Consider the following 71,112-nt stretch of genomic DNA (forward strand, 5'->3'; position numbering starts at 1 on the left):
GTCATGACATTATTCTGCGACAACATTAGCGCTATCAACATCTCAAAGAATCCAGTTCAACACAGTAAGACCAAGCATATTGAGATCAGACATCATTTTATTCGAGATCTTGTAGAAGAAAAGAAGATCAAACTCGAATACATTCACACCGAGAAACAGCTTGCAGATATTTTCACCAAGGCTTTGGATGCTAACCGGTTTGAAAATCTCAGATCTTCCCTTGGGTTATGCGTTATTGATCAATAGCAATTACTGTTTATCGGAAGATTTTTTGGTCTTAACTTATGTGCTAATCCTTCGCTGATTCTTATTCGTGTTACTGTTGTGTTTTTTCTCTCATGGGCCCATGTATCTGGTTGGCCCATTCGACTGGTTTGCCGGGCTAAAATGCCAATTGTTGTCTCTCTGGGCCTAGGAACGAACAAGGCCCACTTGAAGTCGCGACATCGTTTTTCTCCATGCCTTGTTCGCACTCATGCAGACGGTTACTCTCCCGAGAAAGAAGGGGAAGTTGTTTCTTGTTTGAATTTCGAAATTTCCCATATTTCTTCGGCGCTCTTAAGCTTTGTTTCCCATTTTTCCTTTCTTACCTCTTTTGACAGTTTTCTGTGTGGCAGTTTCCTTATTTTTATTTCCAAAATGGTGGGTACAAGAAGCGGGATCAGTACCACTACTCCTTCTGGAAAAGAGAAAGCCACAATGAGGAAGAAGAGTGTCGGGACAAAAAAGCCTAGTGCAGAGAGCAACATGCATGGAGTTAGGGTTCGTGGTCTGAAACCCAGCATACGCGCCGATGGTCAGGCCGGAGGTGCGATCGCCGGGTCATCGGTACCACCTCAGAACCCATCTCTCTCTGCAGCCAGAAGCGCAATTCTGAAGAAAGCTGCTCTGTCCATCGCCGACATCACTGGAGAAGCAAGCTCCAGCAGTTCCTCCTCAGATAAGAGACAAGACAAAGCTGATCGCGAAGAAGATGTTAGGTCTGGAGGATCCCCCATCGAGAATCCTCACAAGAGTGTTCGAGGTAACCCTAATGCTCCTAATATCCCGGTTGATAGTTCTAGGAACAGAAATTCTCCTCCTCATGTTCATGAGGCTACTCCTGAGGATGCCATTGGTGGCATAATGGGCTTGAATAAAGATGTCACGAAAGATGTGCCTACTTCTTCTCTGGGGCATAAGAGGAAGGGGGATCATGTCCAGGACGATGGAGAAGACATTCTCTCTTCTCTGAAGAAGAAGATTCAGAGAGATGATGAGGTCTGCTTAGCCACTCTTCTGGCAGAAAAGAGGAAGAAGAAGAAGTTTCCTGAAGAAAGCACCTCTGCCGTCCCCATCCCTGGCAAGAAAAAGAAAAAGGAAAAGATGGGCATGATTAAGAAACGCGTTAAGAAGTCCGCTCAGACCCCCTTGTCTCATGTTGTTGAGGAACAGGTGGTTGAAGAAGAAGAGTCTGTTGTCCCTCTTGGTTTGGGAAATAAGAGGTCTGTAGGAGGGCAAAAGCTGCCGAAGAATATCCCCGCTGCTCCCATGGATAACGTCTCCTTCCACAAAGAAGATGGTGTACTCAAGTGGAGATATGTGTACCATCGCGCCATTTTTCCTGAAAAGGAATTATCCACTGAGGCGCTGAAAATTGGTGCCATTATGGAGCTTCTTCACGACACAGAGATGCTGAGGACGGTCACTGGCATTGGGGTGTTCTATCCGGCGCTGGTAAAAGAATTCATTGTTAATCTCTCCTCTTCCTTTGATTCTCCAGAAGACCCAGAGTTCAGGAAGGTCTTTGTCAGAGGTCACTGTTTTGAGATCTCTCCTGATGTGATCAACAAGTTTTTGGGCCGTGGGAAGATCATCACAGCTGATCGAGTACCTTCTCTGGACTTCATCGTGCAAGAAATCACTGGAAATGAGACCAAGGTCTGGCCTTCAAAGGAAACTTTGCCCTCTTCCGAGCTTACTGTCAAGTACTCCGTTCTGTATCGCATTGGCATCGCTAACTGGGCTCCCTCCTCTCATGGGTCCAGCATCACAGCAGATCTCGCTCGGCTCATTTTTCAGATAGGTACTCGCTCCTCTTTTGACTTTGGTGATTTTGTTTTTGATCACTTGGCAAAACATGCCAAGTCTTTTGCAGTAAAGCTTCCCATCGGCTTTCCCTCTCTTATCACTGGGATTCTGCTTGATCAAAACAAGAACATCTTGAGGAGTTCAGATGTGGTGGGTAAGCGTCCTGGTGCCCTTTCCTTCAGTCCCAAATTATTTGAAGGGAAACATGTTCAGGATCTTGTCAGACCTTCTGACAAGACATCTGACGCACCTGCGAGCAATCTTCACTTGAGTTCCATGTCTGAAGATGTTCAGAGAAAAGTGGTGAAGGAACTTCTTGAAGAGGTTGAGTTTCTGAAAAAGACCATCGAGACTCTCTCCTCCAGGAAAGTCAAGTGTGAAGCTCTTCTCAAAGACCTTACTGCCCCGAGCTCTGCTACCTCTTCTCAGCCAGGTCAAGCCGCTGGGTCTCATGTCTCTGAAGCCGCTGAAGACTCCGATTCTGAAGGCGATGTTTATGTCTCTGAGAATGATCAGGATACTGTTGGTTGATTCTTTTCTGGTCTGTAATATTCTTTTTTCAAGACATCTTTTGCTACTGTGCCTTTGTGCTTCATACTAATTTGTTTCTGGATGGTTTGTAAGACAGCTCTCTCGTTTTTTTTCTGATGAATGATATGCTGTTTTCCTAGTTCTCATCCCTTTTCAGGCTGTTGTTCCTCCCTCTGTGTTGGTCGATCCTTGCCTTTGGTATCTTTTTGAGGCAATCAGGGGGAGAGGCGTCATGAGGTCATTTATTTAGGTCATTTATTTTGACTCTCTTTCTGGTTATGACGCTTGTATGAGAACTGGTCCTGGAAGTGCTTGCCTAAAAAATAGCCAAAGGGGGAGATTGTTGTTACATTGTTTTGTTGGCTTTATTTTTTAGTGCAAGTGGTATGGAAAGATGTCGGGTGTTTTGTTTCCACTTCTGGTTTGACATCTTTCCTCGTGTGTACAGACAGTATTTCAGGCAAGTTTCCAGTTTCGTCAGTTTGCTTCGCTGGTGTCCTCTTGCTAAGTTATTGCCTCGCTGCTGTCTTCATTACAAGATATCTGCCTCGCTGGAGCCTTCATTGCAAGATATCCTTCGCTGCTATCTTCATTGCACGAATATTCACTTTGATGGAGTCTTTACTTTGTGATATTCCCTTGAGGCCGGGTAAGGAAACCCGAGATATCTTTCAGGATTGTCCAGCTGCTATAAAAGCCATGCGCTCTCCCTTAGCAGCTTTGACACTTTTGATCAAACACTCAGAACTCTTAGACGTGCAAGACCGGCGGACTGGGAGGCTGTGTGTTTTGGTTTCAAGTGGTGTATTCTCTCAAATACTATTCCACAGATTGAGTGTATGTGAGAGTTGGGTTCTTGTGCTTTTCGTGATTGAAGGTTCACGTATCACTGAAGATTGAAGGTCATCCGAGCCAGGAGGTTGCTCGAAGAGTGGAATTGAGACGGAGCTCAAATTCAGGGGGAGTCCCTGTCTAGGTGATCACTGGTAGTAATAGTCTCTAGGTTTTATTGATTTGTTGATTGTAATCAGATATAACCTTGTGTGTACTATTGACTACAAGATAGTGAAAATCCTTTCCACTGGCAGCGTGCCCCCAGATGTAGGTGTGTTTCACCGAACTGGGTAACCATATCGTGTGTACTTTGTTTACTGTACTTTTGTTGTTTATCCATATATGTGTTCAAGCAAGTTGTCGGACACATTGTCAACACATTGTGTGCGACATCTTGCCTTTGCAACTAATCAGAATTTCAATATTTAATCAGTTGATCATGAAAAACATACATAGAATAAAATAGGGGGAAAGAAACTTAATATTCTGCTAAACACCTCTTTTATTTATAACACCTTACAAGAGCACAAAACGTTTATAGTTTATGCTAACGTGATTGATTAAATAAGAGGCAAGAAAAGATATAAAAAAAGCTAGTCGGGTCTTTTAGAGTTTTAAGTAGCCAAAGTACTGGCTTCGCAACTGTCATGGACACAAGACAAGACATCCTTGTACTCTCTGTAGATCGTGAAGGAGTCGTAAACCTCGCCGTCGTTGCTTCTCTTGTACTCGAAGAGCAGCGACGAGTGGTTAAAAGCCGTAAGCTTTACAAACCCAAAATCGCGGTCTCTATGGATACTCCAATATGGTGTCAACACACTATAGTCGGACAAGGTTCGCCCGGCCCCACCAACCACCACGTGGATCGTCCCGTTCATGACTCCGGAGTATTTGGATTTCTCGTCGTTTACGCATTGATTCTGTCGCAAACGCGTATTCATATCGAAGTGAAGTAGATTTTATTTTAGAAAGAAGACTATATAAACCGAAAATGTTTTGCGTACCTGGTAAATAGGGCAAATCCTTTCGTAGTGATGGACGTGTCCGAAAAATGCGATATCGACCCGGTACTTCTGCCAGAGTTTCTGGAGGTCTTCACGCCCCATCGGCTCTTCAAACGATCCCTCGCGGCCGTACCAAAAATTGGACGAATAGCTGAGAACTCGGTGGGTCGTGAAGATCAGCCACGGTTGTTTTCTTCTATCTGCCGAAGCGAGGCATTTCTCGATCCACGCATATTGCTCTGTCCCGGCCCTCCAATCGTGTTCGCTATCCGCCACACAGAACTTGAACATCCCATAATCCGCCGAGTACCTAAGAGAAGTAAAAAAAATAAATATATATATCTTTCATGAGTCAAAATTTTCTTTTTGTGAATAAATACTTGCCAAAACTTTGCTCTATTGTCTGCCGGGACATAGAACACTGTCTCGGCCACGACACCACATTCTCCGCCCGAATCCAAGACATTGAAGAAGGAGCCCGAGTCGGGCCAATCACGCTCGTGATTACCGCTGCAAATTTAGAAAAAAAAATGAAAAGAATAAGAAAATAAATATTTATTCAAGGTCAACTACCTAAAGAACATAAAAAAATGACACTAAATTGACTTGAACCAAACAAACCTCGCAACCATGTAAGGCTTCGTCGACGCAATTGGCTCGACTTGAGACATGAATTGGTCCCACTCCGAGATGTACCCATCGGCGTATGCCATGTCACCAATGTGGAAAACTATGTCATAGTTTTTCAAGTCCTTGATGAGTTGGTCTGTGGTGTTAAGCGACCCTGGCTCGATTGAGTACTCGTTAGAACCGTCGCGCTCGGACTATACCCCAAAACAAAACAAACAAACAAATTGATCGCACATTCAACATGACCTTTTTGAATTTGCAATTCTGATCAAAATAGTCAAGTCCGATATTATAAGTTACTTTTCCCATGTCGCCGAAAATGACGACTCGCTGTAAAGAATCTTGGCCCGGAAAAGGCGGGGCTTTGAAGGAAAAGGCCTTTACGCTCCAATCATAAGTCCCGTTGTATAGCCGATGACCCAATTTATAAGTGTACCTATGCGTGCATAAATTAATGTAACTTCATTAGCATCTATAAAGAAAAAAATATTCTTATCATGAACGAGTAATTTATCATCAATACATACTTGGAGTTTGGCCACAAGTTTTTCAGAAAACTTGTGTGCGTGAAACCAGGGTCACGCCAGCCAACTGTTCTAGCCGGAGCTCCTATAAAAAAAAATAAAAAATAAAAAATAAATAAAAACGAAACTTGATATCTTAGGGTATTTTTGGGACCTTGAAAATGCGATTAAACGAGTACTTTTCTGGTGTTTTTTTAATTGATGAAAATTTGAGGTAAAGTAAGTTTCATCTTTTCTCACACTCTCCCTTCTGTTTCCATCAAATTTTCCATAACTTTCAACCACAGCATAGAACTTGTATTCGCTCGTATTTCATTTTCCATCTTCAAATTCAGGTTATAAACATAACCTATGATGGCGGTTTTAAATTAATGAATCAGAATGGGTGAGAAATGGGAAGAAAAAAATACGAGTAAGCATGCAAAAAGAGTTGGAGGAATTCTTGATTCTTTTAGGTTAAATATGAGTAGTAACATTAATCATAAGATTAGTACAAATAATTCGGATAATTTAGCATATTAGTACATACCACACATGCTAGTCCGGTCAAAAGTCAACGTTCCAGCCGGGGAACGAACTCGCTCCTCTCCCTCCAGACCCCACTCGACAAAAGGAACCGCCTCGTCTATGTTGTACCCGCTTGTCCATGTCACCGTCATCTAAATTTTCAGATTAGATTTTTTTTAATTGAAGTGAAAAAAAAAAACTGTCACATTTAAAATAAATCATTAATCTTAGCCTTCTCACTTCATCCCATGCCTTCCCAAGAGCCAGTCGCGGATACAGCGGCGCTTTTGGATTGGCAAACGTTATGGAGTTCGAAACCGCAACTAATTTAGGCTGCAATAAGTAAATTAAAATGTTGTTCCTAAGTGAAAAATTAGACACCATAAGTACATAACAAAAAAAGAGTGAATTATTGAAATAATTTGGTGTCACATTTTTCACTCCTCCGGGGAACAACGCAAAAGAAAAATCCGCCCTCTGATTTATTAGCCGGAACTTCAACGTTGCTTTACCGGTCGTCGCGTAATCCGAGGTTGACCTATTTGCAAACTTGTACTGAAAAAATAAAATATAAAATAAAAATAAAATATAGTAAGGTCACCTATGTATGCGAGTCCAAAAATAAGTTATGAGAAATGTAGGCTCATATTCATATAAATACCTTAATTGGGGCAGTGCATATGTATGGTTTTCCAATCTTCCAATCAGCTTCATCAGCTGGGCAAAGTGAAGAGCTATATATATTTACATATTAATATGTAGTATTCATTAGGAACATAATTATTATAAAATCAAGTCAAGTGTGATATAAATACTTGAAATTTGCCGGGGAGAAAACTCCGATCCAATCACCGTTGGATGGTTCAGGGTGCAAAATATTCACTGTTATCCATTCGGTATCTTCACCCTGTTTCAAAATAAAATGATAAATATAACAAAAAAAAATTAGGTAAATAGTCAACTAAAACGTTTGGAATTGTTATATAGTCAATGTTTCGTAAATTTTAAGTAAATAGTCATAAAGATGACGTGGCTTAATAAATAGAAGTTACTATTTACCTAAGATTTACGTCTATAAATATATGAAAGTGATTATTAACTTAAGATTTACGAAATATTGATTATTAAGCAATTTCAAACTGTAAATGTGGTTATTTACCTAATGGATCTTAAATATAAACATAGAAGATTTTAACATTTATAAAAGCTTTCGCTCCATCCTCAAAATAAAAATAAAAAATAAGCCTCGCTCTATAATCTTTAAGTAAAAATTGCGTTGATTACCCGTATTTTTAGAATGATATGCTCATTTTATGTTTTTAAGCATGGATGCAAGAATCAATAATGACATAAAGTTGATTTATTTTGATATTCCAAAATGCCGTGTATATCCATTTTATATCATTCCGTCTATTTACATATTTTATATTTATTAAATATTTATGTTTAATCTCGGAATATCTAGTTTTTGCGATCCAAAAGGCCCAAAAACATATTTTGTTTTCGAATCTGTATGAAAATATATAGATTTCGTCCGAAAACTGACGGAATTTTTTCGTCCGAAAACTGACGGAATTTGTCCGTCCGTTAGAGCTTGTTCGTGACATCTTCCTAAATTAAGAAATAAGCTAACTGTTATAGTGGGAATTGCACCTGGTAGCTTTTTTGATCCATTATAAGCATGATTTATGTTGTTGGAATTAGATCTTCAATAAATTATCTCATATTTGAAAAGGACAAGTCACCCTCCAATAAATTATTGATAAATATTGTTTATTAACTCGGTAAAAATAAATTAATAATTGCTCAGTTCATTATCAAGACCGGTTTCAATAACTCATGTAATAATGACAAAATAAGAACAAAAATAATTACTTCTAGAACCAAATTTGTACTTTAATTTAAGGAACATCTAAAAAAAATTCATTTTTATTTCAAAATCGATATTCATGTATTCTTCCCCATAAGAAATGCATGAAATTCTATCTAGACATTACCTGATAATTGTTGTCGCAGTTTTTCGGACAACGATTTAGGAGTCGCAGACGGTTAGACCCAAGGCCGGACCAAGTGGTCTCGTCTCGACTCGAGCGTGTCGGGCTCGGTATCCCAAGCCGTCCCTTAGCCGTAGATGATCTCTATCTCGTCCAAGCACCTGAAACGTGAACAGAAAGGTGTGAACTACAAAGGGGAAACAGAGGGGTTGCCTCTGTTTACCTCTCCGACGCTCAACATTAGTAGGATTGAGGTGGTTTGTAGAGGGTTTAGTGTTTAGAGGTCGAGACTTGAGAGAAACGAGCGAGGTACGAGTTCGACAGCGTTTCAGCACTCAAATTCGGATTACCTGGGTCGAGGGAGAGACCCTCATATTTATAGGCGGCCAAGAGGTGTTTGAGGAACCCCTTGGCCGAGGGCCGGCCTTGGAGGACCGGCCTTGGAGCGCCGGCCGTGGAGGGCCGGCCTTGGAGCGCCGGCCGTGGAGGGCCGGCCTTGGAGCGCCGGCCGAGGAGGGCCGGTCTTGGAGCGCCGGCCGAGGAGGGCCGGCCTTGGAGCGCCGGCCGTGGAGGGCCGGCCTTGGAGCGCCGGCCGTGGAGGGCCGGCCATGGAGCGCCGGCCGAGGAGGGCCGGCCTTGGAGCGCCGGCCGTGGAGGGCCGGCCTTGGAGCGCCGGCCGTGGAGGGCCGGCCTTGGAGCGCCGGCCGAGGAGGGCCGGTCTTGGAGCGCCGGCCGAGGAAGGCCGGCCTTGGAGCGCCGGCCGTGGAGGGCCGGCCTTGGAGCGCCGGTCCTGGAGGGCCGGCCTTGGAGAGCCGGCCGTGGAGAGCCGGCCACGGCGAGTGCCGGCCCCGGACGAATGCCGGGCTCAGGACGGCCGCCAGCGTGGCCGTTGTCGATCTACCGGACCGAGACGGACCGGTAACATTAGCCCCCCGAGTTTATCATCGATTGTAAATCGCGTGGTAAAGTCAGAGTCCGACGTTGGCCCATCGGAGAAGCCCGCCGTCAAGAGGTATGCTCCGACGTCCTTTCATGTTATTTTTATTATTATATTTTTTGTCGATCGTGCTCGCTTCGTTATTCGCGCCATGGACCCCATTGACCCGGGATGTGGGACCGTTGACGATGGCTTACACGACTTGTTTGAGGAAAACCACGTGGATTTGGATGCTTTTTGGGCTCAATTTTCGCCCCCATCAACACCACCCAACACTCGACACTCATCGCGTTCGTTCAACGCTATTGAGATGACCGGAGAGGATCTTTCACTGGTTGAAACGTGGTTGGCCGACGAGGGTGAGGGTGCGCGTGCCGGAGACGGCCAGCGCCGGCAGGAGAGCGCCGGCCTGATGGCACCAGCCGCCGGGGACAGCCGGGCCGACCAGCACGAGGCCGGCTTGGCCGAGGGACGCGCCATGGAGGCCGCGCGCGCGGGGGCGACCACCCAGGAGACCGGCGGCGCTGCGCAGGCCGCCGCCAACGCCGGGGGAGTCGCGCCTGGCTGGGTCGGCGCCGTCTGCGCTGGACCCAGCCCCGGGATCGCGCCAGAAGAGTCGTGCGCGACGATCCCGACCGGGGAGTACGCCGACCAGGCCGAGGAGGCCGACGCCGGCGTGGAGGAGGCCGGGCCCGGCCGAGTCGGCGCCGTCTGGGGCGAACCCAGACTTGGGGGAGACGTCCCTCGTCCCGGGGGGGCCGAGCCGGTCGTGGAGGACGCGGGCGACGCGTCTGGCGAGGCCGACGCCGGCGAGGACGCGCTGGCGCAGAGGAGCGCCGCCCGGGGCGGCGTTGGCATCAGGGGGGACCCCACCCCCTCGGGTGGGGCTGCGCTGCAGGTGGTCGGCGGCCATGGGAGCCCAGGCGGGTCGGCCCCAGCCGGGCTGGAGCGCGTCTACGTCGGGGGAGCGCCGCCGGCGGCGGCCGACGCTGGAGGAGGGGTCGGCGGCGCCGGACAGGAGGAGTGCCGGCCGCCCAACGCCGGAGAGGGAGAGGCGGCCATCCTGGTGGCCCTGCAAACCCTAGGGCCCAACAGGCCGGGCCTAGGTGAGGAGACTGCAGCCGGCCGGGAGTCGGGCCGGGCCGACGTGCGCGAGGAGGGCCCAACCGGCCGAAGGCCGGACAGGGCCGCTGGGCGACAGGCGCGCGAGGAGGACCCAGCAACCCGCGAGCTGGGCCGGGCCGGCGGGCAGGACGCGCCTGGGCTGAACGCCGGGACGCCCGGGCAAGCCTCAAACGCCGGAGACTCGACTGGCCGAGAGCCGGGCCGGGCCGACGGGCCAGGCACGTGCGCCGAAGGCCGGAGGTCGCCGGGGCCGCGCGTGGAGGAGCCACCTAGCCAGGTGGCGGGCTGGGTCCTCGGGCTTGACGCGCACGCAGGAGAGGACGTCGCCGGCCACAGGACGAGCCGGCCCGATGACAATGACCCGGCCGGCCGGCAGCCGATCGAGCGCCCGGGCACCGCCCCGGACTCCGGGCACTCCGGCGACTCGTCGAGCCGTCGCGCAGCACCCGCGGCGAGGGGACTATCCTCTACTGCGCAAGAGGAAACGCGGACCTCGTCCTTCCCGGTAGGAGAGTCAGCCGTGCGGGGTAACTTTGACTGCTCGGGCGTCGATGTCCCGAGCCTGATCTCCATCGTCAGCTTCAAGAGCCTCAGGAAGCGCTACAGCATCCCGGACTCTGTGTCAATCCTCAGACCGTTGCCTGACGATCTTCCGTCCCGCCCTCGAAGGGGGTACGCCGCGGTCCACGAGGCGAGCCTCCGCGGTGGGCTAAGGTTGCCTTTCCAGCCGGTTATCCAGGAGTTGCTAGTTCGACTGGGGGTGCACGCCTTACAGATGTCTCCGGCCTTCTATCGGGTGGTCGCAGCGTGCCACATGATGCTTTACCGGGCGAAGAAGAGGGCTGTCACCGCCGACGACATCCAGGACCTCATGACGATACGAGGGGTGCCGGGGAAGCCGGGCTTCTACCAAGCGCTACATCGCAAGCGCTTCGTCATCGTCAGCAACGTTAATTCGAAGCACCGATATCCTTGGATATGGGTATCCGAATCAGCCTTCGGGGTCGCGCCTCTCTTCTTTGGTCTTGCGGCTGACTTTCCACCTATGGGCGATATCGAAAGCTCTGAGCTTCACGCGGTGATCAGGGCGCTCCCGGAATCGAGGCGGCAAGGACCGCACTTCGAGTCCCCAGACCTAATGGCAAGGACTGGGTGGTTCCCGCCTAGAGACGACGCCCTTCCGAGCTCGGGCCTCGCCGCGGAGGCTACGGAGGACCCCGAATCAGAGGCGGGGGGCTCGTCTGCTCCTCCCCCTGACGTGGGGGGTACCAACCGCACACAAGCTTCTAGTTAATGTATATTCCATTGTATTGCAATCTAACCTGTCACCTCTTCATCTTTTTCAGATACGATGACCCGACGACACCGACCACGCACGCAGGCACCGAGGGTGGCGCCCGACGCCGAGGCCGTGATCGCGGCTCAACCACAAGCTGAGGCCCGCCATGGGGGGCTTCCAACGCGGGCGAGGACCGAGGCGAACTCCTCGAAAAAGCGACCGTCGTCGACGATCCTTCCCGGCTCGTCCTCCGGCCACAAGCGCGCTCATACGTTGGCGACGCCAGATGGCATGGAGTCGATGCTCCTGGCGGAGGCGGCGGAGCTGAGGGACCGATGCTCTCAGGGGATCCTTGAAACCTCACTACGGGATTTCAAGAGTCTCCTGACGGTGAGCGACCTTGAGCATTTCCAGAGCGGGATCGGAGACGCCCGAAAGGTATGACTCGCTTGTTTTCCTCATTTGCGATTTGTTGTGCTTATTTCGATTACATGTACGTTGTTTGCTTCCACAGATGCTCGCACGCCAAGAACGGAGCGACCGCATTCTCCGGGACTTGTTGCGTCGCATGCAGATCATGGAAAAAGACAAGGAGGATACAGCGGCCGCCCATGCCGCTGCCTTGGCGGGGGCCCGCCCCGTCCACGAGTTCCAAGCGCTTGAGGAGGAACTAAAGCGAGCTCGTGAGAAGGCGGCGGCCGAGAAGGCGTCTCGGGAGAAGGCTGAGCAGGCGGCCGAGACTTTCTTAGGGGAGACCAAGAAACTCCAGGCGGCCCTCTCGAGCCGAGATGAAGAACTGAACATCGTCCACGCCCGATTGTCGGCAAGCGAGATCTCCCGGGTCAGGGCCGAGAGAGAGAGGGAAACCCTGCGGGCGGAGGTGCAAACCCTCATCGAGGAGAAGGACGACGCCGTGCGATCGAAGACAGAGTTGGAGGAGGACTGGGATCTCTCGCTAGAGGTGGCTCGTTACGAGGTGGCCATGCGGGTCAAAGATGCGACTGCGGAGGAGAACGCGTCTCGAGGGATCACATTTTCCTTCTTCGACGCCATGTTTCCTCCCTTGGAGGACGAGCTGCCGGAGGACGACCTGCCTCCCGAGGTCCCTGCGGAGGCCGCCCAGTCGTCAAGCTGTCGGTCCGGTTGAGGAGCCGTTGGCGGGTCGGGCGCCCCTCACCTTGAGGACGACGAAGAGCAGGTCGATTATGGCTCGGAGTGATCGAGTTCTTTTTGGTTTTTTTTTTCCGCGCACTTGTTTAGCGCTTGCTTTATGCTTTCTTTCGGATTCTTGCTATGTTTGCGTCGTACTTTCGTATTTTTCTTATTGGGTTGCTTATGCAATATCGTTTTGCTTTAATTGAAGCTTTCTTTTCATCGTGCGTCTTATTTTCTCGACTTGCTACACTTAGTGCAATCGATTTGCGCAATTTGAATAGTGCGTGTCTTACGAGCCCGGCTTACTATGCTTAGCGTAACCGGTTGGCACGGCTTACTGCCGCATTCGGCGGCGAAGCTTCCCGCGGACGCTGTCTAGACCGGTTTTATCCGGCGGGTGTGATTTCCGGCCATCCATTTGTGACTCGCTGCCTATCGGCGTGCGCGAGCTGGGTGGCCGTCGCGCTCATCCTCCGGCGAGTACACTACCTATCGGCGTGCGTATCGGGATGGGTTTGCAGCTCCCAGTGAGCGTGGTACTCGTTGGTACGTGTGTCACGTTTTGGGTTTTGGCTGCCGAGATCGACAATCCGGTGCGCGGACGTGATCCATCGATGACTTGCCGCCTATCGGTGCGCAAGGTGCATCGGTGCACGAGAGGGTCGCAGCAAAAGACGTGCGAGGCCGGAGGTCCGGTGCGCGGATCCAACTCATCAACGTTTCGCTATCTCTCGGCATATGGCCTCAACCCGTGCGAGAGCGTCGCACGAGGAGGGTACGAAGTCGGAGGTCCGGAGCGCGGATCCGATTTATGGGTGTTTTGTTACCGCTTGGCGCGTGGAAAGTGGAGTAAGCGAGCTCGTTACTCTCGCCTTGTCCCCCTTAGCCCCCCGAGTTTCTTGGATGCTCGTAGAGGAGGCTAGAAACTAAGATACAATGTTTTGAAGTGAAATGTAATTCATTAAATTATTGAAATGGTTCAAAAATTACATCCCAGGCCGTTGGCCAAACTTGAAATTGTAAATTGCCTTTGTTAGAATTGAAAATTACATGAAAACAAAAAGCGAAAAAAGGACGAATGAGCATTTATTGATAATATTGTCGGAGATGCTCCGCATTCCACGGGTGTGTGAACACGAGTCCCTCCATGTTCTCAAGCTCGTATGTGCCATTGTGGATGGCTCGGCGCACACGGTACGGGCCTTCCCAGGTGGGGCCTAGCACTCCCGCACCTTGCACTTTGGTGTTTTGGAACACCCTTCGAAGGACGAGGCTTCCGTCGGCGAACTTCCGCAGCTTGATCTTCGAGTTGTAGTACTTCTCGACCTTCCTCTTCTGCGCAGCAAGCCGGGTAAGCGCGTCCGCCCTCCTTTCGTCTATGAGGTCTAGCTCGAGCCTGATCGCGTCATCGTTGGCGGCTTCGTCGTACTCCTCGATGCGCAAGGTTGGCAACTTGATCTCGACGGGTACCACAGCCTCGACGCCGAACGCGAGAGCGAAAGGGGTTTCGCCGGTCGCGTTTCGGGCGGTGGTGCGGTATGCCCATAAGACCATGGGGAGCTCGTCAGCCCAAGCCCCCTTTCTTGCCTCCAGCTTCTTCTTCAGGTTCTCCTTGATCGTCTTATTCACCGCCTCGACCTGACCGTTGGCTTAGGGATGGCGGGGAGAGGAGAAAGTCTTGCTAACGCCAAGCTGTTCGCACATTTCTCGGAGGCGCGCATTGTCGAATTGTTTTCCGTTGTCGGTTACAATTGACGCAGGGATCCCGAAGCGGCAGATGATGTTTCTCCAAATGAAGCTTGTCGTGTTCGCCTCGGTGATCTTTGCTAGCGGTTCAGCCTCTACCCACTTCGTGAAGTAATCGATAGCCACGATCGCGTGCTTGTATTGTCTCGGGGCCGTAGGTAGCTCGCCGATGAGGTCGATTCCCCACTTCGCGAAAGGTCGCGGCACGATAATCGGACACAAAGGGGCCGGTGCTTGGCGCGGAATGTGGGCGAACCTTTGGCACTTGTCACACTTCTTGGCCCACTCGTGGGAGTCCTTTTTCAAGGTTGGCCAGAAATATCCAAGTCTTAGCAACTTCAATGCCAAAGATTGCCCGGCGGCGTGGTTACCACACACCCCCTCGTGCACCTCGTGGAGCGCTTTCCTCGCCTCCACCTCGGTCAGGCAACGGAGAAGGGGCATGGAGTAGCCTCTCTTGAACAAACTATCCTCCCTCATCGTGTACTTTGGGGCTAGGCTTCTCAGCTTTCTAGCTTCTTCTTTATCCTCGGGGACGACTCCTCGTTTAAGGAATTCCACGAGCGGGGTCATCCATGAGGGAGGCGGAGTCTCGTCAATGACCCCTACGTCGCCTCTCGAGACGTAGGGTCGGGTCAACACTTCGATTGGGACGCTGCCCTCGCCTTCCTCGTCTATCCCAGACGCGAGGCGAGCTAGGGCGTCAACGTTCGCCTCTCGAGGGACCTGGATGATCTCGAACCACGACAGGGCCTCCAAGTTCTTTTGGGCCTTGGACAAGTAGGCGATCATGTGTGGCTCCTTTGCGGCGTAGTCGCCCTTAACCTGATTCACGATCAATTGCGAGTCGCAATGGATGCGCAGGTTTTGGGCGCCCAACTTGTTCGCTAGCTCCAAGCCAACAATCAGAGCCTCGTACTCTGCCTCGTTGTTGGAAGCCTTGAACTCGAACCGCAGGGCGTACCTCAGCTTTTCCCTATCGGGATTTGTGAGCACAACGCCGGCGCCAGCCCCCCGGGTGTTTGACGCGCCATCCACGTGCAAGTCCCAGACCGGCCCTATCGGGTCGTTGGTTCTCTTCCTTGACGACTCGCTATGGTCGTCCTCCTTGTCTTCCGTGGTCTTACTTCTTTCGTCGCCCTCGTTGGTTGGGGGCGCGCTCGTGAACTCGGCGATGAAGTCGGCGAGGGCCTGACCCTTAATGGCGGTTCTCGGTTGGAACTCGACCCCGTATTCGCCCAGCTCTTGGGACCATATCGCCATTCGAGAGGAGGTCCCTTTTTGAAGGGCCTTCTCGATGGGATGCCCCGAGCGGACCACGATGGGGTGCGCCTGGAAGTAGGGCCGGAGCTTTCTCGCGCTCATGACGAGGGCGAGGGACAGTCTCTCGATCTCGGGGTATCGGGTTTCGGCGTCGAGGAGCGCCTTGCTAACGTAGTAGACTGGCCATTGCACCTTGTCTTCTTCGCGTATAAGGACCGCGCTCACGGCCCTATCGGAAACCGCGAGGTAGAGGTACAGGGTTTCGCCGTTCTTTGGCTTCGCGAGGAACGGGGGGGAGGTGAAATAGGCTTTCATATCTCGGAACGCTTCCTCGCACTCCTCCGTCCATACGAACCCGTCGGTCTTTTTCAGTGCCTTGAAGAACGGTTGGCACCTATCAGTGGCTTTAGAAACGAATCGCGTCAGGGCGGCGATCCTTCCCGTCAAGCTTTGAACTTCTTTGACCTTTTGTGGCGACCTCATCTCTAAGATCGCCTTAATCTTCTCAGGATTGGCCTCGATCCCGCGGCGGCTCACCATGTAGCCCAGAAACTTTCCAGACTCAGCGCACTTGTTGGGGTTAAGCTTCATCTTGTAGCGCCGCAGGATCGTGAACATTTCCCTAAGGTCTCGAACGTGGTCGTGGGCTTTGAGGCTTTTGACCAGCATGTCATCCACGTAGACCTCCATAGTCTTGCCAATTTGATTGGCGAACATACGGTTCACCAACCTTTGATACGTTGCTCCCGCGTTTTTGAGGCCAAAGGGCATGACCTTGTAACAGTAGAGTCCGCCATTCGTAACAAAGGTGGTCTTGATCTGATCCGGCTCATGCATGCGGATCTGGTTATAGCTTGAATAGGCGTCCATGAAGCTCAGCAACTCGTGGCCCGCCGTGGCGTCCACGAGCTGCTCGATCCTCGGGAGAGGGAAGCTGTCTTTCGGGCAGGCTTTGTTGAGATCTTTGTAATCGATACAGATCCGCCACTTCCCGTTTGGCTTCTTGACCATCACCACGTTGGACACCCACTTGGGGTGTTCCGCCTCCCTGATGAAGTCGGCGGCGAGAAGTTTGTCAACTTCTTCACCAATGGCTTGGTACCTCTCCCCACTGAACGCCCGTCGCGGCTGAACGCGCTCGGCCACCCTCTTGTCATCGTTGAGACGATGAACCATGATCTCGGGGTCGATCCCCGGCATGTCGGCGTGTGTCCACGCAAAGACATCTTTGTGCTCTCGGAGGAAAGCGGCGAGCTCGATTCGGGTCTCAGACGGGAGTTGGGCGCCTACCTTGACTACTTGGTCAGGTTTGGCGTCGTCCAACACGACGGGAACGAGGTCGTCCGGTGTCTCCACCTTTCGACGCTCGACTTCGTCCCTTTGGTCTAGCTCTCCGAAGGTGCCTCCTTCCTCTAACTTGCACGGGAATTTGTCTCCGAGTTGGAAGACGGTGCTCACCACCTTCGCTTTCCCTTTTCCGTCCACGCCCTGGATGTAGCACATCCTCGCCATGGATTGGTCTCCCAACATCACGGCGATCCCTTTATCGGTCGGGAACTTCATCATCAAGTGGTACGTGGACGTTATGGCCTTCAACCGATTGAGAGTCGGGCGGCCGACGATGATGTTGTAAGCCGAGGGCTGATCCACCACCAGGAACGACACGATGTGGGTAACCTCGAGCCCCCCCGGCGTACCGAAGGTAACCGGGAGGTCGATAGTTCCCTCCGTCATAACCCTCTCCCCAGAGAAGCCGAAGAGCGGGGTTGAGATCGGGGTCGGTCTTACCCCGGATAGCTTCATCCTGTCCAACGCAGATTTGAAGATTATGTCGGCGGAGCTCCCATTGTCGATCAGGATTCTCCGGACGAGGTTGTTGGCGACCGGGGCAGAGACGACTATCGCGTCGTTGTGTGGATGGAGAACTCGCGTTGCTTCTTGTCCGGTGAAGAACATGGACTCGAAGGGGGCCGGAGGAGGGACCTCGTACGTGTGGTTGATGTAGTGCGCTATTTTCCCTTGGGAAACTTCGCGCACGTACTTCTTCCTTTGCGTAGCCGAGTCTCCGAACTCCGGGCCACCCAAGATTGCACCCACGACGTGAAGTTGCGAGCTCTCCGGCTCTTCGTTTGTCGCGCGGTCCGTGACAGTCACCGTCGCCGGGCCTTTCTTCCCTTGCCGCGGGCGACCTCCGTGCGCCGCGGCCGTCCCGATAGTTCTCAGGACGTACTCTTTCAGCTTCCCATCTTGAATCAGGGCCTCAATCTGACGCTTGAGTTGATAGCATTCGGATGTCAGGTGCCCGTGATCTTGATGGTAGTCACAGTACTTGCTTTGATCCCTCTTGGCGGGATCCTTCGTGAGCGGGGTTGGGCTCCCCAACTTGTCACGGTGCAGAGCTAGGATTTGCTCCGGCGGAGTGTTCAGAGGAGTGAATGGCGAGAACCTCCGGAAACTGTCGACATGCGACGGCTTCGGCCCGGGGAGGGAACGGCCGTTAGGGGCCTGGCTTCCCTTATTCCTCCTCTTTCGGGGGTCGGGACGATCTTCCTCTCGATCGTCGCGGCGGCGACTCCCCTGTCCTCCTGACTTTCGACCATCTCGGCCATCGAGATAGTCCTCGACTCCCATGTATGTGCGGGCTCTTGTCATCAGCTCCGCCATGTCACGTGGGACTTGGCCAACAATAGACTTGAGGAAGTCGCTCGTGCGCACTCCCTCGGTGATCGCCGTGATGGCGTCCCTGTCGTCGAACCCTTCGACCTTGTGAGACTCCTCGGTGAAGCGAGCGAGGTATTGTCTCAACGTCTCGTCTCTTCCTTGTCGAATAGAGAGGAGGTGGGTCTTCGGCTTCTTTTGTGCCACGAGGGTGGCGAATCGGGCGAGGAAAGCCTCTCGCAAGGCCCGGAAAGACGGGATGCTTCCCGGCCTCAAGCTTCGAAACCACTCAAACCCCGAGCCTGTGAGGGTCAGGCTGAAGGCTTGGCAGAGGGTGGCGTCCGCCTGCCCCTGCATAGTCATCCACGTCTCATAGTGTTGGACGTGGAAGTGGGGGTCCGTACGTCCATCGTAGGGGGGAATGGACGGTAACTTGAAGTTCCCCACGCATGGTTGCGCGAGGATTTGCGCGGCGAAGGGAGAGTATGATTCCTCGATCCCTCCGTACGGCCTTTGCCTCCCCGACTCCCTCATTTCGATGATTTGATTCTGGAGGCTTTGAATCATCGTGACCATGTCGAGCCCGTTAGCGGGGCCGACCGTCGGGGCCACGGGAGTCACCGGTTGGCGTTCGTTGGACGCTTGGTCCACGACATTGGCCTGCGGCCGGCCGAGAGTTGCGGCGGGGAGCGCGTCCCTTCGAGAGTTTAGCCTTTGGCGGAGATCCTCCCCCCGGGAGTTTCTCTGCGCCGTCAAGCGCTCTCTAAGGTCCGCACTCGGTGCGGGGCGAGGTGAGGTCGCCCTTGGTCGGGCCGTCCGGCGGGCGCTTCGGCTGTCGGCCCCATCATCTACCAGAGTCGCTCTCTCCTCGGCGAGGGGCCGTGTCCGGCCACCTCTTGAAACCGAGGGGGCGAGTCCCCGGGAATGTGACCGTGCCTGCTGCCGCGCTAGGTGCGACGGTCCGGCCAAAGCGTCGTTGGGCCTCTCGGGCCGCGAAGGGGCGAGGCTAGGCGTCGCCTCGTTGGTCCTCGACTCCCCCACATATTCGGAGTCGGAGTAGTCTTTGGCGGACCTCTCTTCAACGTCATAGCCGAGGAGGTCGGCTATGAGCGAACCGTCGACGCCGGGGCGGTCAAGGAGCTCCGCAAGCCGCCGGGCCGTGTCCTCTCGGAGCACGGCCTCGGGGTCAACCATCGGGTCTTGGGGCTGGCTCTCGCTATCGCGAGGTTGCCCTTCAAGACGATGTGCGAGGCGTCGAAGACCGTACCTCGAGCTCGTCGCTCGGGTACCCGCGGAGGTAGTGGGAATGTGACTCATCTCTCGAGAGTCGTGAGAACAAAGGGAGAAAACTGGTAGAGAGAATGCGTCGTCAAGGTCGAGAGATCCCCTCCTTCTAGCGCCAAAATGTTGTCGCAGTTTTTCGGACAACGATTTAGGAGTCGCAGACGGTTAGACCCAAGGCCGGACCAAGTGGTCTCGTCTCGACTCGAGCGTGTCGGGCTCGGTATCCCAAGCCGTCCTTTAGCCGTAGATGATCTCTATCTCGTCCAAGCACCTGAAACGTGAACAGAAAGGTGTGAACTACAAAGGGGAAATAGAGGGGTTGCCTCTGTTTACCTCTCCGACGCTCAACATTAGTAGGATTGAGGTGGTTTGTAGAGGGTTTAGTGTTTAGAGGTCGAGACTTGAGAGAAACGAGCGAGGTACGAGTTCGACAGCGTTTCAGCACTCAAATTCGGATTACCTGGGTCGAGGGAGAGACCCTCATATTTATAGGCGGCCAAGAGGTGTTTGAGGAACCCCTTGGCCGAGGGCCGGCCTTGGAGGGCCGGCCTTCGAGCGCCGACCGTGGAGGACCGGCCTTGGAGCGCCGGCCGAGGAGGGCCGGCCTTGGAGCGCCGGCCGTGGAGGGCCGGCCTTGGAGCGCCGGCCGTGGAGGGCCGGCCATGGAGCGCCGGCCGAGGAGGGCCGGCCTTGGAGCGCCGGCCGTGGAGGGCCGGCCTTGGAGCGCCGGCCGTGGAGGGCCGGTCTTGGAGCGCCGGCCGTGGAGGGCCGGCCTTGGAGCGCCGGCCGAGGAGGGCCGGTCTTGGAGCGCCGGCCGAGGAGGGCCGGCCTTGGAGCGCCGGCCGTGGAGGGCCGGCCGTGGAGGGCCGGCCTTGGAGCGCCGGTCCTGGAGGGCCGGCCTTGGAGAGCCGGCCGTGGAGAGCCGGCCACGGCGAGTGCCGGCCCCGGACGAATGCCGGGCTCAGGACGGCCGCCAGCGTGGCCGTCGTCGATCTACCGGACCGAGACGGACCGGTAACAATAATAATCGTTAAGTCTATGGTGCTCAAAGTCCTTTTTTTTTAGGTAAATAGCCTTTATAGGTGATAAATAGATTAAAAAATCTTTGATGAGCTAAGAGAGAGGAATGCTTAAAACAACAACAAAAAACAAAAACAACAAAAAAACAAAAACAAAAAACAAAAAACAAAAAACAAAAAACAAAAAACAAAAAACAAAAACAAAAACAAAACAAAACAAAACCAAACCCCAACTCAAGTGAAAGGAAATGCTAGTGAAGTTTTTATGTAAATAGCCTTAAAAAAAAATTCTTTTTTTCCCGAAAGAAATCGCTAAAAATAAACAACTCGCGGGATATTTACATCTCGCCACCGAAGCTCTGCGGAGTGCTAGATCTTGTGCGAGATTCTAATCCTTATTTTATTTTGTATAGCTAAAGGGGTATAAAGTTATATGCAATGCAATGTGAATGTGATATAACATCTCAATATAACTAATAGAAAAAGGCACGTATATCATATACAATGCATCGTTGAGGGAGCACATGTCAGATGTCACTGTACATAGTTCAGTGAGGATTTCCATTTTTTTCAAATAACAATTATGTTCCTAAGAGTTAATGATATTTGCTCGACACAATTCCGGTATGAGACTCTCAACATACAATTTATTCAAAATCTAAACAAAAACTATAAACTCATCACTGACGTTTTAGAAACAGGCGTGAATGGAAACAAACAAAAAAATTAAAATGAAATTATCTACTAAAAGTAAGATATTTGGCGTGCTAATTAATATTTATATGTTAATTACCTTTAAACCGAGAAGATTCGGTTTGGCAAGCACTGAAGCCGAGGAGTGAAGAGCGAGGACGGTGTTGTGAATTTGAATTTTGGAGAGTGGATGTTGATCATCTCCGACTCCATTGTTATGACCTTCCCAAGCTGATACAAACCTTGCCAACAACAACACAAATATACACACCAAAAGTCTTGCTTTGTTTAATGATCTCTTAGGAAAAAGGAAACTAATATTCTCCTCCATAATCAAAGGGAGAGAAAGAGTGTGTGGGTGTGGGTGTGGGTGTGGGTGTGGGTGGGTGTGTCAAAGTTTAATTAAGTATTTGTGAACTATTGTGGAGTGAGAGACATTACTGTATGGTTTGTGTGGTGAGTATTTATAGAGCTATCGTCTAGATAATATATGAGGGTGAATCTATATATGAAACTTATTTCTTGTGTCGAACTCAGTAATTTTTTTTTTTTCACCGTTTGTGCATAGACTAGTGTAAAAGCGAAGAAAAAAAAATTGCATGTGACTTTAATTTTTCATGTTTAAAATGATGAAGAATGAATGAATTATTGTGTCTGCTTTCCGTTTCTTTTTCTTCGTTTCAGTCATTTCTTAGTCAGGAGGAAATTTGCAGCTATGGTCTCCATGTCGCTCCGCAACTGGCCTCTTGTATGTTTGTACTTTGTATTAACGTGTCTAAAATTTACACCACAACAATAATGTATTTCAAGCTGTAAATATAGTAATTTTTCTTTATTACAGATTTTTTTTATCAAAAAAAAAAATATTTTATCGTTTTGTGTTCAATTCAATTTTGCTTACTGGTTACTTATAAGAAAAATGATCGTTACGTTTTAAAAAACTACTACGCTTAAAAGAAAAATGATCGTTACGTTTTAAAAAACTACTACGCTTAAAAGAATGTAGAACACCCACTATTTAGAAATGTTGTGTCTGTAAAATACTATTCCTATAAAAATTTTGAGACAAAATCAAAGAGAAGAAATAAGAAGTTAATCAAATATAATCCTTATAATCTCAAATTAATTATTGTTAGTGTAAACATTTTTCAAGTTGGATATAAGATATTATTTATTCTAAACTTAGGTCTCCGACCACCACGAATCATTCTACGTGGTGGTGCTACACCACTAAATACTAATTAAGTATTATCTATTGGATATATTTGTTATATTTAGTTCGGCGTGATGCTTTTCCATTTTTTCCTTTTCTTTTTTAATGGGATAAAGTGGGAGATTGTTTTATTTTTAAATATTTGTTAGACATAATTTGATAACAACAAAGCTACAGTGAAGCAGCCGGCTGCTGATCACCTTTACCATGACATTTTATAATCTCAAATGGTATATCATTTTTAAGTTCATTTACTTTAACGTGTTAAGAAAATAAACATATCTTAAACTGATGATAAAAAGCCTAGTCATTTATCCACATAACTTGGAAATTAATTCGAGTGCCGGAAAATCTAAAATACGTAATACAAAAATAAAATAAACATGTTTTAAATTATCCGTATACACACAAGTCATAACTACCCCTAAAAAATTAATGAAAAAAAATGCTTTAAAGTCTTCGCTCTTTGATCGAGAACGAAAAAATAAGTCGTACAAAATAAAAAATATATATATCCCAAAAATTACGGGCATTGATAGCAATTTATTAGCTATGAATTCCATGATCAGAGAAAATAATCAACTGTACAAATAATAAACTCAAATCTAGCACAAAAATTAAAAGGAAAAAAAAATTGTTTTAAGAAGCTGAAGTAGTTGGTTCACAGCCATCATGGACACAAGCCAAGACGTCTCTGTAGTCTCTAGAGATGGTGAATGAATCGTAGACATTCCCGTCTCTGCTCTTCTTGTACTCGAAGAGGAGCGAAGAGTGATTGAAAGCCGTCATTTTGGAGAAACCCCAATCGAGGTCTCTGACGAGGCTCCAATTCGGGACCACCTCGCTGAACTCCGACAAGTGGCTTCCGCCGCCTCCGACCACCACGTGGATCGTTCCGTTCACCACCCCCGAGTAGTGTGTCCTCTCGTTGTTCACGCACCGGCTCTGCCAACAACAAAACACATTTGGATCGATCCATTTAGGATACCCCATAACAAAAAAAAATAGTTATTAAAAATATATATATATCTCGACAATTGACATGGATTTTATAGTAAAGAACTAGCCTTTATGGCATAACATTGAGAACCCGGATTTTCGGTCCTGTTTTTTGCAGCGCATCGATGTTTAATTATATTATGGGTCATCTATCGCCTTTTTACTCTGTTTTATATATATATATATATATATATATATATATATATATAAAGATAAAGATAATAATGATGACGTATCATGATTTAATTGGAGACATCGGAGGGGAGACCTGAGAGTTTAAGGGAGGCTAAGACTAATTCGTGTGTCATTGGTTAATTTGATAGTTTAATGAATTGATATGATAACATACCCACTTTGACAAAGAAACAAGCCCCACAATTGAGATATTCTAAGACTACTTTTCTAGGCTGTGACATTATGACTCTGGGCAATGAGATTGTTCGGTAATTATTAGTCTATCAAGTATTGTGAATATACTCATTGAAGACTCTTGTTTTTGGGAGAGTTCTTTGTCTTTCAAACGCCTATTTATCTTGTATTTTACCTCATCTTATTGTTAAGACTTTACGGGTGGGGTGATCGTAATAATCATTAAATAATCAATGGGTGTTCTAGCTAATTAGCCAATTAAAGCTAAAACATTCGTAAAATAGCCAAGCTTTTTCTAAAATTAGTGAAATGACAAGAATTTACAAAAATGTGCAAGTATCGTCAATAAATTTTTGATAGTGGTTAATTGCTTATATACAAGGGTCAATATTTTCATTGGTAGTATCAAAAAAACATATGAAGAAAGTAACAACAGTTTTTTTTTTAACTAATCAACTAATTTCAAATGGCCATTTTGTATATTTTTCAAAGAATTAATGGGTTAGTATAGATTAACTAGAAGTTGTATTAGTCTAAAAGAGAAACGCTTCGAAAATTCAGATTAGTATTGCATTCATTCGGAACTCTAACAAGATCCAAATTCACAATCTGATTACTAAAGTCTTAAACTTTTATCAATGAACTTCGAAAGCTCTTACCAGTATATTAGAGAAAAGTAACGGAATGAATTTTCGAGGGAAGTTTTTTATATACCTGATAAACGGGACAAGTCCTCTCGTAGTTGTGGACGTGGCCGTAGAAGGCGATGTCGACCTTGTACTTCTGCCATAGCCTCTGGAGGCTTTCGCGGCCCATGGGCTCTTCGAAGGAGCCCTCGAGGCCGTACCAGTTGTTGGACGAGTAGCCGAGGGGCCGGTGAGCGATGAAGATGAGCCACGGCTGTTTCTGTCGGTCCGCCGAAGCAAAGCACTTCTCGATGAACCTGAACTGCTCCGTCCCTTCTCTCCAGTCGTGCTCGCTGTCTGCCACGCAGAACCGGAACATCCCGTAATCCGTCGAGTACCTGAAAAAAAATTATATATCACACAAGTTCTATTGTGTAAAGATTGAAAAGAGCCTTCTTGGTTGTGGGGTTGTTTGATGACTAAAAGGAGACTTTTGTCGAAATTCCTTTTTTTTATAAGTGAGCCACTAGATTTTGTGAATCTCATCAAACCTTGGGTAATTGAATTATTCTATTCACAATATTACGCAGTTTAGCTAAGGTTTTTTTACGCTCTTCGTGTGCTAATATTGACAAAAAAAATACTTAAAAATCGGGCAACCCCATTTTGACCTGCTAAAAACCAGTTATAAAAAAATAAAAAATAAATAAAAACAAACTTCAACAGGCTAAGTCCCTCCTCTATAATCAATCTGATGAGAGCCTAAGATTACATATTAAAGTTTTGACAAGTGCACGGACAAAAAGAAAAAGAGTTAACAAAGAGACAGGCTCTGAGATTCACCAGAACTTGGCTCGGTTCTCGGCTGGGACATAGAACATGGTCTCAGCCACAACGCCGCATTCTCCACCTGAATCCGGAGTGTTGTAGAAGGACCCCGAATTCGGCCAATCTCGTTCGTGGTTTCCACTAAAAAGGGAACATACAAAAAAAATGAAAATTAATATTATCCCATGGGAGAAGGTAAAGAACCAGTGATTCTGTGGATGAAGCGCAGAAAACCTTGCGACCATATAAGGAACGGAAGAGGCAATGGGCTCGACTTGGGCGGTGAACTGGTCCCACTGAGAGAGGTAACCGTTCGCGTACGACATGTCTCCGATGTGCATTACTAAATCTATGTTCTCCAAATCGTTGATGAGTTGGTCAGTGGTGTTTAGTGCACCGGGCTGATAGTCGCTGTACTCGTTTGAACCATCACGCTCTGCCTGAAGTGAAAGATGGGCAAATTAACCCTTTTATTTTATTTTTTTTATTTCTAAAAGAAACATTTTATTTTTGTTTCAACTAGTTAATAGAAATTTTTTGTTAAACTTAACAAAAAGGTTTATTTAACAGGGTTTTAACCAATTGTGCATCTCTAGCCTGAAAAAATAAAAATACTCGAGAGAAAAATCTGCCAAACTTTAAAAAAGTTGCGATCTTCAAACATTTGTGTAACAGTGTAAGAGAATCAGATTTGCTAGCGTTGAATGGAATGACAAATGAAAGATGTGGTTTTGGTATTCCTGGAACTGTTGATTGAACAAGGATATACCATACCTAAATCGTTCGATAATCCTTTTCTCTAATAAACTCCCCTGTTTATGAACTAAAACCATTTCCAAGTATTATATTTTAAGTATTAACCCACAACAGAATGGTGTAATTATCCTCGAGCTTTTTGGATGTATCAAACAGATTTGAACAAAGCCACCAATATTACCTTTCCCATATCACCAAACACGATGACGCGCTGTAACGAGTTCTGTCCCGGGGACGGGGACGATCTGAAAGAGTAAGTTTTGCTCCATATATGCGATCCGTCTAATAAAAGATGACCCATCCTGTATGTGTACCTGAGAGAGAGAGAGAGAGAGAGACCATCACAACAAATAAGCATTAGATTAATTAAATAAATAAATAGCGCAAATAATTAAATAAATAAATAGCGCAAATAATTTTATAAAAGCACACATTCATACATGGTGTTTGGCCACAAGTCTCTGAGGAAGCTTGTGTGTGTGAAACCGGGATCGCGCCAGCCGACTGTTCTTGCCGGAGGACCTGGAAAAAAACAGTAACAATTTTCATTAAGAATATTACTTCCGCAGTTGATCGAGAACCATTCTCCCGAGTTAATAGAAAAAGGTTTAGCTGTTTTTACTTCGAATTAAAAAAAATAAAAATAAAATCACGAAGATTGAGTCATTACCACACATGCTCCTCCGACTAAAAGTCAACGTCCCGGCCGGGGACCGAGTTTTAATTCCTTCCATCGGACCCCACTCCACAAAGGGAACGGCCTCACTTATGTCATATCCACTTGTCCACGTCACAGTCATCTGTTTTTTATTTTACAATTGGGCAAAAATTTCACCCAAGAAACAGAACAGAGGCGTTAATAACCAGTTGCTTATAAGCTGATGATATATCACACAAGTCCCTCTTTCAGCTCCTGCTTTTGTATTTGGTTGCATCAATAACCACAGGTTTTGTGCAAATATCATTCTGTGTTTGATTATATAGAAAGTACAGATCAAAGTATAATCTCCTTGTTCAGCCCAATGTCATAATTATGATTAGTCCTGTGATTGAATTTTGTGAATATACCAGAATTGTTTAGCTTGTGACTAGCTTGTTTAAATTTGAACAAACACTGAACTCGAAAAAAATCGCTCTTGTAAAGAAAAGCATCGGATATATTCATATTTAAAAAATAAATAAATATAAAAGAGAGAGCGTGTACTTCATTCCAAGATTTCCCAAGGGCAAGGCGTGGATAGACTGGTGCTTTGGGATTGGCAAAGGATATGAAGTTCGAAACGGCCACCAGTTTTGGCTGAAACATAGAGCAATTCATTCAAGCCGATATAAACATAAAAAATAAAAATAAAATTAAAATTAAAATTAAAAAAGCCCAAGTAAAGGAAACACACATTTGACAACCCTCCTGAGAACAAAGCGAAGGAAAAATCTGCACGCTGGTTTATCAGCTGAAACCTCAGAGAAGCTTTTCCGGTCGTGGCATAAGCCGAGTTCGATTCGCTTGCATACTTGTACTGAATAAATAAACAAATAAAATTGATAAAGGGCGTCGTTTCGCAAAGGTTAGTTGAGAATATTTCTCCCACAACCTTTACTTTAAGCACAAGTAATAATGAAGTCAAACTCAGACCTTGATCGGGGCCGAGCATATATAAGGCTCTTGCTCCTTCGGGTCGTTGATCGGCGGACAAGCTGATCCACTGCCATTGCCAAAAACACAATTGGCATAGTTTTTTTTTTTTTCAAGTATTTTTTTTTTTTCAAAAACAATTTTACTTTGAATAAGCTTTGGCATAAAAATAGAAGGTAAAAGAATTTAGGTTTTACTTGAACTTGGCCGGAGAAAAAACACCGACCCAATCATCCACCGCAGGTTCAGTGTGACCTAATTCCACAGTCACCCATTCTGTATCTTCACCCTAATTTGCATCACATATAATTAAATCATTTTCACAATCTAATAAGTCAAATGCTAAAGTTTGACTGTACGAACAACCAGACGAGGATAAAAATAATATCCTTTCTTATTTTTCTTCTTCTTCAGAACGAGTATTTACCTTTGAGCCGAGAACGTTAGGGTTAGCTTTAACTGAAGCAGAATCACGGAGATCGAACTTTGCTCTGTGAATTGCGATCTTCGACAATGGTTGGTCGCCATATCCATCGCTGTGAGCCCAAACGGAACCCAAACTCGCCGATATGAGCAAGAACAGAGAAAAAAGCTCGAGCTTTTCTCCCATGGTTTTCAACGACAGTCTATTAACAGACTGGAAATATGTGTTTTTTAATATTATATATAAACTAACGAGAAAGCGCAACTAAATAAGAATATTCCTAATCATCTCTTTTAGAATCAGAAGTAGTCTATAGTTATTATTTTGTTTTCGTAAAACTATTTATTTGGTTTTAAATTCATAGATTCCCTATCCATGATTTTTATGATTTAAGATTCCAGCAGAATTATTGACAATTTATTTTAAAACATATGGGATTTTATTTCTTCTGGAAAAGGATATATTTGTGGCATATAATTTCGTACCAAGTGTGATAAGAAAATTTATTAGTTAAGTAGATGACTTGTCAAATTCAAAACCAATCATCAACTACTTTTTCCTTATCTTTTTTGGACTCAATTATTTTTTTTCATTTTTCAATACATTAATGCATTTACAATGATCAAAGGTTGCCTTCTTTTTATACGAACTAAACAAAAAAAAAAAAAAAAAAAAATACAAGAAAATATCCATTCCATGATATTCGTTCCATTATTTGCCACGTTTTTCTGTTGGTTAATATTTAAGGTCAAACTCATTCATTGCTCTAGCCCGTCACTTTCCATAGTTAGACAATCCGGTCGCTAGAGATTTAATATTAGCCTGTGACTTGCAGGTCTGATTTTTTTCCACTTAACAATTTATTTATTTTTGCATGATTATCAATCAATCAAACTCTGTATCTTCCATTATGTATTTGGCATTAAACTATTAATCTGTACTTTTTCACGCCAAACGTTTTTATTTCTTACTACTATTTACGATAACCTTTTTTCCCCTCGAAAAAGAAATTTATACTTTTTTTGCATGACATGAGCAAAACTCCACTCACGTGATGACACGTGGCAGTTTGTTGCCACGTGTCAAACTGCCACGTGTCATCACATGAGTGGATCGTTCGGGACTCGTGAATCGGGCCGAAAATCAATTTTCTTAAGAATGTGCCATTTCATTTAAAAATATCAGAGCTTTCGACAAATCAGTCATAATTTAGTGAATTGTGTTTTTATGTGTCATTTTCTTTTGTTTCTAACTGTACTTAGATAGACTCAAAACAGCATGTAGGTTAAATAGAGAGTAATTTTCTGGACCTGAGAAGACCTTGATCTGCTATTTAATATTTATATCAGAAGAGAAATCGATATTTTACAATGACAACTAAAAAAAAAATAAACAAAACAAAACATGGAACCAGATTTTATTGGTCCCTTGCATGAATGATTGTCACATAGTATATTTTTTCATCATTTGTTTTTCCTTGGCTACACTAGTGTCACATAGTTGACCCATAAAGTAAAATCATCTGCCGAGTTCTTGACGCTTCAAAGCTGGAAAAATCAGCTTCTCCAACTCTACTAAACTGGAAACCACATTGCCATACTGTTATAACCATATTATGAAATAACCTAAGCTTCTTTAAAATCGTAAAATACAGCAAATAATAAATAATGCAAGTTTTTTTTACTTACATCTCAAACTTCTGAAATGCTTCTTTCCGCTTGGCTCTATTCACATCGGTATCTTTTAGATAAATTTGAGAATTACCTGCAAAAGAAGACGAAGAAGCAGAACCCAAGGAAGCAACTTCTGGGTTCGGGAAAACAAGTTTAAACATCAAATGAAGGATAAGCAAATCAAAGACATGAGTTTGCAAAAGAAATAAAAGACGAGATAAATTCATTTAACGTGACAAAACTTTCAACAAGCATAAGACACAAATGATTTGCGTTTGGGAACCAGGGTTGATTACACTACAGAGTCCACAAATCATAGAGCTAGTATTGTGATTACACTACAGAGTCCACAAATCATATATATATATATATATATATATATATATATATATATATATATATATATATATATATATCCTTTGAAAAACAAGAACGAGATTTTATTGTGAATGTAATCCCATATCTTTTAAGAAAAAAACTAGGGTTAAGTTCCAAGGTCCTTTGTGTGACGCCACGACATTCGGGAACTCAAAACGGTAACGATTGCTAGGTGGGTACATTTAGAGAGGCTAGAACTCGGGACCTCTTGAAAATAAACCAAGAGCCTGAACACTAGACCGACCACTCCTTAGATTATCAAGGCCCTTTTAAAACTCTTATGGTTTTATCAACGTACATTTCGTATTAATTTCGAAACATTCGATAAGAGACCAACCCAATTGAGTGCAAAACTAATTACCTATACTCGTTGGGGCCGGCAAAGCGAGTTGTTTCATCGCCACATCCTTGTCGACCTTTAGAGCCACCGGCTTCTCAGGCCGATGAAATCCCTGATCAAATCTCCACATAAATCAACTTTTTTTTACATTATATAAATCTATCAAGGACCCAAATGAAAAAAAAAAAAAAAAAAACCCGGCCTCTCCGACCTTCTTCCTCTCCTTTCTCTTGAGTATCTTCATGTGACACTTCTTGATGTAGTGCATCAAGTGATACCGAGAATGTCTCGAGCACAACTCCTCTTGGACGTTCGGGTTCGCTGTAAGCCAGTCGGAGATATCTTTGGATTTGACCACTTCGTCCTTTTCCAGATCCTCTAGCCACGAATAAACCGGTCTCCACTGGTCTGTGCGTTGAAACCGAGCCTGTGGAGTATCGACTAAGCTCAGCTCTTTTCCTTCTTCCTCGCGTCCCTGCTCAAGAAAATCACGACGCATGTATAATTAAAAATCATTGCTTGGATAATAGACTTTGTACAGCATATACACATGAAAGCCGATTGAACTACATGCTTAGTTCGCTCCTGAAATTGGAAGAAGAAAAAGAAAAAAAAAAGCACAAAGATTGTATTCGAAAAATGTATAAATTGGGTGATAACCTACATTCTGCTCCAATATTTGAATTAATACAGGTTGCATGAAAAAATTAATAATTATAGAGAAAAAGGCATATACAAATTCCAGGTTTTCGAAAATTCAAGGGCTTGAAGATGATACAAGTTTCATGAGATGAACATCGTAGTTATTAGAAACGAAAATCAATATGCTTGAAGTTGAAATGAAATTGAAGACCTGATCGGGGAGTCTCATGTTCTGAATGGAGATAAGCCTATCAGAGAGATCGGAGCGAGGCATGGACTTAATTCCAAGGGGAAGAGACTCGTGGTTCGAGTCTATCCAGGCATCGACTTCCGCCATGGAAACCGCTTTGGCTTCAGGAAACGAGCAGAGCCAAGCTCGAGCCATGGTCTCCCAATCGAAAGAGAGGTCATCGTTGTCGTCCGAGACTCTCTGCTCATCTTCTAGGTTTTCTTCAGCAACTTCTGTCGACATTTTTGTTGATTTTGATGGAAGAAGAAGAAGAACAGCGAAGTGAGCGGTGTTATTTACGTACACAAAACGACGTATCGTATCGTAAGTTCGTAACTAGACTTTTTCTCCTTTCAGCAAAAATTAATGACATAAAAAAAAATTACAAAAAATACTAATTTTTTCATTTATTTTTACAAAAAAAAAAAAAAAATTGAACTCTCAAAAATGACGCTTAATGAAATAACTCTATGTTTTCTATTTTATATATAAAACAATTAAATAAAAAATTTCTTTTATAAAAAATTAAGGATTTTATAAAGGGAGGTTTTGACTTTTCTTTAATAAAATAATAAATAAATATTTATTTATTTTAATGAGGGTATTTTGGGAGTTCAGTTTTTTTTTAAATAAATGAAAAATATGGTATTTACAATATAATATATTTTAGGAGAATTATGTGTCATGTATATCTTATGTTTTAGTGAAATGTCGAATTTAACTTTTGGTTTTCAAAAATATCAAGTTCATGCCATCAGTTTAACTAAAATGACGAAATTCTACCTTAAAATAGATAACAGTGCCACGAATCTTCTTTTCATTGACTTTTCATTGACGTTAACTGAAATATTTATATGTCAACACCAATTATATATATCCATTCACGTCATTTATTTTAAAATGAAAAAACAAACAACAGTCTCTGAATCGTGAAGAACACAGAAAGAAGCAAGGGGTAAAAATCGACGTTGATAGTGATCAAAATTATAGATTCAAACAGAGAATCCAGGATTCAAAGTTGCAATTCGAACACGAAATGAAATCATCTCTTGTGAGATATGAATTTTATTATTTAATTTCGATTTAAGGCTATTTTTTATTTTAAAATTGGAAATTTGGAAGTTAGGTACTGGTTTGGATTTGATTCGGTTTTTCTTATATAAGAGTTAACATCAATGAAAGGGATATTTTTGAAAACCAAAGGTTAAACTCGACATTTCACTAAAACACAAGGTATATATGTGTTGTTTTCTCTTTATATTAAACTGAAAGAGATGTTTGGTATTTCTGAAAACAGAGAAAATAAATCGTGCATTTCGATTAAACACAAAATATATTGTTGATATTTAAATCAATTATAAAATAAAATAAAAATTCGGCAGCATATACTCTATCTACTGTAATTTTATAGCTCATTCGAAATATTAATTGAATTGCACAGTTAGAGAAACCACATGCATTAGTTAAATTGCAAAAAAAAAAATGTATATATATATATATATGTAGTATATAAACTCATATTTGGTATCCAAACTGTCGCATATATTCAATTTGGTTGTTCTATTAATATGACTATTACGAGGGTTATAGGAGTTGAGGTCCTTAGAAAAATAATTTTTCTAAGCTAAATCTCTTTTTTTTTTTCAAGGCAAAACTAGAGCTTTTATTACTAAAAAATATCAGATGATAACAACCTAGAAAGTTTGACAAGGACGCGCCCCTACTCAACACGATCTGAATTGACTCGGTTACGCGCAAGGTTTAAAATGTTGTTTTTTTTGCCGTTTCGAACATCCTGATTTACGGAAAATCGTCATACCGATGGAAAACCGAACGGAAAAATTGTGGAAAATGGCAAGCGAAATGTCGTTTTCGATGGAAAATCGACGTGCCGACAGAAAATCGAACAGAAAAAATGTATATATATATATATATATATATATATATATATATATATATATATCTTCAATTTTAAATTTGTAAAATTATGAACATAATATATGCATGATATTTATTTTAAAAAGTTATGGCAATATATATATTGTATCTTTAAAAGTTTAATTATATGTATGTCTAATATATTTATTTTTTTGACAAAATATATACATTTTTTTACTCTATATAAATGTAAATATACATGTATTTAAGAGAAATGTTTAAAAAATGCAATAACTATCCTTTAAAAAAGTTGCTGAAATTATATACGTAATATATATATATATATATATATATATATATATATATTATATATATATATACTTAAAACCTTTATTCCCATTATTGAACGCTTGAATAAATCTCTCTTATGGTCAATATCAGGGATTTACATATATATATATATATATATATATATATATATATATATATATATATATATATATATATACTAGTTTTTTAGCATCGCGCTACGCGCGAATGATTTTAGCATATTATAAATGATAATAACAAGTAAAATTTGTAGAGGTTAATTTGTGTTATCAAGATTTGTAAACAATGGGCACCAAAGAAACCGGCAATTAAGAAAAAACCCTTAAAAATCATAAACGAATAATAAAATGTAAAAAAATTTATTTTGTACATTTATTAGACTTTCATGGGTAAATAAGACTTTTGTTCGCTTTTCAATGAAATATGGAGATACATATAAGATGAATGAAAATAAATATCAAAGAGAAACTAATAAAGAAAATATAAAACTAACATACACTCAAAATAATGTATGTTATTGATATAGGTGTCACGCCCCAGGAAAAGTGGGGTGTGATTATTGTATAAAAAGAAACACTAATAAACTTTACAAAACTAACCCACGGTGCATACTCAGTTATTTACTTTACAAGTCCAAAGATAAAAGAAAGAAAACGGAGATATAAAACCAACCTTCGACACTTGATAGTCTATCCAGCGAAAACCATCAAACTCTCGACCACACTTTATCCTGAGGTCTTCCTAACCCTTCTCCTTCTCACATCCTGATTATAAGAAAAAAATTTGAGGAAATAGGGGTGAGCCTGGGGCTCAGTAGGTGCTATAGTAATGGTTTGATTTTTAAAAAGATTTTCGAAAATAATACTTACCGTATAATAATAATATTCTTGTCACGTGTAAATCACCATACACGTACAAGTATACCTTGCAGAAATGTAAATTGCAGAAATATAAATGACAGAAATTTAAATGTGTCCCTAGATACTTCTAAAACGTGTACTATCTCCTGAGCCGCCTGCCAACTTAACCCGTGGCAGTCCTCTGATCAGAGCAAGGTGCACTCTCCGCACCGTAAACATGTATGTGTGAAACCGGCTTGTCCAGGATATACGAAACATTTCCTTTCGTAAATACGGGATATATGTATAATATCGAAAATATTCTCAACTTCATTATCGGATATACCGAATTGAAGTTACGCCACATTTTCTAAAAACGGTTCTGGGTTTCGTGGCACGTTCACAAACATTTTCATTTCGAAAATAATATATACTTGAGGCCAAACCATAAAATCAGGAGAGAAGGGTTATAATAACCTACCTCGAGAGTAAGCGTCTATGTCGCTCTTCCACGAGACGTTCGCTCGTCCTGTGAACCTGAACGTTCACTAAAACCGAGAATCCAGACGTTCACTTACTCCGTGAACCCTCTAAACGACTTTCAGTCTCGAGTCCTATCACGATAAATCAAACCGATCCTGAATCAGAATCCTGCGAGTAATCTATAATACTCAAACTCTAACGTACGATTTACAAATCGTAGAACCCAAAGACTTATCCGCTATAAGGAATCCAAGTTCTCAGAACAAAACTTCAAATGATACGAGAAAGTGTAAACTCGAACGAAAAACTACGATCAATCTCAAAACCGAGAAATCAAACGTTAAATCACAATCGAGTCTTAACTCTTAAAATCCTTAAACGAGCTTAATAATAATAACGAATAATCTACTATTTTTTTCTCTTTCCAACTTGCATCGAAACCGACTTTCAAACAAATAAAACGTACTAACGTACTAACTCGAACCGATTCGTACAAAATAACTTTAACTCTGTAAATTACAACATAATAAATAAATAACTCGCTAATCCTAAACGGATGCTTCGCGAGCCTCCGAGCCAAAACCGAAACGCCGTATCCACTCGACGTTCTCCCGGTCTTGTTCGTTCTCACCTCGTCGACACTCGCGCTATAGCTCCGTCGTTTCTCGGCCACGTCCTCGCCGTCTCGACCAGCCGTTGTGGGCTCTGCGTAGCCCGCCTAAGACGACCCTAGACCCTTGACAAATAAGACTCACAAATGAAACAAACCTCGTTAACACGTTACAAAATAAATTCCGAGGTATCGCGAACCACAAATTTGATTCCAAAATTGGCAACAACCATACTAACTCATACCCAAAATTCCAATCAAATTTTCAACAACCAAAATCCCATGGCCAACAAAACATCACGGCCAAGACTAAAATCAACACCAAACCGTCCAGAATCCAAAAACAACAAGTCTCAACCACAATTTCAAACACAGAATCAAATCAACAACAACAAAAACTTTCAGAATCCAAAAAGCCCCAATTCACGTTCTCATAAACTCTAATCTCTTGTGAAATTCGGCCAAAAATTCAAGGAAAATTCCAATCAATGATTTCAATCTACAATCCGAGTAACATCATCACAAATCAAGCTCCATCAACCATAATAGCAACTCAATTCCACGAAATCAAACAAGAAAACCAAAATCCTAAATTTGCAGTTCAAACCCTAGAATCACCAATCAATTCGGGTTTGATTTCTTTTACCTTGTTTTCGTGGATTTGGACTCTCCGGGGTGTGTTCTCTCTCTCCCGGCGCTCGCTTCCCGGTTGGCCGGCCACGGCGGCTCGCGGCGATTTCTTTTCCCTCGGTCACGGCGGCCGCGCGAGATGGGTTTCGGGTCTCGGTGACTTGCTATCGGCCGAGCTTCCTCTTCCTCCGAGAGCTCAACTCCGTCTCACGCTCTCTCTCTCTCATTCAGTCTCTCTCTCGCTCTCTCCCCAGAATTCTCTTTCTTCTTCTTCCTCTTTCTTTTCTTTTTTTTTTCCTGGTTTGCAAAATGCCTCAGTCGGCCAAGTGATATACATCACTTACAAAAAGTTTCCAAACTCTTGATGACGTGGAAATGCAATACTTATCCTTTTATTTACAATCCAACCCCTTTTTTCCTTGTTTTCTTTCAAATGAGCCCGAAAACATGACAACCACGTCCTTATCACTAACTTTGTGACTAAAATCGTAACTGAACGAACATTTAATTTAGAGCTTCAAACCGAGAATTTTCTCGTACGTTCTCGATTAATTCAAATATATTCAAGGTTTCTCAGAAATAATTCTCGTCCTTGAGAATTTATTTTCTTATTTTAAATTCCGGAATATCTCCTCGGAAAATAATTTATTCCAGACGAACTCGATAAATCCTTTATTCATTCCGAGATTTTCCATTACCTTAAACTATCTTAAATCACTCGATAAACTTATTACTCTAACCCAAAATGATGGAAACGATTCTTAGAAAATTAATTTACATAATTTTCTCGTCCTTTTGAAAAACTTAATTTACAACATTAAGCTTAAATTTCGAGTCGCTACAGTTCTCCCCTCCTTAGAGAAATTTCGTCCCGAAATTTAAGATCTAAGTGGGTACATGGAATAAGTACGGATATTTTTCCATCATATCGCTTTCCAGTTCCCAAGTCGCTTCTTCGCTTCCATGATGCGTCCACAAGACCTTCACCAACGGAATCTCACGGTTACGAAGACTCTTCATCTTTCTATCGACAACCTGGGTTGGAACTTCATCGTAAGTGACATCCTCTTGAATCGGTACATCTTTGAGTTGAACGATAGCTGTAGGATCGGGTTCGCTCTTCCGAAGCATTGACACGTGAAAAACATCGTGCACAAACGCTAACTCTGGGGGTAGAGCAAGTCGATAAGCCACAAGACCTACTCGTGCAGTAATTTGGAAAGGTCCTACATATCGAGGAGATAATTTCCCTTTCTTTCCAAGGCGGGAAATACCTTTACGTGGAGATACTTTCAAAAGTACGTAGTCTCCTACCTCAAATTAAAGTCGCCTTCGTCTCTTATCAGCATAGCTCTTTTGCCAACTCTAAGCTCTATTCAATCGCTGCTGAATGACAGCAATTTTCTCATTAGTTTTTTTTTCGATAATGGTAGCTCCTGTTTGAACGCGATCTTCTGGTTCAATCCAACACACAGGAGATCTACACGGTCTTCCATATAGAGCTTCAAATGGGGCCATGCCTATGCTGGACTGAAAACTGTTGTTGTATGCAAACTCGGCAAACGAGAGATTTTCTTACCATTTGTTACCAAAATCCAAAGCACACTCTCTCAACATGTCTACCAGGATTTTAATAACTCTCTCAGATTGCCCATCTGTCCGAGGATGAAAAGCAGTACTGAAATTTAATATAGTTCCCATGGCTTCCTGGAAACTTCTCCAATAATGAGCAGTAAACCGTGTATCTCTATCTGAAGTAATGCTCAGAGGAACACCGTGATACTTCCACCAAGTTTTCTATATACTCTTCAGCTAGTTTCCTCTTGGAGTACGTTACTTTGATGGGAATGAAATGCGTAGACTTTATGAGTCGATCCACGATTACCCAAATCGTATCAAAACCTTCCTGTGACTTCGGTAGGTTTGTGAGAAAATCCATGGTTATCTCTTCCCATTTCCATTCCGGTATGGGCAACAGGTGTAACATTCCTCCTGGCTTCTGTCGCTCAGCTTTCACTTTTAGACGATTCTGACAACTCCTGACATAGTCGAGGACGTCTCTTTTCATATTGCGCCACCAGAACTGTTTCTTCATATTCTGATACATCTTAGTGGCTCCGGGATGAATGGCGTAACGAGACTTATGAGTTTCTTCCATAATCGCTTTCTTGATCTCACTTACTTGCGGAACAGCTAAGCGATTCTTGAAATACAAGCTTCCATCCCCTCGAACATTCCAATGTTCTAGCGTCTCACCATTCTTCAATCTTGTCAGAACACCTAGAAGATGTTTATCTTGCTGCTGATTCTCTTTAACTTGCTGGACCAGGTACGGTGGATCTACCAGATTATAAATCACCGCTGAATCACGACTCTCGAAGAGCTTAAGATCGTAATCCCCAATTACCATTTCTCTTTTCCAATCCAGCAATCCTAGCGTTGCTAAAACACTTGCACATTTCCTACTCAGTGCATCAGCTACAGCGTTAGCTTTACCAAGGTGATACACGAGAGTAAAATCGTAATCCTCCATGCACTCAATCCATCATCGTTGTCTCAAGTTCAAATCTCGCTGAGTAAAGAGATGTTTCAAACTCTTATGATCATAAAAGATTTGAAATCTTACCCCGTAAAGATAGCATCTCCATATCTTCAACGCAAAGATGATGACTGCAAATTTCAGATCATGAGTTGGGTAGTTCTTCTCGTGAGCCTTCAATTGACAAGAACCATAAGCAACTACGCGCCCATTCTGCATCAAAACGCACCCCAAACCTTATGTAAACCAAAATCACATTCCTTCTTAGTATATAACTGATGCTGCCGAAGAGTCTGTAAAACGACTCTAATATGTTGCTCATGCTCTTGTGCATCCTTTAAGTAAATCAAAATGTTATCAATGAAGACAATGACAAACTGATCCAAGAATGGTCGAAAAACCCGATTCATCATGTCCATAAAAGCTGCAGGAGCGCTCGTTAATCCAAAAGGCATTACCAGGAACTCAAAATGACCATAACGAGTCCTGAAAGCCGTCTTGAGAATATCCTCTTCACGAACCTTTAGCTGATGATACCCAAATCTCAGATCTATCTTGGAAAAGAATCGAGATCCTCCCAGTTGGTCAAACAACTCGTTAATCCTGGGCAATGAGTACTTATTATTGATCGTTACTGCATTCAGCTTTCTGTACTCTATGTACAACCTTAAACTCTTAGCATGCCTCTTCGCAACAAGACAGTTGCTTCCCATGATGACGTGTTATTCCAAATGTATTCCTTGCTTGTCAACTCGTCAATCATGGCAAGGAATCGAGGATAAGATCAATACATAACTCTATCTCTCAATCAGGCGGCACACTAGTTAACTTTTCTGGAAAACGTTAAGAAATTCAAACACAACAGAAATAGCTAATCATGTATCAACGTCTTTTACGTCGACTTCTGATGCCGAAAGAAGTGCATAGCATGAAAACTTTCTTCGTCCTCCAACGTAGGACTTCATGATACCATTCTGCATCCCATGGTCTTAGCTTTCCTGATAAGAAACTATCTCCCTAGATTCCATATATAGCTTAACTCTTTGATAATGAAGATCTAGCTGAACTCTATACGTTGACAACCAATCTATGTCAGAACATTACCTTTCACGTACATAGGTTGTCCACGTATTTTACCAATTCAGCCAACATTTCTAGGCCGCATCCTAGAAGACTTTCCATGTACAGCTCATCCTTGTTCATATGCTTGGCTATCTTTAAACAAAAGCCTCAAAGCCATCCTCAAACCTTATGCACTTCATGTGCTTGGTTTCGATAATGAGAGGGCAAAACGCACCCTATCACAACCTTGTCCCTCATTGAGACGCTATCATCTTCCTTTATCAAGGTCCACCAACTTTCATCCAAAAAGCATTGTACGTAGAACAATCCCTCTATTTGTTCCTACGTCATGAGCATCGTACGTTTTCGTGAACAGTCCTTACGTTAAACTAGCACGAGCTTCGTGCTTAGTTACCATGAACTCTACGCAATACTCTAGCAGAGTTCTTATCATATCCAACTGCATTACGATATTCTGAACCCAATGACCTGCAACTCGCAGAGCCATATATCCTTAAATACGTGAATGTAGAAGTCCTAAAACTTTCAAAGACATCCACTTCTAAACGTAATAGCACACGCTTTATTCAGAACATGTGTTGTCACCTCTTGAAAAACGATTCATTACTCAGCCATACTCAAGAGGCTCGAGTGGACATAAGAATCCTTATAGCAAAGGAACATTCGAAAGACTCGCATCCGGCGACCTTCTAAAACTATTATCGATGGACTATAAGTGTAAAGTAAACCGAGTATGCATTCCCTAGAGACTCTTAACCTAGAGCTCTGATACCACCCTGTCACGCCCCAGGAAAAGTGGGGTGTGATTATTGTATAAAAAGAAACACTAATAAACTTTACAAAACTAACCCACGGTGCATACTCAGTTATTTACTTTACAAGTCCAAAGATAAAAGAAAGAAAACGGAGATATAAAACCAACCTTCGACACTTGATAGTCTATCCAGCGAAAACCATCAAACTCTCGACCACACTTTATCCTGAGGTCTTCCTAACCCTTCTCCTTCTCACATCCTGATTATAAGAAAAAAATTTGAGGAAATAGGGGTGAGCCTGGGGCTCAGTAGGTGCTATAGTAATGGTTTGATTTTTAAAAAGATTTTCGAAAATAATACTTACCGTATAATAATAATATTCTTGTCACGTGTAAATCACCATACACGTACAAGTATACCTTGCAGAAATGTAAATTGCAGAAATATAAATGACAGAAATTTAAATGTGTCCCTAGATACTTCTAAAACGTGTACTATCTCCTGAGCCGCCTGCCAACTTAACCCGTGGCAGTCCTCTGATCAGAGCAAGGTGCACTCTCCGCACCGTAAACATGTATGTGTGAAACCGGCTTGTCCAGGATATACGAAACATTTCCTTTCGTAAATACGGGATATATGTATAATATCGAAAATATTCTCAACTTCATTATCGGATATACCGAATTGAAGTTACGCCACATTTTCTAAAAACGGTTCTGGGTTTCGTGGCACGTTCACAAACATTTTCATTTCGAAAATAATATATACTTGAGGCCAAACCATAAAATCAGGAGAGAAGGGTTATAATAACCTACCTCGAGAGTAAGCGTCTATGTCGCTCTTCCACGAGACGTTCGCTCGTCCTGTGAACCTGAACGTTCACTAAAACCGAGAATCCAGACGTTCACTTACTCCGTGAACCCTCTAAACGACTTTCAGTCTCGAGTCCTATCACGATAAATCAAACCGATCCTGAATCAGAATCCTGCGAGTAATCTATAATACTCAAACTCTAACGTACGATTTACAAATCGTAGAACCCAAAGACTTATCCGCTATAAGGAATCCAAGTTCTCAGAACAAAACTTCAAATGATACGAGAAAGTGTAAACTCGAACGAAAAACTACGATCAATCTCAAAACCGAGAAATCAAACGTTAAATCACAATCGAGTCTTAACTCTTAAAATCCTTAAACGAGCTTAATAATAATAACGAATAATCTACTATTTTTTTCTCTTTCCAACTTGCATCGAAACCGACTTTCAAACAAATAAAACGTACTAACGTACTAACTCGAACCGATTCGTACAAAATAACTTTAACTCTGTAAATTACAACATAATAAATAAATAACTCGCTAATCCTAAACGGATGCTTCGCGAGCCTCCGAGCCAAAACCGAAACGCCGTATCCACTCGACGTTCTCCCGGTCTTGTTCGTTCTCACCTCGTCGACACTCGCGCTATAGCTCCGTCGTTTCTCGGCCACGTCCTCGCCGTCTCGACCAGCCGTTGTGGGCTCTGCGTAGCCCGCCTAAGACGACCCTAGACCCTTGACAAATAAGACTCACAAACGAAACAAACCTCGTTAACACGTTACAAAATAAATTCCGAGGTATCGCGAACCACAAATTTGATTCCAAAATTGGCAACAACCATACGTCATACCCAAAATTCCAATCAAATTTTCAACAACCAAAATCCCATGGCCAACAAAACATCACGGCCAAGACTAAAATCAACACCAAACCGTCCAGAATCCAAAAACAACAAGTCTCAACCACAATTTCAAACACAGAATCAAATCAACAACAACAAAAACTTTCAGAATCCAAAAAGCCCCAATTCACGTTCTCATAAACTCTAATCTCTTGTGAAATTCGGCCAAAAATTCAAGGAAAATTCCAATCAATGATTTCAATCTACAATCCGAGTAACATCATCACAAATCAAGCTCCATCAACCATAATAGCAACTCAATTCCACGAAATCAAACAAGAAAACCAAAATCCTAAATTTGCAGTTCAAACCCTAGAATCACCAATCAATTCGGGTTTGATTTCTTTTACCTTGTTTTCGTGGATTTGGACTCTCCGGGGTGTGTTCTCTCTCTCCCGGCGCTCGCTTCCCGGTTGGCCGGCCACGGCGGCTCGCGGCGATTTCTTTTCCCTCGGTCACGGCGGCCGCGCGAGATGGGTTTCGGGTCTCGGTGACTTGCTATCGGCCGAGCTTCCTCTTCCTCCGAGAGCTCAACTCCGTCTCACGCTCTCTCTCTCTCTCATTCGGTCTCTCTCTCGCTCTCTCCCCCGAATTCTCTTTCTTCTTCTTCCTCTTTCTTTTCTTTTTTTTTTTCCTGGTTTGCAAAATGCCTCAGTCGGCCAAGTGATATACATCACTTACAAAAAGTTTCCAAACTCTTGATGACGTGGAAATGCAATACTTATCCTTTTATTTACAATCCAACCCCTTTTTTTCCTTGTTTTCTTTCAAATGAGCCCGAAAACATGACAACCACGTCCTTATCACTAACTTTGTGACTAAAATCGTAACTGAACGAACATTTAATTTAGAGCTTCAAACCGAGAATTTTCTCTTACGTTCTCGATTAATTCAAATATATTCAAGGTTTCTCAGAAATAATTCTCGTCCTTGAGAATTTATTTTCTTATTTTAAATTCCGGAATATCTCCTCGGAAAATAATTTATTCCAGACGAACTCGATAAATCCTTTATTCATTCCGAGATTTTCCATTACCTTAAACTATCTTAAATCACTCGATAAACTTATTACTCCAACCCAAAATGATGGAAACGATTCTTAGAAAATTAATTTACATAATTTTCTCGTCCTTTTGAAAAACTTAATTTACAACATTAAGCTTAAATTTCGAGTCGCTACAATAGGCTACGTTTGGTTGGGATTAAAAAGCCTTGCTTTTGTTTATAGAAAAAACAAAACTGTTTATCCGGTGATTGGCAAAACTGTTTTTACAAAAAATTCAAAAACGTTTTTAGATTTTGTACATGAGATAGAAAAGGTAGGATTCTTAACTTTTAAAAAAAGTGTTTTTAAGTTTGATATATAAATTACTGTAATATCATCGTACAAAATATTATTTATATATATATGTATATAAATAAGCATATCAATAATTATTATTTAATTATTAAGAACATGTCTATTTTAGTTTTTTTACTATAATATATTTATTTTACCAAACGCTAAATCAGTTTTTGTTACCAGTAACAACTGTTTTATAAACAGTTTATCAAACACTTTGTCATTTTTTTGAAAAAAAACAGTTTTTTATAAAAGCACTTTTTTAAAAAACAAAGCTATGTCAAACGGGGCCATAGTATAATATAGCATTAGTAATTATGATTATAAAATACATAAAAAATTACACAAAATATATTGATGAGAGATGGAGGAAAAAAAATATATATAAAAAAAAATTACAAAATAGATTGGAAAAAAACTATAAAAAAAAAAAAAAAAAAAAAAAAACGAACCAATGAAATATAGAGACACATATAAGGTGAAGGGAAATAAATATCAAAGAGAAAAAGAAAGAGAATCTAATAAAGAAAATACAAAACCGATATACACTCAAAATAATGTATGTTATTGATATAGTATAATATAGCATCAGTAATTATGATTATAAAATAAATAAATAAATTATACAAAATATATTGATGAGAGATGGAGAAAAAAAAACAATATACATAAAAATTTTTTACAAAATAGATTGAAAAAAAAAAAAAAAAAAAACCAACCGGAAAAGTCAAAAAAAAAAAAAGGTAAGGCAAAAAAAAAAAACCGTCACGTGTCGCCTCCTGGAGACGCCACGTGGCGGCCCCAGAATGAAAGAGGGGAGTGAGTTCCTCTTTATTATCTATGTTATAGATATATATTTACTTATTATTATACGTAATATATATATATATATATATATATATATATATATATTTTATACTCATGGTCAATCTCAGGGATATCAGGGATTATATATGTATATTTATGGCTCATGGTCAATATCCCTGATATATATATTACGTATAATAAATCCCTGTTAAATCTTTGATATGTATATATATATATATATATATATATGTATATATATATATATATATATATATATGTATATATATATATATATGTATATATATATATATGTATGCACCTTTGGTCCATGACGTTGTGCATATAAATCTATGTGGTGGGGTATAAAATACTGCCAAATACTTGTCCTTTACATATATATTTATAGCTATGTATATAACATATATAAAAAAAGGGTTATTAAGTTATATAGCCACACGGATATAGTGGATTGAGATATAACCCACTTTTGGTTAATTTATTGTAAATAGCCAAGTAAACTTATTAACAAATTAATAGAAGCCTTATTTAACACAACCAAACATATATTTTAGGTAGTTAATTGGTTGCCACGTATGCAAGTTGGCTATTTACAAATTATTTACCAAAGGTTGGCTAATTTACAATTCATATAGTTTAGGTGGCTTACGTAGCCAATTTTTTGATAAAAAAATGTAAAAAAAATAATCGAAGATATACTTGTTTTTTTTTTTTTTTCTTTTGATAACATTACACTGACACACTCCTCCGTGCACCATCCAATCAATTTTAAAAGAGAAATTTCATTAAGTGGGCTTAATAAGCCATTAAATATCTAATTTAGACCCTAATATTAAAAAATATCCCAAAATAGACTTGTGTACCATAATCGGACAAAAATAACCTTATAATCTATTTGAACTCATTCCCCCCGATCTCAATCTCTCTCTCACTCGCTCACTTCAAAAAAAAAAAACTCTACCATCGTGTACGAGGGCATACGACGGCATACGATCTTGTACGAGTCGGTACGATAGAGGACGATGGCGTACGATGGAAATGCTTCGAGATCCGGCGGCAGTGACAGACAGAAATCCCGAGCTTCAAAACCAAGTAAAAATGTAAGTTTTCATGAAATTTCTTGTTAAACTTCGTTGAAAATAGTTAGAATAAGGTTTACGACTTAGTTATTACCTGATTTGAGTTGATTTGAGGTGATTTGGGTCGAATTTAGAATGTTAGGGTTTGAAATTAGGGCCCTTGTACGATAAGGTTGATGCATCGTACGATGTCGTACGATGTTGTACGATGTCGTATGATGAAATTCATAGAGCTGTACGATGCGATACGATGGTGTACGATGGGTTTATGTTTTTTTTTAAATGTCGTACGATGTCGTACGATGCTGTACGATGTCGTACGATGCTGTACGATGCTATACGATGGTTTTTAAAAAAAATTATTTTTTTGTTTTACGATGCTATACGATGCTGTACGATAGTTTTAAAAAAAATTGAATTTATTGTTTTACGATGCTATACGAGTCTGTACGATGCCATACGATGAATTGTGATTCTAACCTAATTTTGTTGTTTTTTTAGGACAATTTGAACTATATATACAACGTCTCATTCCCGGGGCGTATCACCTACGGTGGGACGGGGATCTTGAAGCTGGTACGGAGGAGATTCGATGAGCTTGGGATAAAAGAACGAATCCTCGGGACTCCGTTCGAGCAATTTTTTACGGAGAGCGAGCTTGGTTTCTCACCGGTGCTCGTACATACTCTCCTTCAGAAGAAGATCGAGGCGACGGTACGGGGGGAGATACATTTTGGTATCGGAGGCAAACGAGTACGATTTGGACGCCTCGAGTACACACTCGTCTCGGGGATGAGCTATGATGACGGTCCAACCAAAGCCGAACAAGACGAGCGAAACAACGATCGATTGATCACGGACCACTTGAACGGCGTTGTCGGAAGCAAGTTGAGCGCGTTGATCAACGCGTTCACCATATGTCAAAGCCATGACGATGCGTTCAAGCTCGGGCTGCTCGTATTCGTCTATGGGTATCTTCTGGGGCAGCCGGGCAACAAAGTTATCGATGAAAGGTGGCAGAAATTTCTATACATCGTTCAAGACCTCCCCTTCTTCTTCAAGATGCCTTGGGGAAATTTGAGTTGGGCGGAGACGTATTCCAACCTCTCGGTGAACCTAAGGCGTTATCACGAGACGCTGCAAAAGAAGTTGAAGAACAAGCCGGACGGGCACAAAAAGAGGTCAAGTACACATTGACGGGTAACCTCCATACCCTTCATTACTGGGCGTACGAGGCTATCCCAGAGATCGGGATGAGGTTCGGGTCGAACCAGGGGATTCGTGTGCCCCGGATGCACTCGTGGTCTAGTAATGTGGTCATAATGGGCAAAGACATCGAGGCCGTCATGAATAAAAAACGGTAACTTTTTATTATTTAACGTTTATTAATGTATTTTACATTATTTTGGAATATTGGTAACGTTTATTAATGTATTGTAGGTGGGTGTTCTTCAAATGCTGAGACCAAGGGCACCAGAGAAAGAATTTTTCACTCTCCTCGAGACACAGACGAGCAAATGTCTGTATCCCATAGACGTCGAGGGAGAAGATGCGACAGAGCCACGAGATATCGAAGAAGAAATAGATCGAGTCTGTTGCAGAAGATGCCATCGTCGGAGACTCCGACGACGAACACGTGTCAGACACTCCCGGTGTTGGACTTGGTAGTCCGACCACTCCCGCAATGGGATCTAGGCACACACCGACCACTCCCCCAATGGGATCGAGGCCCACACCGACCTCTCGCGCGGACATTCCCGAGCCCTTTGTCATAACACGGGAAATGTGGGAAGAAATGCGAGCTTCCCAAGAACAACTGCGAGCATCTCAAGAACAAATGTGCAGTCACAAGGGATAGTCTTACGTGCTCTTAGCACGACCGGCCGTAGAGTTGAGCGCATCAGGGATAACCAGGTTAGATTTAAATCAAGTTATATTTAAATCAATTTAACGTTTTAGAGTTGAGTTTAAATTTAATTTAATGTTTTATAGTTAAGTTTAAATATAATTTAACGTTTTAAAGTTGAGTTTAAATTTAATTTAACGTTTTAGAGTTAAGTTTAAATATAATTTAACGTTTTAAAGTTGAGTTTAAATTTAATTTAACGTTTTAGAGTTAAGTTTAAATATAATTTAACGTTTTAAAGTTGAGTTTAAATTTTATTTTAACGTTTTAGAGTTATGTTTAAATATAATTTAACGTTTTAAAGTTGAGTTTAAATTTTATTTTAACGTTTTAGAGTTGAGTTTAAATTTAATTTAACGTTTTATAGTTAAGTTTAAATTTAATTTAACGTTTTAAAGTTAAGTTGAAATTTCATTTTACTTTACTTTAATTTAACGTTGTAAAGTTAAGCTTAAATTTAATTTAACGTTTTAGAGTTAAGTTTAAATTTTATTTTAACGTTTTAGAGTTAAGTTTAAATTTTTGTGACAAGTTTAAATTTCGTGACATATTTTATTACTTTGACTTTCAGCTTGATATGTGGAAGAGGCTGAACATTTTGTTCGAGGAAGCAACGGGCTTGCCTGGGGGTGATATTCCCACGACCCAAGCTGATGGTCGTCGTAAACGCCGGACCCCTCCTCCTCCTCCTCCTCCTCCTCCTCTCCCGGCGGCTGGTCAGAAGTCGGCGTCTTCATCGCACAAGCTAGAGCCGTCTTCTACGCATCGCGAGTCATCGAAGAAGTCGAAGAAGCCGTCTTCTACGCATCGCGAGTCGTCGAAGCGATCGGAGATCAGGCCGGTGACTCCGCCCACGTTGTCGACGTCTTCGTCGAGTCCTCGTAGAGAAGACATTCCGGAGAAGCAACGCTCGCTCACAACTCCGCTTAAAAGGAAAACCCACAAGGCACAACTTACTCCGCCACGTCCAGATCGGCAAGTGCGAAAGAAGTCGTCGCATTGGGCAGATTTCACTGATCCGACGAGGCCCAAGTATTCAGTTAATTGAACTTTTTTTGACAAGTTTTAAACAATTATGTTTTCATTGACAAGCTATTTTAGAAGTTTGTTTTTTTTTTACAAGTTATGATATTCAACTTTTTTTGAAAAGTTATTTTACAAGTTTGTTTTTTTTTTTTGACAAGATTTTTTACAAGTTCTTTTAAAAAAGTTGTTTTGACTAGTTAATTGAACTTTTTTTGACAAGTTTTAAACAATTATGTTTTTATTGACAAGTTATTTTAGAAGTTTGTATTTTTTTTTTACAAGTTATGATATTCAACTTTTTTTGAAAAGTTATTTTACAAGTTTGTTTATTTTTTGACAAGATTTTTTACAAGCTCTTTTAAAAAAGTTTTTTTGACTAGTTAATTGAACTTTTTTTTGACAAGTTTTAAACAATTATGTTTTTATTGACAAGTTACTTTAGAAGTTTGTTTTTTTTTACAAGTTATGATATTCAACTTTTTTTGAAAAGTTATTTTACAAGTTTGTTTATTTTTTGACAAGATTTTTTACAAGTTCTTTTAAAAAACTTTTTTTGACTAGTTAATTGAACTTTTTTTGACAAGTTTTAAACAATTATGTTTTTATTGACAAGTTATTTTAGAAGTTTGACAAATTCTTTTACTTATTTTTGTGTTGTAGCGGTGATTGCGGGATGTTCGCAGTGAAGTATGTCGAGCACATAGTACTGAACGAATCATTTGACACTCTTCAAAGTGTCAATATGAGAACGTTCAGGAAGAAATGGTGCGTAGACTTATTCTACAACCACCTTATCCCGTGATTTTGTATTTTCGGATGTTTTTTTTTTTATCTTTTTGGTTTTGTATGTAATAGTACCTTATAAACATATTATCGAGATGGTTTGTTGACTATTGATTGAATATGTTTTTTATAATCTATATAAAGACTATATCAGTAAATTTGAGAATCAATCTTTTCTATGATTTAAAAAGATATGCATGTGTTCTCTGAGACTATAAATCAGGAACTTCACTCATCTTTGATCCCCCAAAGCCAAGACTGGAGAGCCTCCTTTGTTATGGACTCAGAATCATAGTCGGACTCGGAGATATATGATAACATGACTTTGCTTGTCCACTTTGCCTGAGGAACACAGACTGTAGATATATGATGATATGACTCTATGACCGAGTTATTATCATATATCTATTTTTAATTACTTTGCTTTTCCACTTTGCCCGAGGAACACATACATCATAACATATAGACTATAGATTGTAGAGTAGAGTTATAGATGTTGGGGAATCAAGTGGGTATCAGACACGAACAATCGCTCTGATACCACTTGTTAGGGAATCAAGTGGGTATCAGACACGAACAATCGCTCTGATACCACTTGTTGGTGGATCGAGCTCGGATCGGACACGAACGATCGCTCCGATGCGACTCGTTTGAGATGATTCCACCATATAACCATATTCATGCGGAAAAATAATTAATTACGCTAATCATAAGCTAATTAAATTATGGTTATAATTAACAAGATCTAGTTATGTTTAATTAATTTAATTCACGAGAGCATATAAGTCAAGCAAACGATATAAGAGTAAACGAGTACTTACATTGATTTTCGGTTCAGCTACAGAACGCTCCAATCCAATCGCGTACTCCTTGCGTCGTCTTGATGAAGGACTCGAGGATGACACCTTAGTCTTCCGAAACATAATCTCCGAGACGAATAAGAAAGATGAGTGGGCACAGTCTTTATCTCACTAGATCACGAAACTAGGTGTTTCGAGATCTCTCTCTTATTTTACTAAGAATGGAAACGAATTTCCGAGGGGGAGAGGCACAAAATTTCGCACACCCAAGAGGGAGAGCCACGAAATTTTCCACAAATTAATTGCTTATTTTTGCCTTCTCATGAACCCCTATTTATAGTAGTAAAAAGGAGATATTCACGGAATCTTCCAGAATATTTTATTTCCTTTTATTGTGTTCACACTAGTGGATTAAATCTAGGCCATTGGATCTCAACAAGTGAATCCTACTTTTTCTCTCATCCATCAGATCAATATCTATGGGATATTATTCTTTTATTTAAATAGAGAATAAAGTGAGATAATAAAGGAGAATATATTATTCTCCTAAATATTCTCCTAAATACTTTCCTTTAAATAAGGAGAAAATATAGGACAATATCTTATATTTTTCTCTCTCCTTTATTTAAACAACTAAAGAGAAAATATTGGTAAATACCAATTATGTATTTTCGAATTTGATGGCACACGGCCAAGGAGATTTGCGCAAACCCTAGTGCCAAATAACCAAATTCGAATTTTCCATGTATGCAAGGCCCAATTGCTTAAAACCCAATTAATCATTTATTTACTTGGTCCAACAATAAACAAATAATTAATAATTGTTTATTTACTTGATCAAACAATAAATAAACAATTCTACCATAAATATTTATTTAATTCTGCGAATACCCGTTTTCCAGAATTAATGCTGTCAATCACAATTACAGCAAGTGAGATTAATAATGATAAACATTATTATACGAAAGTTCTTATCCGCCTTTATCAGAGCCGAATCGGGGACTATGGACCTAGTAATAGGAGCTTAACAAATCCGATGAAAAAGACGAAATAGTCCTTTCTCTTTTGTCCATCGATTCGTCTAATCTTGGTCAAATACTCCACCTTGTAAGCCAAGACTGAACTCTCCTTTATACTAGAATTATATTTACTCATCGTGACGAGTGTCCACTGATATAGTCAGTTCGTGATCAAGATCCTCCAGGTTCAACCCATGTCAAGAGAAGTCAATTTATCCGTTATACTTCTCCTGATACATATCAGCCCTAAGCATTGTTGTTTCCCCAGCGAAAGATTCTTTCGAACGTTACTTACTTCGAAAGTGCTAGCAGTCTATCGGTTCTGGAATCAACCCTTAGGTGAGTGAACATTAACCTTCTTTCAGGAAGGCTGAATTCCGTATCTGTAAATCACTTCCCACTCGAATCATGCTCTGAGAAAACTCCCAAGACATAAGCTGTTATTAGCATGAATAGCCTTTTAGCGAAGGAGTCAAAGAGCTCAAACATAACCTAGTGTCCATGATCACTTCAGGATTTAGATCAAGTCTCACTGTGACCATCATAGTGGCCTCGGTTAGTGTGTCGTAACGGTTCTTAAACGACACATCTACACCAAGACCTGTCCGGGTCGTACACTTACCACAAGTGCAGAATGCTCCCACATAGTGATCAGCCTTCACCTATGTGTTCCACATATATGACTTTAGATATAGCTTTCCAGGCGTATATCAGTCATCGACCATGTTTTAGCACACCGCCCGAACTCAGGTGCCCAGCACGTGACTCAGTTAGATACGGAGGCTATGGAAGATAGTTGTTATTGATTCTAATTGTTTAGAACTCAACTCACTAATCATATAATGCTAATAAAGTAATCTTATTATCGAATTTAGTAATCATTATCTTCAAGTGGGCAATATTCCCAACAATAGACGACTCTTGATATTACTTTTATATATAGAAACCGTATCGAGCATTCTTTTTTGTCTAGTTATAATTTAATTACTAGGCAATATTTTTCGTAATAAATTAACGAAAAAATATCACTCATCTTGTGGATTTTAGTCTAATATCGCTTATTTATTACGCATTTATAAATTTACCTTATAAACATATTATCGAGATGGTTTATTGACTATTGATTGAATATATTTTTTATTGTACCCTATAAACATGTAATTTTATAATCTATATAAAGACTATATCAGTATTCAATGAAAGAGATTCACACACACAAAAAAACATCACAAATTCACACATTCACAAAGGGTTTAGTTTTCGAGACATTTGTGGACGAAAACGAGTCTTAGGACAAAAGCGAGTTGAGATCTTCGTCGTTGTCACAGAGTTGAATCGAAAAAAAGTCCATGAGATGGATGTTAACGAAAATAAACAGGTAACTCAAATAAACGTTAAAGTTTTAAACTTAAAAATAAAAATAACACAAAGTCTAAAGTTTTAATCCCTCCAAGTGCATGTTTTTCTGTTATCACTACAAGAAATACCACGTTTAGCGACGAAACTATTAGCGACGACTTAATCGTCGCTAATAAATCGTCGCTAATCACCCTTTTAGCGACGATAATATCATCGCTAATTTTTTGGTGCCAAAAATATTAAAGTTTGGCGGCAAAGATAATTAGCGACGAATTTATCGTAGCTAATTCTTTTTTGTCGTCGCTAAGTTCCCGGGAAAATAATTAGCGACGATAATATCGTCGCTAAATGTTTTTTTGTCGTCGCTATACAATTAGTGACGATAATATCGTCGCTAAATGTTTTTGAATTTTGACGAATTTTAAAGAGGGAAAAATCACTCACATTAAATTACAACGAAATGATTTAGCGACGAATTTTAATCATTTAGCGACGATTTAATCGTTGCTAAATGTTTTTGAATTTTGACGAATTTTAAAGAGGGAAAAATCCCTCACATTTAATTACAACGAAATGATTTAGCGACGAATTTTAATCATTTAGCGACGATTAAGTCGTCGCTAAATGTCTTTAAATACCAGATCGCGAATCAGTTTCCCCATTTCGTTTTTCCTTGACCTAAATCGAGTTTTCTCTCAGTTTCGCCTCTCCCGCCGTTCGTCCGCCGTGTGCCCTCCTCCGCCGTGTGCCGCCGACGCCGTCGACGCCGAAGTCGTCCTCTCCGGTAAGTCTCTCTCTCTCTCCTCAGTTCTCTCTCTCCTCACAGCTCTCTCCTTACCTCTCTCTCTCCAATTGCAGCTCCTCCGCCGCGCTCCGCCACCGACGCCGTAGCCGCTTCCCCGCCGACGCCGTCCTTGGCCGCTTCCCCTTCTCTCTGGCCGCGCGCTCTCCCTCTGACCGTGGATTGGTAAGTTTTTTTTTTAAACTTTATATATATATATATATATATATATATATATATATATATATTAGTTAGTTATAGAATTAATATAGTAGTTATATATATTAGTTATTTATATATATATATATATATATATAACTTTAGTTATATATTAGTTATAAATTTATTTTGATTAGTTATATTTACATAATTTATATTTTTAGAATTATATATTTGTTATCAATTTTATAAATTATAAATGAAGTAATTAGTTATAAATGAATTATATATTTGTTATAAAATTTATAAATATTGAAATTAGTTTTATAAATATTTGTTAATTTTTGGGGCTTTTTGACTTCTTAAGGTTTGTTTGTGATCATGAGACGTTTATGAGAGTGTTTAATGGTTGGGTGATGATTGTAGGGCATGTTTTAATTTTTGTTGAATTTTTTTGGACGAATTTTGGTTTGGAATTGTGTTGGACGTGTGAATTTTGAGGTTTTGTTTGGAATGCTATTTAAAATTCTGTTGATTATGAGGCTGTGATGATTGTTGTGAATTTCGAATTATTGAGACTTGTTTGTTGTCTTGGCCGAGTGCTCGTTTTTTCCATGTGTTATCTTGGCCGAGGATTTGAGTTAGCCGTGTTGTTATTTTTGGCCGAGGACTTGTCTTGACCGATTGCGTTTTGTGATTCTGAGCCTCGGGTTATTTATTTTGGTGATTTTGATGAGGATTCGCTTGTTTGTGATTTTGATGAGATTGATGAAATGTGATTATTCCGTTTCGCGTTCGATTTTTGAAGTTGTGATTGGATTAGGAATTAATTTTAAAATGGATTTGACAGTTGAGTTTTGAAATCAATTAATACTGATTTGAGATTGATTCCTTTTGTTCGGGCTCGGCTTTTTGCTAGTTAATCTTGAAGTTGAAATTTAAATTTTATGACGAGTTCGAAAATTTTAATGACAAGTCTAGAAATTTTTACGACAAGTCTAAGGATTTTGTGACAAGTTATAGTTTGATTCGTGTTTGGTTGTGTGACTTGTCTTGACAAGGATTTTGTGCCGCACCATGCAGAGTTTCAGCGCCAGCAGAAGAGCGTTTCACGTCGAGGCGGGGGAAAACGAGTGGCGGGACGACGAAGCAAAGGTCGCGACTAGTGTTTTATTACATATTTTGTATATAATGGATTTTTATTTGCATATTTGTCGATAATCGAAATCGTAACCGTATTTTATATATAAGTTCATTTCGATAATATAATTTGATTTTTATATGATTTTTAATGTTAGAATTTCATAAACGAAAAACAAAATAAAAAATAAATAATTAACGACGATAAAAATTAATAATTTTAGAAATCGAAAAAAAAAGTTTGTAATTAGCGACGACAAAGTCGTCGCTAATTATTAAAAAATTAACGTATTAGCGACGACTTAATCGTCGCTAATTCGTGCGCGAAATTCACCCGCGGGAATTAGCGACGATTAAGTCGTCGCTAAATAATTAAAAAAACTCGTAGTTTAAACATTTAGGGACGAAAAAATCGTCGCTAATATCGTCGGTAAATATTTAGCGACGATTAATTCGTCGCTAAATATATTTAGGCACGGGCATTTAGCGACGATAAAAATCGTCGCTAAAATCGTCGCTAAAGAGATTTAGCGACGATTATGGGGTCATTAGCGACGAAAAAAATCGTCGGTAATGGTGAGATTTGTTGTAGTGTATGTCCGCTACCACCACATTTCCCGCATTTTCGCTGGACAACAATCTTTTCGCCTTGAGATGGGTATCGATTAATTCTTCTTCTTCCTTGTTTACTTTTCTTCGGTCGACCAACTTGCTTCTTTTCAACGGGTTCCGAAACTTTCAAGTTTTTTATCTCATCCGGGACATCCCATTGATCTTCATTGCCAACCGGATATATGGCTTCCTTGTACATCTCAATCCACGTCTCCTACAAATAAAAGTCACTACATAACGAGTACACGTCCACGCTTCGATGTTGGGCTGCTGCGATAGAATGCTCGCACGGGATATTCAATTGTACGTTGTGGTAGTCCGCAAGTGCATGTCTTCGCCATAAGGTCTACATCGAAATCACCTCTTGCGTCTTTGACATGACATTCATATAGACCAAGCCCGTACGCATTGACGAACTCTGCCTTATTATTTAGCTGTGCGAGATCATTTTGCCACGTTGGTGTCAATTTTGTGTTCAACTTGTTCGCTATCTCTTCTCGTTCAAAAAAACAAGTTTGGAGTGTGAATCGAATAAACTCGAGCAACGTCGTAATGGGAAACGTCCTAGCATTCCTTGTTTTGTTGTTGAAGCTTTATGCGTTGTTGCTCGTCATTAGGTCGTACCTATATAAAACATACTTGATTTATATAATCCACGTCTCCTTCAAATAAAAGTCACTACATAACGAGTACACGTCCACGCTTCGATGTTGGGCTGCTGCGATAGAATGCTCGCACGGGATATTCAATTGTACGTTGTGGTAGTCCGCAAGTGCATGTCTTCGCCATAAGGTCTACATCGAAATCACCTCTTGCGTCTTTGACATGACATTCATATAGACCAAGCCCGTACGCATTGACGAACTGTGCCTTATTATTTAGCTGTGCGAGATCATTTTGCCACGTTGGTGTCAATTTTGTGTTCAACTTGTTCGCTATCTCTTCTCGTTCAAAAAAACAAGTTTGGAGTGTGAATCGAATAAACTCGAGCAACGTCGTAATGGGAAACGTCCTAGCATTCCTTGTTTTGTTGTTGAAGCTTTATGCGTTGTTGCTCGTCATTAGGTCGTACCTATATAAAACATACTTGATTTATATAATCCACGTCTCCTTCAAATAAAAGTCACTACATAACGAGTACACGTCCACGCTTCGATGTTGGGCTGCTGCGATAGAATGCTCGCACGGGATATTCAATTGTACGTTGTGGTAGTCCGCAAGTGCATGTCTTCGCCATAAGGTCTACATCGAAATCACCTCTTGCGTCTTTGACATGACATTCATATAGACCAAGCCCGTACGCATTGACGAACTCTGCCTTATTATTTAGCTGTGCGAGATCATTTTGCCACATTGGTGTCAATTTTGTGTTCAACTTGTTCGCTATCTCTTCTCGTTCAAAAAACCAAGTTTGGAGTGTGAATCGAATAAACTCGAGCAACGTCGTAATGGGAAACGTCCTAGCATTCCTTGTTTTGTTGTTGAAGCTTTATGCGTTGTTGCTCGTCATTAGGTCGTACCTATATAAAACATACTTGATTTATATAATCAACGACATAAAAAATTCAGTACAAAAGAAGTTCTATACTCTTACCGTTTTCCAGGAAAGAAAGCTCTGGCCCACCGATCGACACGAACTTCTTCGAGATACTTTGCCATCTCGACATCCTTACGTCTCAACTGTCTAAAATTAGCTTTGAATGCTGTTTTACTGAAGGCGTAAGCCGCATCGTAAAGTTCAAAGCGACAATGGTCTGTCTTGAACTTGTGTTGGACATTCAGTTGTAAATGATGGTAACATGCTCCGTGAGGGATACCAGGAAACACAACGGTCTGTCTCAGACCACTGCACGACACCCCTCAACCTCTATGTGCATCTCTCGTCTTTGCATAGAACATACCATCTCTTTTTCGAAGAAGATTTCACTCTAAATTCGAAATTATGTTTCAACGCGTACAAGTGGATATGTTTCTTCAGTTCATGCTTGTTTTCAAATTGCTGCCCAATATATATTTCTTCTGAGCTACCTGTTAGTTTCAAAGGTTAGTTAAACAATAGGTGGTTTCATATTATACTTGAATCTCATTTGAATCCACTTAAATTATCTGTAGAAGAATGACTTGGATAATGACTCGGGTTTTCCTTCACAACATCATCGGCGCTGAACTCGGGTGCTTTCCATGAATAAGGAACGATAGGTGATCCGATCATCGGAGGCTCACGCTGACATTGACCCAATGGTTCACAATGACCCGTTGGTACCGTAAACGTTTCCACAAATTCTTCATATTCTTCGGGATTGGCGAATTCTTCAAATTCTTCACCTCTACCATTGTTATCTCCGTCATATCCGTCACTATTCTCTTCATCACCATCGCTACCTTCGTTTTCATCACCTTCGCCACCTTTGTTTTCATCACCTTCGCCATCTTCGTATTCATCACCATTGAGTCCATCATATTCGTCACTGTTGTGATTACAATCTCTATCACGCATGTATACTTCGTCACCGTTTTCGGCACCCTTGTACTCGTTAAACAAGTCATCGTCACAGCCACCGTCTTTGTTTTCAATTATAGGATCATTTTGTCGATCCTCGATAACAAGAGTATTCCGTCTCTTCTTTGGTTCCTTGCGAGACACCATTCCAACTTCCGCATATTTCCCTTTACATACTCCTTGATACGCAATATGTGCAATGATCTGTTTCGGTACCAAACTTACACAAAGTGGAAATCTATTATGATATTTGTGCTTCATAAAATGCGAAACATCACCATTGTCCTTCAATACGGCAGGACACAGCGGAATTGTACCGACTGTGTATGGGACTTCGAGTTTTAAGTCGAACGCGAATCTGTCCAACTCAAACTTCTCGTATAACAAATCTACTAACTCCGTGTACGTTACCTCTTTTGGAACTACGAATGCACGAAATTCTGCATTGGTGAAAACCCATTGGTGTCATTCCTTCTCCCAAGTGCCGTTAATCATGACAAAAACTGCAAAAAAACAGTCAAACTATGCAAAATTAGCTTCTATATCGTACAGCATCGTACAACATCGTACAGAGATGCATCGTACAGCATCGTACAGAACGCAATTTTTTTTCTAAATTTCATCGTACAAAAAGTTAAATCTCATCCTACCACATCGTATACCATCGTACAAACAAGTTAAACCCAGATTTTGGACTTTGTTTTCAGATCTGATCGATTTTTTTTGCTACATTCTATCATATACAATCATAAACTTTGTAAAAATGATTAAGTTAGTAATCTTACGCATGATTCTTTTGAAACCCGCTTAAGTAGAGAGGATTTGAGTGGATTTGAGTGTGATTGAAATGATAAAAATGAAGTGTGAGAGATGTATAGTGTTCAGAGGGGTATTTTTGTCCGATTTTGGGTCAAAAGTCCATATTTAGATATTTTTAAACATTAGGGTCTAATCTTGATATTTAATGGCTTATTAAACCCAAGTAATGAAATTTCTCTTTTAAAACTCTCTCTCTCTTTATTATGGTTTCTCAATATCAAACATTAAAATAAAAAAAAATAAAAAAAAATTGTAGCATGTATATAAAACATCTTATTGAATGTGGTGGGCTCATATTCTTCTTCCCTCTTACCCGCTAACACACCAACACCATTGTTGTTCTGTAAATCCAGGAAAAAAGCTTCAGATTTGGCAAAAAAAAACGACATATCGACTTTCGTTTCTCCCGATTGTCTTCGAAACCCCACGAAAATAAATGCTTTTTGTTATTAAAACTACCGAAAAGGAGCGATCATTTTTTGGTCGAACGGCATGTCGTTTCGCCGAATTTCGAACGACATTTAACGGTGAAACGATAATATACGTCTTCGCCGGACGTTTTTGCTCCGGCAGTGGCGCCGTCGTCGATTTTCCCCAAATTTTGCCGGCATTTAAAACCATGGTTACGCGCAATTAAATGTGTTACTCGATTCACAAACCATTAAACAAAATTAACAATAATACCATTCAGATAATAAATCCCTAAACTCTGCAATAAGTAAGCCAAAAAGATAGTACATTTGACATTGGCTTCATATAGCGTTAATCATCGCAATACAATCAGTTTCCATTGTCGCCGCCGCCCATTGTCTTTCTTTTATCCGCTAAGAACCTCATTCATTCCCAACGTTTCAGTGAGTAGCGGGGAATGCAACCCAACACCTGAGACAAAACGAAATCCCAAGAGAAAACTTGTTGAGTCGCGCCCCACCCTTCCATCTAACCATCGCCTCTCATCATCAAATATCGCCGCGTCGACATTGACCTACACCGAAGTTCCTTATGGCCACTGCCACTTCAAGACCTTGCTTTCTCCACCCTGAAAAAGAGTCTGCTTCGTGCCTGTGCGAGTCTTGGGCTTCCGACCACTCTTGGAAACTGTCACGAGCAAATCGTGTCGCATCTTCAATGGTCCACGTCTAGTCGTTCCAAACTTTATCATTTCTCGCCCTCCAGATCACCCAACATATAATGACAGTCCGCCGCTTATTCTCTTCCTCTTCGTCACTGAACATGCTCTCCATCCAGTCTCGAAACTCTACATTTTGATCCTTTTCGACCCATCTACGCTCCAGCCTCCACACACACTTCACGTGCAAAACCACACCCAAAAAAGAATGTGATGTCGTTTCTTGTTCAGAATCGCAAAAAGGACACATAGCACACACATCAACTGCTTGATTCACAGGTTTGCTCGTGTAGGCAAACATCCCGACCCTGCCCTCCAAACCACTATGTTTGTCCGTTAACTGAATCTCTTTAGAAGAATAACACTATACGAAAAGTTACACTATGCTTGTCTATTAACATAAATTAAATATAAATGACAGTACATAAATAGCTTTACTATTGTCAAAATTTGTTCATTACATGGAATCAAAACTCTACCTAGTCTTTTATAATTTAGACAATTTCTTCTTTCTTTTCTTCATAGCCTTTGGCACTTTATCTCTCCTATCTTCTCTCTTCTCTTCTTTCACCTTCTTCTTATTCTCTTTCCTAGCCTCTTTCCCCCTGGATCCTCAGCCTCGGACGAGAAATTTCACCGGAATCTTTATCGTTCTCATCTTCGCTCGACTCGGATTCAACCTTGTCAGATGGATCGATCAGAGAATCTTCTCCCTTGTTTTCCACGGACACGTATTATTTATCCGGCCAAGATATTTTAGTTTCAAAAAGAGTATGAGATAGTCATGTGATGGTCTAGTAATACATATTGCTCGTGTCTTGACCACTGGTTAGCCTTATAACATCGGCTTCGATATTCTTCACTCAATCCAATGTCTTTGGAATGTACGACTGAGCAGAAGAAGTAGAAGATATTTATTGCTTTCTTGAATCGCATCGCAAAAATATTATTTATCACTTAATCTATGCATTTTTTTAAAATAGAAATCTATTATTAATCACAGCGTTCTTGATTAATTATAGACCCTATCGAATGAGGGTAATCCTCCAACCAAATGAGTTTATCATCTATGAAAAAAGCGTAAGTTGCTAAACCATGGGCTGTCATGTTGACTTCTCTATAGATGTGAGACAACTTTACTCCTAGAAAGTTAGACAATAAACTAGATACATGCGATAAAATGAAACCAAACTCATTCTAAAAGTTAGTTTTCTTCTCAAGAGCTTGTACCACCAGCATTTGACTCCACAAAGTGGATAGGCATAAACACTTCCAAAGCCCAAGATAAGCCATAGCGGAGAGCGAGAGCTTCAGCTTCTTTGACCGTGAATTTGCCTGAAAGATTTTGAGCCAGTGTAGCCATAATCAGTCCAGAGTTGCGAATCTCGGCTCCAACACCAAAGTAGTTTGAAGATTTAAGAGTTGAAGCTTCGACGTTGAGCTTGTAGTGGTCGCAACTTGGGGGTATCCATCCATCTTACTTGGGAGCGGTTCTGTATGGATTCAGGATCACTCGGCAAGCTATATGTAGATGACCGTCTGGATTGGACATACTGAAATTCAAGAAGAAAATTTGACGTCCACGAGGTAATCTAGTATGGATTCTTAATAAACTTTTAAACGAGTCTCATTTTATTTTAACTTGGTCACTTGTACGTACTTGAACTAGATTTAACTAATCTCTATAATTTTTTATTTTGTTATTGCTCGATCCATGTTGGAGAATCTACAAGATGAGTGTTTTCCTAAATTTATAGATTAAAAGTTGTGCTATGGGACCAATGTTTTAGAGGCCTAACTGAATCCAGGCTATGCGAGAATTTATGACTAACATTTGGTATATATATCGCTAACTCTTAAAAAAAATTACTATATATATTTCTATGTCGGGCATTTTATGAACTACTACATTTTCTCATTCTAAACTAAGTCATTATTTATATGTGAACTCAAAGTCTTACAGCATATTTAGCATATTATTAATGGGCCATTATTATTTAAATTAATATACTAAATGATTTTATTGTGTTTCGAATAAAAAAAAATAATTCAATGTATTCAAATGGGTATTTAAATGGTCATTTGACCGTTATTTTAATTCTACAAGGTATGTGAATTAAACTTATTAAAAATGTACATCATTTAAAATATATTAATCATTATGTATTAAATTTTTTCAAATATATTATTTGATTATGTATTTAATCATATTAATAAAAAAAATGTGTATTAAAATTACGTGGGCTTCAAATTAAGTTATCTTATAATTAAGGGCAGTGTTGCGAAATATCCAAAATAAAACTATGAAATTTGTTTTTAGTCTATGTTTCACAATTTTTAGGGAAATAGCCAACAGACTTATGTGGCAATAATTAAGGTCTGATTTACCCTTATTTATTAACAAATTCGTCACTTTCTCTTTCGTACTTTTTCCTACACTTTTTTTTACATAAAAACTTCAAAAAACCATATCTATCTCATATAAATTCGAAATTGAGTGATTCCAAATCCTACGGATTCGTGACGCCGAGATCTTCAAAAATTGATCCGTTGTGTTTGATGAAAAATCATGTTTAATACCATAGATGTAGAAAAATCACGTTACTACCTTAAATATGGAAATAACTGGAAATTTTTGAAATTATCAAAAAAAATAAATGGAAACGTAACTATGATGCATTAAACATAATTTTTCATCAAACACAATGGGTCTATTTTTGAAGATCTCGACGCCACGAATTTGTAAGATATGAAATCACTCAATTTCGAGTTCGTATGAGAAAGATACGAATTTTTGAAGTTTTGATGCAAAAAAATTATTTGAAAAAAAATAGGAGACAGAAAATGAAGAATTTGTTAATAAATAAAGGCAAATCAGACCTTAATTATTGCCACATAAGCCATTTGGCTATATCATTAAAAATTGTCAAACATAGGCTAGATACAAAATCACATGTTTAAAGTGGTCTAGTTACTTACAAATCTCTTTTTGAGATTTGTAACTAGCTAGGCCACTTTAAACATGTGATTTTGGATCTATAATTAAATTTATGATTGATTTTATTGAACAAAATATTATAAATTGTCATAACAACAAGAAATAAACTATCAATATTATAAAGTAATAATTATTTGTTTTTATATAATATTTTATCATTTAATGTCATTAAGTATATTACAAATGAATACAGCATTGTAAATTTTTATTTATAGATCACCTACAATAAGTTAAATCAAACTAGTGAAATTCACACTAGCCAGCGTTTGACGATAGTTTCACAATTTAAAAAATTAAATTAATAATTATTTATTGATTTTTAAATAATATTATAAAATAAGATATATCAGCTATATGATTTTGTATACTTTTAATATAATACTTTCAATTTTTTAAATGAATAATAAAATAGTGCGGCTAAATAATCAAAATAATTTGTACTTGACATTTCTGAAAGATTTGACAAAATACACAATACCCAAAATCAACTACAAAAAATGTATGAATATACCATTTCACACATTAACTTACGTGAAAAGAAAAAAGGAAAATAAACGTTATTAGTACAAATCTTTCACTTTTCATTTTACATTAAACTTAATTTATTTAAGTATTTGCTCATAAATTTTATTAGTACCCAAAATCAAATTTTTGTTATCGCTTTTAATTTGCATTTAAAACGTGTATATATGACAAAATCAAAATGAATAATCGATTATGAAATATTAGTACAAATTTATTAAGATTAAAAAAATTACGAAAGGTTCGGAATTTCGCAAATTGTAAATCTTAAGCGACTTATTATGAGAAATTTTTCTCAATAACATATGTTTTAATTTTTACGTCACTTAAATCATATAATGTTTAGATGGTGATAAGTGAACGATAATTTATCAGTTTTTTGTTTGAATTATTTGTTTACGTAACTTTTCTAATGACATTTTAAATGGGCAGTTCAAATATCCAATTTATAATAGAATAATTTAGATGAAATGATCAGCTCAAATGATGCCAAAAAATTCTTAAATTTTAAGGGCCATTATTTTATCAATTTTATTTGTGGTCAGCAACAATCACTTAAGGGGCATTTTGAAAAGAGGTTGTGGGTGGTTTTATGAAAGGAATATATTTTCTAAGAAAAAAAATGAAAGGAATATATTACAACCTAATAATGATTAAAGTGATAACTTTAAATATCAACAATTTATATATATATATATATATATGTGTGTGTGTGTGTGTGTGTGTATATGTATATGATATGTTAATAAAATTCATATTAGATAGTATATTTGTGTTTTTTTTATTTGATTACTTTATAAAAAGACACTTTTGTCTTGATTTTGTTCTATATTGTTGTAGAAAAATTAAGAAATTTGTAACTAACTAAGTCATTATAAACTTAACGTTTGGGATATAGCTAACGTTTGAAAATTTTAGGATAAATAGCCAAACAGATGAAGGAAAATAAAATCCATATTTTAGTTATACAATTTCCATCATATTTTCCATCAAAAAAACTTTCCATCTTATTTTCCTCAATCCAAACAAGACCTAAAAAATGCAATGGATTCTCATTTTCATTTCCTTTGTATTTTTCGGGTTCCAAACGGGGCCTTAACGTTTGGGATATAGCTAACGTTTGAAAATTTTAGGATAAATAGTCAAACAGATGAGATCGCACTTGAATAACCCATTTGAATTTTCTATTTTGTCCTTTTTTAAAATTGCTACAGTTTGTCATACACACACTCTCATACAGTTTTTTTTTCCTCATCAAAACTTCAAAAATCCATATATTTCTCATATGAACTCAAAATTGAGTGATTCCAAATCATACGGATTCGTGGCGATGAGATTATTTACGTCATTAATGAGATTATTTACGTCATATGAACTCAAAATAGACTCACTGTCATTAATTTTCGATTTTTTAAAATTATTTACATTTTTTTGTTAGTTATAGCATGTTAATGAGATTATTTACGTCAAATATAATTATCATTGGCTATTTTCCTAAACGTTTGCAAACGTTGGTTACATTTCAATTTTATAGTTTAATTTTGCCTACAAATCTACAAAGCCCAAAAATTGAACTTTGATTTATTTAGTATTTAATTTGTGTATAAAAAATTGCAAGAAATTTTTATTTAGTTAATGTTACAATTTAGTTAATGTTTCAAAAATTGGGTTAATAGCGACATAGATATATACTCTAATAGCACTTTTTTCGATGGTAAAAATACAAAATTTTACGTTTTAAAACTAGCGTTACCAAAAATTCCATTAAATGACACGTGAATGTTAAATTTTAAAAGTTTGAGTATATAAGTGTGTAAACAAAAAAAATGAGTATTTTTGCCACAGGTCCTCTAATAATGGTGATCTTTTTTTTTTTTTTTGAGTAGGGGCACTATCGGCCAGGATTACATGATATATTAGCAGTGCAAAACGCAGGTGGCACTATCGGCCAAGATTACATAGTAAGTGGCACTATTGGCCAAGATTACATACTTATTAGAATAAATACTAGGGGGCATGCATTTCTGCATTCCATGGGGGTTTGAACCCATGACCTCTCCGTCGAGGTGAGTGTGGGATTACCGCTAGACCAAACTAGCTACCACCTAATAATTGTGATCTTATTATAACATCCACGTGTCATTTAACGAAATCTCTGCTAACCGTGATCTTATGGAATATTTTGTATTTTTCCGTGAAAAAATTACAATTTAAGTGTATCAAATAGAAAGCATCGGGAAACATCGGGTATTTATGCGGCTACTAACCCTAAATTAAATAGTTGCACATAAATAGTTTCACTTGCTACACTTTGCGTCAAAAATTGCTCATGGATAATCAAAACTCTACCTAGTCTTTTGGGATTTAGACAATTTCTTCTTTCTTTTCTTCATAGCCTTGGGCACTTTATTCTTCCTAGATTCTCTCTTCTCTTCTTTCACCTTCTTCTTGTTCTCTTTCCTAGCCGCTTTCTTCTCCGCCGGATTCTCAGTCTCGGACGAGAAATTTCCATCGGAATCTCCATCGTTCTCATCTTCGCTCGACTCGGATTCAACCTCGCCAGATGGATCGACCAGAGAATCTTCGGCCTTGTTTGCCTCGGACTCGCGTTCTTTATCTGGCGGAGATATTTTAGCTTCGGAAAGAGTATGAGATAGTCCCGTGATGGTCTTGTAATACATATCGCTCGTGTCTTGACCACTAGTTAACCTTATAACGTCGGCCTCAACATTCTTCACTCGATCCAATGTCTTTGGAATGTACGACTGGGCGGAAGAAGAAGATATTTATTGCTTTCTTAAGTCGCATCGCAATACGATTACTTATTAAGCTTAGAAAGTTGCAAAATAATATACCTGGACGAAGACAGCGTCTGCGATTTCGTCTTCTGCTGAAATCTCTCTTGACATAATTCTCTGCTGCACCTGAAAAAACAAGTAATAGTAGTCAAGCTAAAGCTTTGTGTTTTTCTTTTTAGATTTTGAGATTATTTGACTGTGTAAGAAAGCAAATTACCTCTTCAAGATGTTTATCAACATCTATGTCTACTTGAACAATAAAATCAAATAGCTCTCGAATGTTCATGACAGCTACACCGTGTTTCTTGAAAAAATCCTGCAAATCCACCAAGGAAATTATGTCAAGTTTCAAATTTTTTAAAACAGAGATAAAAAAAAATATAGAAGCCCGCATATCAGATATAACTTACGGAAACGTGAACACAATCTTCACGCAGGAAATCAACGGCGTGAGGGTGGTCGAGATCAACCGATTGAGAAACATCAATGATATATAAGTCACCCTGAACAACAAGAGGGAAGTTGTTGGTAAAAAAATCCACGAACAATTACCAGTTAATCAGAAGACGAAAATGAAATCAGCTTACACACCTCATAATAAAGTATGTTGTACTCGCTTAAATCACCATGTACCAGTTTGCAGCCCTGATATAAGTTCCTCATGGCCAATATCATCTGTAAATAGAAGATCGAAAATATTCTTGAAAAAATATAAACAAAATAGGATTGCGTGAAACAACTCGAAAGCATCTTAAACAGCTCGATTTTATTCATTGACACTACTTTTGTTCATCTATTTACTGTGCATAAACCGATTGTTATTTTCTTTGGCCTTTTTTACAAAATAATCTGAATTTATACTGCACCTCCATATAACATTCACGCAGTTTGTCTCGAGATAAACCAGCATCCTTGAGACGAGGCGCAGCCCAGCCCGCCTTTCCTGTAAAAAGTACGAAGAAACACAAAAAGGAAAATCAGATCAATATAAAAATTAAATTACCCAAGGCTTAGGAATCGGCAAATTAAATACAAGAAATAAGAAACAAATTATATCAAACTTCCTTATGTAGCATCATTCAAATCATGAAAGATCCAGGTACCTATGAATTCCATCACAAGGACATGATTTCTCAAAAGAATTGGAGTTGGGCAGCGTATTCCAGCAGCCTTTAACCTATAAATTCAAAAGCAACATCTTGTTATGCTCATATATATTTGAGTTTCTTTACACCCGAAACACTACCTCATTAAATTCCTCATCTCTTTCTCCGCCCAAGTCTTGACCATTTTTCTGGGATTGTGTTTGCAATATCCATGTCTGAATCTGTAGTCACCTTGCACGTAGCGGTCTCTGTCCCTGAAAATAAATTAAAAAACAGAGGGAACCAAAAAAAAAAAAAATCAGTACAATTAACTAATAGTATAGATTTCAAAAAAAATCACATTTCATACATCAATCCGTTAATGTATTGAAATACAGGACCGGGGGAGGCTTAATCAAAGTTCACAAACTTACTTAAACACTAAGACTGATGTTTTGTACACTTTAATTGCCAATTCATGGCCGTCGTTCTTCGTTGCATGATACACATTTGCCTACAAACAGAGAAAGATAAAGCACTTAAGTTGCCATCTATGATCATCCATGTCAAAATAATCACCAGACCAATGAACATCATAAACAAGTTACAGTTTTTGCATGATAATAGAACTCTTACTTCTTTTCCGGTCGAAATACAGCCATTAACATCATCGAACACGCCACGGTTCAGCATTTTAAATAAAATCATCCGAGTTCTCGGGTCAATCGCCTGGAAAATATGAACTTAAGAACATGAGCTTCACCTATTTAGGGATGCTCCTCACATATGATTATATGAGTCTTTAAGTCAGAAAAACCAGCTTCAAGTGCATAAAAGACGTTAAATTCGGTATCTTCGCATATAATCATGAAAAGCATATATACAGACCTGTTCAACAGTCGCACGGTCAGCTTTCTCGTTGACTCTAGTTTTTCCAGTCGCCATGTTTTTAACATTCTCGCGAATCGCCGTTGTCACCGAGTTCGACATTCCAACATCTAACCTTCCTTCCCACTCCTACGATCCAACATTTGGCGTACATTCCATTAAATCACACACACACACACACACACTGTGTATATATATATATATATATATATAATATATATCCAAATTAAAAACTAATACCACATACGCGCAATCTGTACCTCGAGAGGCGAAGCTCGGAGGTGATGAGAAAACTTCTGGTTGCGATTGGTGCGAGGTTGAAGGATCGAAGAATTGGCGCGAGAGTGAATACCTCCGTGAGCATTCGGGCGCCTGGAATTTGGCGCGAAACCGCCTCTCTCGAAGCTCTCGTCGTCGTCCTTCGAGTCCAACCAGTCCAACGCTTCGCCGATTTCCGAGTCCGACGACCATGAATCGTCGTCTCCTTCTTCATCTTCGTATTTTTCTTCGGTTTCTTTTGCCGGTACTTGCTCGGCAGAGTTCTCTGGTTTTTCCTCCGCCATTGATGATGGATCGATGGTTCTCTCTTCACTTGCAAGCGACGAAGACATGCCAAGATTGAGGGTTTTAGGGTTTTTATATTTTTGGGCCAGAATAAGCTTAAAGGCCCAAATTTATGAATTGAAAGGAGCAACACTACAAGGGAAATGGCCATAAGTACTACCACTTTTCATAATTTGGACCAAAATATGGAAATCTATGTTTTGGACAAAAATAGTAGTTGGTCAGCTGAGAAAGTACAATTTTGCCCTTTATAAACATACCCACACCACACACACACACACGTGAAAACTAATAAATTGATAATAAAAAAAAAAACAAATTCTCCCCAGTCTCTCTCTACATTCTCGCTCTCTCTCTCTCTCCTAACTTTCTGGCGAAATCGACGCTATAACCACCGCCCGAGTTCCTGCAAGTCTGGCCAAAACTCGCTCCGTCGCGAGCCGTCCTCTGCCTCCGACGCACGACTCCGAGCTCGATCAGACCAGTCCAAGCCAATCTTCGCGTGAACTCAGACCGGAAAGAGGAGAATCGCGAGCTCCGAGCCTCTCTTTTCTTCGCCGCGTGACTCGGCTGAGACAAAAGAGACGCGAGCTCCACCGACTCCAGACCAAAGAAAAGCCATCAGATAAGCTTTTGACGAAGCTCCGACGAGCATGAGAACATCCGCCGAGCCAGAGGAGAACGCCGAACCGAGAGATCGACCGAGAAAGGATTGGAGGAACTCTGAAATTGTTTTTTTTGTATTGTCGGAGCTGACATACAAGTCTACAATTTCATTTATTGTAGACATACAAGTCTACAATTTCATTTATTGTAGACTTCTATGTCTACAATAAATGAAGTTGTAGACTTGTATGTCTACAATTTCAGACGTTGTAAACTTGTATATCAGCTATATCAGCTCCGACAATACCCAAAAAAAAAAAACCATTTTTTTTACCGAAACACACGAACGAACCCATGAATATGAAACCCAAAAACACGAATGAAACCCATAAACATGAAACCCATAAATAAACACGAACGAAACACGAAACCCGTACGTCAACAACGAAACACATACAAAAAAACAAACACGAACGAAACCCACCCAGAAATTCCCAGATTTCGTTCGCCAACATGAAGTCTACAACTTCATTTATTGTAGACATAGAAGTCTACAATAAATGAAATTGTAGACTTGTATGTCTACAATAAATGAAATTGTAGACTTGTATGTCAGCTCCGACAATAAAAAAAAAAAAAAAAAAAAAAAAACCATTTTTTACCCAAACACACGAACGAACCCATAAATATGAAACTAAAAAACACGAATGAAACCCATAAACATGAAACCCAGAAATAAACACGAACGAAACACGACACCCGTACGTCAACAACGAAACTCATACAAAAAAACAAACACGAACAAAACCCACCCAGAAATTCCTAGATTTCGTTCGCCGAGATGAAGAGATAAAGTTTACCTCTTCGGCGACGACGACGGCGGACAAACCACTGGCGACGACAAACAGAAAATGGCAAGCTTTTTTTTTTTACCTTAAATGAACGAGAGAAGAAAAATGAGGAGAAAGAGAGAGCTTTGAAACAATGAACAAGGAGAGAGAGAGAGAGAGAGAGAGAGAGAGAGTTGTGAGCACGTTTAATGGAAATGAACAAAATAAAAAACCAAAGGGCACTTAAGACTTTTCTCATATGGTTAGGTAGTATTTTTGTCCAAAAACAATGACCACAACATTTTGGTCAAAAGTATCAAAAAGACTATTATCTAAGGCCATTTCCCACACTACAAACTTAAAGTTGTGGAAGTCGTTGCATTTCTACAAGTATACTGTTTTTAAGTTGTAAATAATATTTGTTAAATGTTTGTAGATTTTTTTAAATATATATATACAAGCAATAGGCCCCGGCGTTGCCCAGAGAGGCTTGATAAATTTTAAATTAGATACTAATGTGAACGGTTTGCAATTGTTGGTTAGTTAGCATTTTTTTTTACCACTTTTTAATATATATTTAAACCATTTTAATTAAATAATAACTCAGATATAAAAAAAAAAATAGTAAGTTGTAATAATAACTGTTATCGTTTTAAAGTTAGTTTAGAGAATTTTCATTTTTAGAGTTATTTACGGAATTTTCGTTTTTTGGAGTTGTTTCTGGAATTTTCGTTTTTTAAAGTTGTTTCTGGAATTTTGTTATACGGTTACTTATGTAATTTTAAAACTAACTTAAATAGGTATTTTTGGAAATTTTTTTAAAAAATTGATTGTTACTGTAGTATGAACGGGGGTTTTGCTTTATATATATATATATATATATATATATATATATATATATATATATATATATATATATATATATTACTGCTTTGTGTTTTATTAAAATTTAATAAATATTTATATTTTACATATACTACTTTATAAATAATTTAAAAAAGCCACTATTTTAAAAATGTAGCCCTCAAAAAAATCGTCATTTTGGAAATTTTGTTTGATTCTCCTCTCAAAAACTGTTTTTGAGTTTTTGAGTTGAAAAGATTGAAAACAAAAATTGAAAACACAAAAATTTTTGAAGTTGTTTTGGAAAAAAGTAAAGAAAACTTAAAACAAATAAAAGGTGTTTTTGAAAAAAAAAAAATTCTTTTCTTCTCTTCTCTTTCTCCTCATCTTCTCTTTTCATTCTTTCAAAAACAAAAATGAAAACTATACCAAACACTTTTTTCAGTTTTTTCACTTTCTCAAAAAAAAA

The 71,112-nt window shown here is 40.5% G+C and overlaps 4 protein-coding genes and 2 long non-coding RNA genes across 8 annotated transcripts; all 6 read right to left on the bottom strand.

The window, feature by feature from the left end:
* Window positions 1-3,919: 3,919 nt before the first annotated feature.
* Window positions 3,920-21,716, bottom strand: LOC149383274 (putative inactive purple acid phosphatase 27). The gene is made up of 12 exons (XM_089628659.1): window positions 21,354-21,716; window positions 6,916-7,007; window positions 6,762-6,834; window positions 6,533-6,655; window positions 6,341-6,433; window positions 6,123-6,252; window positions 5,597-5,678; window positions 5,370-5,505; window positions 5,061-5,263; window positions 4,824-4,949; window positions 4,440-4,749; window positions 3,920-4,355 (listed from the first exon to the last, which is right to left on the bottom strand). The coding sequence occupies exons 1-12, from the start codon at window positions 21,582-21,584 to the stop codon at window positions 4,050-4,052; spliced, it is 1,905 nt and encodes a 634-aa protein (XP_089484785.1). The 5' UTR covers window positions 21,585-21,716; the 3' UTR covers window positions 3,920-4,049.
* A 1,108-nt stretch (window positions 21,717-22,824) lies between these two features.
* LOC149383275 (putative inactive purple acid phosphatase 27) lies at window positions 22,825-28,444 on the bottom strand. Its single transcript, XM_089628544.1, has 12 exons — window positions 28,105-28,444; window positions 27,875-27,966; window positions 27,678-27,747; window positions 27,439-27,561; window positions 27,249-27,341; window positions 26,715-26,844; window positions 26,485-26,566; window positions 26,226-26,358; window positions 25,523-25,728; window positions 25,304-25,429; window positions 24,549-24,858; window positions 22,825-23,411 (listed from the first exon to the last, which is right to left on the bottom strand). The coding sequence occupies exons 1-12, from the start codon at window positions 28,285-28,287 to the stop codon at window positions 23,106-23,108; spliced, it is 1,854 nt and encodes a 617-aa protein (XP_089484670.1). The 5' UTR covers window positions 28,288-28,444; the 3' UTR covers window positions 22,825-23,105.
* Window positions 28,445-29,418: 974 nt separating this feature from the next.
* LOC149383276 (ribonucleoside-diphosphate reductase subunit beta) lies at window positions 29,419-31,661 on the bottom strand. 3 transcript variants are annotated; one of them, XM_089628256.1, is made up of 5 exons: window positions 31,346-31,661; window positions 30,704-30,967; window positions 30,514-30,604; window positions 29,790-29,904; window positions 29,419-29,680 (listed from the first exon to the last, which is right to left on the bottom strand). In XM_089628256.1, the coding sequence occupies exons 1-5, from the start codon at window positions 31,604-31,606 to the stop codon at window positions 29,620-29,622; spliced, it is 792 nt and encodes a 263-aa protein (XP_089484382.1). In that variant the 5' UTR covers window positions 31,607-31,661; the 3' UTR covers window positions 29,419-29,619. The 3 variants fall into 3 exon arrangements, with proteins under 3 accessions (XP_089484382.1, XP_089484383.1, XP_089484381.1); XM_089628257.1 differs by having other exon boundaries at window positions 29,419-29,700; window positions 29,790-29,907; XM_089628255.1 differs by having other exon boundaries at window positions 29,790-29,907; window positions 31,346-31,659.
* A 2,580-nt stretch (window positions 31,662-34,241) lies between these two features.
* Window positions 34,242-36,447, bottom strand: LOC149383277 (uncharacterized). The gene is made up of 3 exons (XR_016301661.1): window positions 36,150-36,447; window positions 34,892-35,024; window positions 34,242-34,335 (listed from the first exon to the last, which is right to left on the bottom strand). It is a non-coding gene; the product is annotated as an uncharacterized LOC149383277 (long non-coding RNA).
* Window positions 36,448-40,739: 4,292 nt separating this feature from the next.
* Window positions 40,740-42,934, bottom strand: LOC149383278 (uncharacterized). Its single transcript, XR_016301819.1, has 3 exons — window positions 42,581-42,934; window positions 41,326-41,458; window positions 40,740-40,769 (listed from the first exon to the last, which is right to left on the bottom strand). It is a non-coding gene; the product is annotated as an uncharacterized LOC149383278 (long non-coding RNA).
* Window positions 42,935-65,199: 22,265 nt separating this feature from the next.
* On the bottom strand, window positions 65,200-68,408 carry LOC149383279 (uncharacterized). The gene is made up of 12 exons (XM_089629336.1): window positions 68,061-68,408; window positions 67,801-67,929; window positions 67,549-67,641; window positions 67,347-67,426; window positions 67,074-67,187; window positions 66,931-67,004; window positions 66,694-66,770; window positions 66,419-66,502; window positions 66,238-66,330; window positions 66,045-66,143; window positions 65,885-65,953; window positions 65,200-65,794 (listed from the first exon to the last, which is right to left on the bottom strand). Exons 1-12 carry the CDS (start codon window positions 68,361-68,363, stop codon window positions 65,375-65,377), a joined length of 1,635 nt encoding a protein of 544 aa, XP_089485462.1. The 5' UTR covers window positions 68,364-68,408; the 3' UTR covers window positions 65,200-65,374.
* Between the last annotated feature and the right edge of the window lie 2,704 nt (window positions 68,409-71,112).

The sequence above is a fragment of the Urtica dioica genome, chromosome 10 (assembly GCF_054948205.1).
Source record: "Urtica dioica subsp. dioica isolate 48M chromosome 10, U.dioica_male_clone48M_v1_H2, whole genome shotgun sequence".
Classification (NCBI taxonomy): Eukaryota; Viridiplantae; Streptophyta; class Magnoliopsida; order Rosales; family Urticaceae; genus Urtica; species Urtica dioica.

Excerpts from the sequence above, each read along its gene's own strand:
- LOC149383275 (XM_089628544.1), bottom strand. The coding sequence starts at position 28,287 with ATGGGAGAAAAGCTCGAGCTTTTTTCTCTGTTCTTGCTCATATCGGCG. Across the intron at positions 27,967-28,104 it reads CTAACGTTCTCGGCTCAAAG|GGTGAAGATACAGAATGGGT; the intron begins GTAAATACTCGT and ends GATGCAAATTAG. Across the intron at positions 27,562-27,677 it reads TATGCTCGGCCCCGATCAAG|TACAAGTATGCAAGCGAATC; the intron begins GTCTGAGTTTGA and ends TTATTTATTCAG.
- LOC149383274 (XM_089628659.1), bottom strand. The coding sequence starts at position 21,584 with ATGGAGGAGAATATTAGTTTCCTTTTTCCTAAGAGATCATTAAACAAA. Across the intron at positions 6,835-6,915 it reads TTCTCCCCGGCAAATTTCAA|CTCTTCACTTTGCCCAGCTG; the intron begins GTATTTATATCA and ends AAATATATATAG. Across the intron at positions 4,356-4,439 it reads GGATTTGCCCTATTTACCAG|AATCAATGCGTAAACGACGA; the intron begins GTACGCAAAACA and ends CGTTTGCGACAG.
- LOC149383276 (XM_089628255.1), bottom strand. The coding sequence starts at position 31,606 with ATGTCGACAGAAGTTGCTGAAGAAAACCTAGAAGATGAGCAGAGAGTC. Across the intron at positions 29,908-30,513 it reads GCCGGCCCCAACGAGTATAG|AAGTTGCTTCCTTGGGTTCT; the intron begins GTAATTAGTTTT and ends TCCCGAACCCAG. Across the intron at positions 29,681-29,789 it reads GCATTTCAGAAGTTTGAGAT|TTTAGTAGAGTTGGAGAAGC; the intron begins GTAAGTAAAAAA and ends TGTGGTTTCCAG.
- LOC149383279 (XM_089629336.1), bottom strand. The coding sequence starts at position 68,363 with ATGGCGGAGGAAAAACCAGAGAACTCTGCCGAGCAAGTACCGGCAAAA. Across the intron at positions 67,930-68,060 it reads TCCGAGCTTCGCCTCTCGAG|GAGTGGGAAGGAAGGTTAGA; the intron begins GTACAGATTGCG and ends GTTGGATCGTAG. Across the intron at positions 66,331-66,418 it reads ACAACATACTTTATTATGAG|GGTGACTTATATATCATTGA; the intron begins GTGTGTAAGCTG and ends CTTGTTGTTCAG.